This window comes from Mangifera indica, chromosome 3, assembly GCF_011075055.1.
Source record: "Mangifera indica cultivar Alphonso chromosome 3, CATAS_Mindica_2.1, whole genome shotgun sequence".
NCBI classification, from domain to species: Eukaryota; Viridiplantae; Streptophyta; class Magnoliopsida; order Sapindales; family Anacardiaceae; genus Mangifera; species Mangifera indica.
Window position 1 is genome coordinate 12,453,697 of NC_058139.1, and position 70,244 is coordinate 12,523,940.

General features: G+C 31.8%; 5 protein-coding genes across 9 annotated transcripts in view; 1 reads left to right on the top strand and 4 right to left on the bottom strand.

The window, feature by feature from the left end:
* Positions 1–238, top strand: part of LOC123210565 (GATA transcription factor 1-like) — a 1,990-nt gene extending 1,752 nt beyond the window's left edge. The window contains exon 2 of the mRNA XM_044629004.1: positions 1–238. This exon is cut by the window's left edge and continues 698 nt beyond it. The gene's annotated coding sequence lies outside the window, so the exon portion shown is untranslated.
* A 12,895-nt stretch (positions 239–13,133) lies between these two features.
* LOC123211786 lies at positions 13,134–20,725 on the bottom strand. Of its 3 annotated transcripts, none has more exons than XM_044630682.1 (13): positions 20,556–20,725; positions 19,885–20,177; positions 19,675–19,804; positions 19,483–19,585; positions 19,180–19,303; positions 17,194–17,259; positions 16,673–16,711; positions 15,995–16,075; positions 15,818–15,865; positions 14,689–14,739; positions 14,506–14,574; positions 13,805–14,050; positions 13,134–13,590 (listed from the first exon to the last, which is right to left on the bottom strand). In XM_044630682.1, exons 2-13 carry the CDS (start codon positions 20,101–20,103, stop codon positions 13,339–13,341), a joined length of 1,428 nt encoding a protein of 475 aa, XP_044486617.1. In that variant the 5' UTR covers positions 20,104–20,177; positions 20,556–20,725; the 3' UTR covers positions 13,134–13,338. The 3 variants fall into 3 exon arrangements, with proteins under 3 accessions (XP_044486617.1, XP_044486616.1, XP_044486618.1); XM_044630681.1 differs by having other exon boundaries at positions 19,885–20,432; XM_044630683.1 differs by lacking the exon at positions 15,818–15,865 and having other exon boundaries at positions 19,885–20,432.
* Positions 20,726–26,719: 5,994 nt separating this feature from the next.
* On the bottom strand, positions 26,720–27,148 carry LOC123211562 (S-protein homolog 6-like). Its single transcript, XM_044630368.1, has one exon. It carries the CDS (start codon positions 27,146–27,148, stop codon positions 26,720–26,722), a length of 429 nt encoding a protein of 142 aa, XP_044486303.1.
* A 13,267-nt stretch (positions 27,149–40,415) lies between these two features.
* LOC123210558 lies at positions 40,416–47,177 on the bottom strand. Of its 3 annotated transcripts, none has more exons than XM_044628995.1 (7): positions 47,005–47,177; positions 46,835–46,927; positions 46,198–46,332; positions 46,039–46,128; positions 44,922–45,071; positions 42,222–43,819; positions 40,416–41,719 (listed from the first exon to the last, which is right to left on the bottom strand). In XM_044628995.1, exons 1-7 carry the CDS (start codon positions 47,065–47,067, stop codon positions 40,888–40,890), a joined length of 2,961 nt encoding a protein of 986 aa, XP_044484930.1. In that variant the 5' UTR covers positions 47,068–47,177; the 3' UTR covers positions 40,416–40,887. The 3 variants fall into 3 exon arrangements, with proteins under 3 accessions (XP_044484930.1, XP_044484929.1, XP_044484931.1); XM_044628994.1 differs by having other exon boundaries at positions 40,416–41,782; XM_044628996.1 differs by lacking the exons at positions 46,835–46,927; positions 47,005–47,177 and having other exon boundaries at positions 40,416–41,782; positions 46,039–46,123; positions 46,198–46,306.
* An 11,855-nt stretch (positions 47,178–59,032) lies between these two features.
* On the bottom strand, positions 59,033–63,013 carry LOC123210589 (LRR receptor-like serine/threonine-protein kinase RGI1). The gene is made up of 2 exons (XM_044629044.1): positions 59,979–63,013; positions 59,033–59,725 (listed from the first exon to the last, which is right to left on the bottom strand). The coding sequence occupies exons 1-2, from the start codon at positions 62,890–62,892 to the stop codon at positions 59,214–59,216; spliced, it is 3,426 nt and encodes a 1,141-aa protein (XP_044484979.1). The 5' UTR covers positions 62,893–63,013; the 3' UTR covers positions 59,033–59,213.
* Positions 63,014–70,244: the final 7,231 nt, after the last annotated feature.

Here is a 70,244-nt window from a genome sequence, read left to right on the forward strand (position 1 = left end):
GTAGTTCAGCAAAGTTAGTGTCTTAATGAATTAGGGTTATGGTGTAATGGACATTATGTTAGGTGGTATTTTGCTATTTCTTTTGTTTGGAAGAAAATCAATCAAAAGAATTTTGCTTGCAGTGTGGTTTTTTTTTTTTAAATAGAAGGAAGGTAGTGGGTTTTCCATTTAGTCCAATCTGATGTTTTTGGAGGATTGTGGATTCCCTTAATGAATGAATGTGTTTTCAGAAGGCTAACTCATTTGTGTAGGATAGAAGAAGAGCTGCATTTGCTGCAATCCACTAAGCTAGTTTTCATAGTGTCTTAATTTCTCTTGTTTCTTTTTTTTGGGCTTGTAATCATGTGCTGCTGAATATTTACTCATGATCCGACAACTCATTCAGTGGCATATCCCAGAATCCATTATAGCCTCTGGTTGACATTTTCTCTTACAGAGGCAAATAAGTTTCTTAATGATGCATATGTTGATCTTGGGTTTGGGAAAAAAGAAATATTGTTTCTGGGTATTAAAGGAGGATTCTTGTTAAGTGAACTTGTAAGTAATGGAGAAACATTGACTCTGGATAAATTGAAACTCTGGTAAATGATATGTATGAATGATTTAAAATTGGTTTAGTGGGCATTGGCAAAAATTATTGCACATGGCATGTTGCTATCATGCATTATTATTAATGTAGAAGTATCATGCCATATGTTTTCATTACTCTTCAAAAAGTGGCATGACATGAGATTGACTAAACTACTCAACTACCCTTGAAATCCTATGGCGCAACTTGTGGAAGGATGAATTTCCCTTGCCCTAGGTTTCATTTAGTAAATGAAATCAATTTACACCACCAAAAGTAGTAGGTAGTAGGGTTAAAAGGGCATCTTATCTTGTTGAGTTGGCAGTAAATTAGATGTAGAAGAAGAGAATCTTTATAGATGAAACCTTTAATGGGAAAGCAGTGCATTCGTTGGTTAGTTTTGTGAAGTGACTCATTTTCTGTATCTTCCAAGTGGGACAGATGAATAAAGTTTCCATAGCTTTTTAACCTCTCTGCAATGGCAGTTTCTGCATCTGCATCTGCATCTTCCACTTTCTTCCATGCAATTTCCCAACCAACCCCACTTCACTGACCGAATATTTGGATATTATTTGCTTTCTGAATTTAGTTTTTACTTGTAATCAATCTATTTGCTTTCTTTTTACTTTTCCAGTTTTGGCTTTAGTGTTCAGGTCTATGTCTGCAGCTAGGGATTTCCAAACATAGTTACTCAAATTGAAAGAAGTGGACAACGATTACTAGAATTATTACCCTTTCTTTTCTTGGAGATGAAGTTCATATGATTACAATCAACTTATCATTTTCATGCCTATCTTTATCAAACAATGAAACCGTTTTCTGCTTACAGCTTACATGCACTTTCCATTGTTGGATTTATACTCTCTCTAATCTTCTTTCTGGAGAAGAAAATGGATCAATTTTAAGTGATAATGTTACCGTTTTTAGGGTTAAAACTTCTTCGTGATCAAACTAATGAACTTGAAACCCAAGATGGGACTAGTTGTCAATCAACAATGAGTTATTCAATCAATAGATAGGTGCATCACTAGCATAGAGTTAATTTAAGGCATGAATAGGAGACAGCCCCATCTAGAAGTAGTGAAAGAATGGAGTTAGCCACTATCATCATTTTTGTTATTTCCTCAACATTAAATAACAGTTTCTATTATCATAAAACAATTTCTCACGATTTTAGCAACTATAATTGAGTGAGATTGCTCTACTACCATACCGAAAGGACACATACATTTGATGATGATGATGACAACCATCAAAACTCATGATATTGTACTATATATATTCAATTATATATGTAACCATAGTTTTTTTTTTTTTTTTTGTTAAAGTTGGTATTTTAGAGTCAATCTTTTTTTACTGTACCAGTTCATGAATGTCATATCTACAACGCCTCATGACATCTTTATCTATGAGGTTCTGAATAAATAAATAATTTTAAAATAGTAGATATGTGACGAAAGAATTAGTGTATGTTAACTAATCGTGAATGCACTATGATCACATAAAATGACTATTTTAGAACTGTATGAAGTCCTGATATTATCTAAACAAGGGCACAAGTAATATAGTCAAGAGTATTATAGTGTTAAATGACCCACTGAAAGGTAATGACATATCTCACTTGTCAAAACTATTCAGAGATAGTTTGGTGTAATATATGGATACATGTTGTGTAGATATATCCACCAAAATGACCCACCAAAAGGATTCTATATGGATGATTGTTGTAGTGTCTATGAAACATATCCTATTACCAAATGGTAGCACATGTGATCATTTGACTTGAGGTTATCGAACAATTTTGTACAAGGATCGATATAGTTTGATATGAGCTCAATGTAGTCCTTGAAAAAGAATTACCCAAATGATAGTGATTGACTATATTGAGAGATGTATGAAGGCTATGGTGGATCAATAAATGATTTATTACTCTTAAGCACGAGAGCTGATTTCTCTAATAGGTCTTTTGAGAGACATTAACGACTATTTGAATTTGTGGTCACAATATATTTGAGTTGATGCTTGATCAAATACCATTCACGTTATTGATACAAACATTAGTCTATTCATATCAAGGGTCTGCTGAGATAGACACTAAATTTATAATTCAGCCTCAAAGAAATGTCATATGATGAAAAAATTAGATTGTACGATAGCTGTGTTTTTGATAGGTTAATAGACAATTTTTAACACTTCATTAGTTAGGTAGTTATGATATCTTTTTGAAGGCCAATATTGGTTTGTGCATGAATATATGTTGAATTATAGATTCAATATGAATCTATCCATTATCGAATCAATGATGAGCCTATCGGTCATACACAATAAGAGCTTATCAAACTTTAGAGACATTAGATTAGTCAAAATGAATCAAGTTCGATTTTCAGATTGTCAATTGCGAGTCTCGTGAAATGTTAGGACTTAAGATATAAATTATGGTACTTTGAGGACCAAAATAAAATAATTTAGAGGTGAGTAAATGTGAATGATATTGTGTACAGTTGACTTTATCCAAACTGGATAAAGATAAAACTAAATTAGATTTTGCCAGGTCACATGTATAACTGAGCATGGCTTATGCACAGGCGTGTATTACCACGGGTTGATAATTATCCATGAATCTTATTGGATTACCTGTCATCCAAATAATTACAGATTGTATGAGATAAGATAAGGATCAGGTACATAACTATCCATGATGATGCATAATCATGCATCATCCTTATATAAAGAAGTGAAATTTTAGAATTTCACAATCTTTTTACCCATATACACAAAGTCACACCTATCCATACTTACTCACAACCATGAACATAAGTTCTAGCAGACTATATTGTGCACATTTAAGTCTTTTCTGTTCATTCTTCATGTGGATACCTAGACAGCATTCTATTCTTAAATCAGAACCATGAAAAGGTTCACGTTGTCATTAGTTGGATATATTAGGGATGAGCAGGCTTGGGTACCCTATAAAAATTTCAGGAATCGAAATTGATCGGTTCTTAAAATTAGGAACCATAAGTTGAAACTTGTAAGGTTGGTTCTTACCCAGAATCGACTTTACAAGTTTTAGTTAGGTTTTGGTTATTACCTATAGCTTGTTTTTTCAAATTTTTTCATTTTTATGTTAATGTGTAACAATTATTTAAATAGAATTTGTTGAAACTCTATTCAAATATTGAGAGATCTAAAAGGGTGAACTTTAGTTTTAATAAAACTTATAATATAGAAATGAAAGATTGTATAAGATTTAATTTGACTAATACTTTTTTTTCTTTAGTCCCATTCTAATTGTTTACACATAGTTATACAATAGGAAGATTGTATAAAATTTAAAGGCCAAAGGACTATTTCCCACCCAAGGTATGCTGCAATGTCAAGTGTCCCCCCTTTATCTATGATAACACTAAATGCCCACTCATCAATAGTTAAAATTAACGGCAGTAAGGGTAAAATTATCATTTTCTCTATAATATTAAAAATAAACTAAAATATAATCTTTTTTTGCCTCCCTAAACTTTAAAAACTAAAAGTTTCCCCTGGCCTAAGTTTTAAAAAATGACAGTTTCACCTTAGGGTTTCGTTTTGAAATCTCTGGCGACCTCTTCCTCTCGAAGCATCATCTCCTTCTGATGGTATCTTTCCTTCTATTTGGATGCTTGATCGGTGTCGGATGTCTGATCTTCGTCTTCCCAGACGAAAAGTTTCATCGGGGAAGACAAAGCTCTTTGTCTTCCCAGACGAAGACGACAACTTCGTCTTCGTCTAAGAGGACGAAGAACTTGTCTTTTGATGTCGATCATGCGTCCAATAGGAGGAAAGAGACCGTCAGAGGGAGATGATGCTTTGGGAGGGAGAGGTCGCCTACAATGGAGCTACAGATTTCAAAACGAAACCCTAGAGTGAAACTGTCATTTTTTAAAACTTAGGCTGGGAAAAATTTTTAGTTTTTAAGGGGTAAAATGAGATAAAATTTCAAGGGATTAGGGTTCTGTTAATTTTAACTGCTGATAGGTGAGTATTTGGTATTATCATAGATAAAGGGGGGATACTTGACATTGCAGCATACCTTGGGTGGGAAATAGTCCTTTGGCCAAATTTAAATCTGAACAAGAGTGATACTGTATCATAAAGCCACCTGTAATGCTTTTTGAATAGAAGCTACCTGCACTGCTCGTTGAACAAGAGCATCACTGCACCATAGTGGCAACAGATTAGGTTGAAGACAATGAATATGTTTCCTAAATTTACTTGCTAGAATCAATTGCACAAAGGTTCCACAACTATGAAAAGGTCGATAATTGTTTCAGGGATTTTTGAAATAAAATAATTTTTTATTGTCCATATCTTACTGCTTAATATAATGATGAAATAATAAGTCTTGTCAATGCAAGGATGAAATATATATATTGTATTGTGTTGTAGCACATATAAGTAAAACTCAAAGTTTGGTATGTTACTGTAGATGTGAATCCATATGTATTGTGTTGTAGCACATAGAAGAAGATTTAATGTGTTGATTGTGTTTCTACTTGTGATTTTTTTTAGTTAGAAGGAAATTTGAGATTTTATATGTTTATAGATTTTAGTTTCGGTTTCAATTTTTAGGAGGTGGAACTAGAACTAGAATCGACAATTTTTACAAAATTGGAATCAAAATCTACTTGGAGTAGACTAATTCTGAGTAAGAACTAAAATTGAAAGTTGGGTACCCAACGATTTTGATTTCAATTTGGTTTTTTCACTCTCCCTTAAAGTATAAAGCGTATTCTTGATAACTAAGTTAGGATAAACTTAGTCGAAAGGTAAAATAGTAATTATGAAAATATTTAGATTATGTTCTTACTTACAAATTGATTATCATTCAAGTCCTTCTTTTCATTATTTTGCAGGTGATAGGAGAGAATGATGATTGTAGTGTTCGAGGTCAATAAACGTGGGTTTAGAGAAGAGCATTATTTTTATTTGTTGTATTTTCTATGAACCATTTCATTTAGTTGTTTTGTATTTGGGACTTAAATGGTGTTTATTGTTATTTATGACATCATTTGCACTTTTTGTTGACGATTTTTAATAAGGGTACTTTGGTCATTTTCAAGTCATATATATTGAGTGAATGGTTTTACTTAAGTGAATGCATGCTCTCATAGTTAATGAAAGTGATACTTCCTTTTAAAGACAATATTTTTGGAAGGAGGTGTTATAATAAGTCTTTCACCAATGAATCCTTTTTGGCTTTGAGCTATCCAATTTGAGCTTCAAACTGCTCATTATTCTTTAATATTTGTCTCTTCAAAGAAGACTACTTATCTTGAAGCTCTTTTGATTTTTGAAAACATTTACCTTTTCGTTATGCTGTTGGCCATGCTTTATGGAAAAAAAGCAATAGCTTACCAAAGGTTTACTAGTGAAAATAAAACCATATGTGAAAAGAGCTCCATAGAATAAAGGCATAGAAGCATAGAAGTAAGCATTACCCTCATTTCATCCCTTACTGAATGTTGCGGTTTTGTAAAAGTTGTCATGCCATGATATCTTTCTCATTCGTTTTGAGAAATGCATTCTGATATCATCTTTACCATGGGACAAAAGCTACAGCCTATATTTTCTAACATCCTCAAAAACCCAATTGAAAAAAGTTCTAGCTGGAGGAATAGGTATGCTCAAACTATTCATCGATGTAGTTTCCTTATTACTTTTATCAACACAAAAAGTTGTTTCTCCTCTCATAATCTCTTAGAATAGGGTTCCAATAGGTAGCCATATCGCCAACCTCTGGCCTATATTCATGTGTTATAAGCTCATAATTTTTAGCCGACAATTTGGTGTAACACATAGGTGCACACTATAGGTGTGTTCATTAGATTGATCCAATTTGAGGATTTTCATATGAATGGTTGCTCTAGTGTTTATAAAATAAATTCTCTAACTCATGGGTATATTTAATCTTTAGACTTGAGGTCATTAGTTCGTCTTGTAAAGATTGGTATGGTTTGATGTCATCTAATATATTGTCACAATTAGGGTAACCATAAAAGTGGTGATTGGTTATATTGTGATTTATATAGAGGCTATGGTGGATCAATAGAAGATTCATCACTTTCAAACACAAGGAAGTGATATCTTGAATGGGAATACTGAAAGATATTGATGACCATTTGAATTTTTGGCAATAGTGGGATTAAGTCAAACCCTGATCTACATTGTTTGATTATTGATGTATATTAGTTCATATCGAGGAGTCACTGAAATAGACACATATTCATGTTTTAGCATTGAGAGATGTTAGTTGACAAAAGAATCGTATTACACATAACCATGAAGTTGATAATGCTTGAAAGTTTTTCGTTGACATTTTATTGATCAAGTGGCCACGACGCTTTGCTAAAGTCTAATATTGGTCATGTATTTTGATTATCTTATCAAAATTCTTATTCATTTGATTAGCAAAAAATTTAGGATTTCAAAGATTTTGAGAAGATGAAGTAAAAATATGAACGATTGTGCATCCACTAGGAATGGTCGTTCATAGCGTGTCTCTAAATAGAAATATGATTTCATATTTCAAAATCTTTTGTAAAATTACACAAAACAAAAGAGTGATGCCCATCCTTTTTTAACCCTTATGCCTATTCGCACATCCTAGTAGACTATTATGAATATTTTTTGTAACATCTCTCCCCATAAGTATTACCCATCGAAGGAGAAATATTACAAATTGATATCCGGAGCGTCTATTATTATTATTTTATTTTAAAATACTTTAAAATGAACGCATCACTAAAAGTGTTTAGAAATTATTCTAAGAAAACTAAAAATCTAGAAGTAAACAAAAGATGTATATACTCATATAAAACTTGTTTGAAAGCATATGAAAATATGGAGTAATCTTATACAACTATACAATTATCTCAGAAAGGTAAATAGTCAACAAGAACATGCGACTGTATGCATATAATATAAATCAGAGATAACTTGCACCAATTGGATCTATCTTCTCTAACTTGACCCTGCCTTGTAGTTACCTCGATCACTTGTACCTGCAATCATGAAAGAAAAGGAAGTGAGAGATAAGAACACTCAGTAAGGGGAAAGAATTAAGTAAACTATCTCTTTTCCTGTTCTAACTCACTCTTGGAACTCAATCTCACATCATAACCTCCATAAGAAATCGAGGGGATAATCTAATTCATTCTTTACTATTTGGGTCATACTTTGTCCCATCTGATGTCTATTTGATACTTTCTAGAAGCTGACTATAGATATTTGACACTTTTCTAAGCTCGAGCTCTCTTGTTTTCTCTAATTACACCATTTCTGAATCTGAATTGAGCTTTACTACGAGCATACTCTACTGCGAGCGGATGCTACTGGGGGTTTATGTTCTACTACGAACGTGTCCTACTGTGGTCGTGCCTTACTGCGGGCGGTGTAGTGTAAAGTACTCTCTTATAGTTCATAGCATGCATGTGTGCCTTATATCTTACTAATCTTGCTTTCATCTAAATCAATTCATAACTCACCACACTATACTCTTGGGACGACCCCTGAATCTTGAGCCCTAAATTTCTTTTCTTGTTTTTATTTCTTTTCTTCTTCTTTTCTTTTTCTCTCCTTTCTTTCCTTTCCTTTCCTTTCCTTTATTTCTTTCTTTCCAAAAACTGTAAAATATTGTTCATGAAACTGTTCATTTGGTAGGACAACCTTCTTTTATCATACAATTTCATAGTCTAAATAGTTTTTAATTCATACAAGCTATATATCGTTAAAAACATGATTCAAAAAGCTTTCCAACAAGCTATAATAGCACTCATAATTCATTAGATAAGACAGTCAAAACGTGAGATGAAGTTAATGGCAAAAACCTGTATTTCTTGTTTATTTGGGTAAAACAGTCTTTTTGGTTTATACCATATTTAACAGTCCAAACGATCTCTAATTTATACAAGTTATATATCATTGAAAAAAGTTTTCCAACAAACTATAATAGCACTCATGATTTATCAGATAAGATAGCCAAAACGTGGGATGAAATCAGTGGTAAAACTGTAAATATTAACTAATTCTCTGCCATTAACAAAATCACACACATAGATATCCCAAATGCCAAAACAACATTTCTCAACTTCAAAATCATCATTTATAACATAGATCCAAGGAACCAAAAACATAAAACATGAAACATATCAAAGATAATACCCCTTACTTTATTTCAAGCCAATCCTTGCAAGTTGACTTCCTTCTCTTTGTCTTGCTTCCTTTATCACCAAAACCACCTTAAATCAACATAAAAAAACACTAACATATTCATATAACATGCATCCAATATATATATAAACATAGGGAAAGAGAAATGAAGGAGATCTTTTGGTTACTAAGACTTCCAAAGTGCTTCATTTTCTTTTTCTTCCTTATTTATCTTTCAAAACCCTTCCAAATCACCCACTTTTCTTCAAAGACACAGCAAGGAAGGGAAGAAAGCTGCCTTCTTCTGGAAGAGACGGGAGAATGATGGAAAAAGGGTAAAAGTTGCCTTTTTTGACTTCTCTCTGTATATATATATTTACATACTTTAATATATTAATATATATATATATATATCTTTATTTTTTTTCTTTGTAATTGCTTTGTATATAAAACACACACATATATTTCAACATATAAATTTAAAACTAGAAATGTCTCAAAGTAGGACCAAAAGACACAAATGCCCCTGAAACGTGCCTGAGGGTATTACATTTTTCTACCTCTGTCCATCTGTGCTTTGTGTGGATATCGAAATGCCTCCTTATCTTGGACTAGAAAGCCATTTCATTGCCACATAAAGACTAAATGAGCCATTAATGCAACTATTGTGTTCTTTGAACACCCTATGAATGATTAATACCATGTTCATATAAAGTATTTGCCAAAATGTGATCCACATTGACTCAGATTTTGATTATCTTATCAAAATTCTTATCCATTTGTGCAATAGAAAATTCAGAATTTCATAGATTTGGATAATATAAGGTAAAAATATGAACGATCGTGTATTTGCTCGGAATGGTCATTCTTAGTGTGTCTATAGAAAGAAACACGATTGCATATTTCGAAATCTTTTGCAAAATTACACAAAATAGAAGAGTGACGCTCGTCCCCTTTAACACTTATGCCTGTTTGCATGTCTTACTAGACCACAATGAATATTTTTCGACCTTTTTTCATTCGTGCTTTGTGTGGATATCAAAATGTCTCCTTATCTTGGGCTAGAAAGCTATTTCATTGCCACATAAAGACTGAAAGAGCTATCAACGCAGAGTTTTCTTTGGACACCCTATGAATGATTAATGTCACGTTCATGTAAAATATTTACCAAAATATGATCCATGCAAGGGGTATTTTGCATTGTTTGAAAATTTTAAATGTTGCTTTTGCCACCATCACTAGTTTCCGGTTGTCAGAATACTCATACACTTATCTCCCCCATCAATCTCAAGAAGAAATAATCAAAATGATTTGTGAAGCATTTTTATCGACAACAAACATCCATCATGGTTGTTTAAATGAAAATGGAACTTGTGTCATTCACCTCATGATACACATAATGTGCATCCATTCATATTCAATAAGTAATATGAACATATTGATGCACCACTTGAAATATATAGGATTATGATAGCACTAGCTTGCGTTATCTAGAAAGATACAAAGAGATTTCATGTGGAAGCAAAACTCTTGAAATTATAGTAAAACTCCTGTAGCTCTTGAAGTCTTTTATTAACTCCAAGAATAGGAGAGCAAATGTTATATGCTAAAAAATAAGCAATACTAAGTCAACCCTTCAAGTACAAGTGAATGAAGTGGACAATGATTAGCCACTATCTGGTCTCTAACCCAAAACCTTCAAGACGGTGACAAACAACCAACATCCAACTATTAGACAATTTCATATTTATAAGAGAAAAAGATAGAGAAAAAAAAGGAAACAAATAGTGAGAATCCTCACTACTATAACCTTTGTATCCGTTTTGTACTACATTACAACTAGTGATAACATCATGGACATAGACATTTCAATCATCAGGTTGAACAACCAAAAAATCTTGGAATCTTATCTCTTTTCTTACTTTATCTTCATTTATCTCTATACTAATTTCCACACACTTGTAGCAAACTTAGTCAAGCTTTAATTGTTACTACTATAGTTGATCTTACACAACACTCTAAATTGCATTTATCAGTTAATGACAAAAAATTGCATTAGTTTTAAAGGGAAAAGTTTATTGCAAGAAGAGTATATATAGTGGAAGAAATAACATCAAAAGATAACAAATAAAAGACATGCATATATCAAAATAAGAGCAGTTAACCTATAGATAAATTGATTCCCTTTAACCATAAGAAGTGCAAAAAAAGACTTTTATTTTCAATCTATGAAATGGTTTAAAAACTTTGATGATAGAAGTCACATTGGATGAAAAAGACAGATAATTGAACTAGATAAAATATTCTTAATCAGTGTTTAGAAAGAGGTCGTATTATCTTAATATGGACAAATTTTTTTCTTAGTCCCGCTATGAAGTGAATGAAGAGAGATAATAGTTCATTTGGAGGATATATATATATAAGTAATACTTTAGCCTAGTAGAATTATTTAGTACGATTCTTTTCCTGTTTGTAAATAAGACATTTGATTTAGAATAATATTTAATTATCTTGATAATCTATTTTTTATTATTGACATTACCTTGTTTAGTTTGTCAAATAATAAATTATTTTGATAATATTCTATTAACAAGAATGATATGACAAGTACTATGAGGTGTTTAATTTTATTATAAACACCCTCATTATTTATTAAAATAATAAATAACATGAAGAATATTTAAGAAATATATATATTAACAATAAAATAACAATATGAAAAATAATTTAATTAATTTTATAATTTGAAAAAAAAAAAAAAATTCTAATATATTATTAAGATGAAAATTATTTTGAAAAATACACAAAGTAATATTTACATGCAAAGATTTTTCAGAGCACATGAATAAAATAATATATTAGTATTTTATCTTATTATTGCCAATTAAATGTAATAATTATATATATATATATATATATATATATATATATATATAAATAATATTTTATCAAACATACTAATAATTTATTTCCCACTCAAGGTTTGACGTTAAAATACCTTTTTATCCATTAAATGTATAAATCACACTTTTTTACTTAAAATTTAACTCTATTAAAAAAACTAACATTATAAAAGTAAAATAGTATTTTCACTATCCAAAATTTAGAAAAATAAAATAAAGAAAGACTCTTTTATACATCTCATCTTAATGTTTTAATATGATAATTTAGCCCTTTTATAGGTTTGAAAATCTGTAATTCAATTCTTACCATTCAAGTTTGTAAACTCTAGCTACCATAATCATCACCCATCCAAATCTAAATCCACCATAACTGCCACCTACACAAGCTCAAATCCACTAGAATTGCCATCCACCCAAACCAAAGCAACTGAACCACCATCCACCCAAATTAGACCTACTAAAACCACCAAACATGACTGTTTGGTCACTTTACAAGTTTGGAATGACAATTTGGTCATTACATTTCAAGTTTGAAAACCACAAACACTGAAACTACCAACTATCCAAACCCAAGCCCATCGAAAATGTCACTCACCCAAACTCAACCCATCGGACTCTCCACGCAAACAAACTCGCTAAAACCATATATAAGGTAAAACATGATGAAAATGAAAGAGAAAAAAGGGAGTATTGATGAAATAATTGACATGTAATAGACTATATTCAAATTTTGTTAATTTTGGGTGATATGATAATTTTAAAATTTAAAATAATTATGTGTAATTTGGTAATTTAACTTTGTGAAACATCAAGAGCGAAACTGTTATTTTTCCAATAAAGGAGACTCTTATTTTTCTTTCATGGAAGAAGCGCATTAAAGATATAACTATCTTTTATGGTTCTCCCTTAATATGATCAACAATAAATCAATGTGATGGGGGAAAAACAAATAAATTAGAAACCTTTTACGACTCATTATCTTATCAAACGGTACCTTTTTGTTGAATGTTTAGTTTAGGTCATGTTGAATTTGGTGATTCATTTTTCAGGGGAATACCAGGAGACTAATCGATTTAGAAGGTAACCCTGCAAATGCAATTCTCATATTTTAATGGCTGCAATGGAGGAGTTGAACACTTCCAAAATGATTTTGCAAACCTTAAAACGACATCTTGATTTTAAAGCATTATATGCCCCCATTTTTGGAATAATGAAAGCCATTAAGTTTGAATTTCCTTTTTCTCTTTTCCCCCTGCCCTTTCTTTTCTGTGGGATAAGCATCAATGTTATAAGGATAATCAAAAACGAATACTGAATCATAAACTATTTGTTGACTACCTTTATGACCATGTTCCTGGATCCATTCCATAATTTATATAAGTTGTCTTTAAATGTAAAGCATGGAAGTACTCCAGAAACAAACAGGAATTATGCACTCATATACAGAGACATTTAGAGATAGCAGGAGCAAGAAATGACAAATAAGAGCTAATTGAATAACATGATAGATACATAGGGTTAGCTTCCAGGCACGGCCAGAAACACACATTATCAAAACCAGCAATTCATTCATCAACCCTCACCATTTTGCTTGTCCCACTGTATAACAAGAATATCAATCAAACCCATTACAGAGGGATCTTCAGTAATAGCTCGATTTGAGACAACCAAGATTTTGATTTAATTATATGTTGATGAATGAGGTTTTGGTGGAATATAAATAGACGTTTCACAATCAATCGGGGTGTGCATAAGAGGATTCCATCTATCAAACACTATTCGACCCCCTCGGCCAATTCTTCCGTGGAACTTATAAGTTGGTGCTGATGTACCATTCTTGGCTGAAGTATCTGACGGTGGGGCAATGCCTGCAGCAACTAACTTTTCCAGGACCAGAGGTTTTGTGAACAGCAAAACTGGCTCAAGGGGATCCTGCATTAGACCCCACAGAAATAGTATACATTCACTAGGATGAAGTTGACATTTCACAATTCTACAAAGCTCAGGATACTTCCTTTTTTATTTTTTTCCCCAAAAAATATGTATGGTCATTAAGTCAGTGTTTAACCAATATGAGACCGGTTGGGGCCTGAAAGTGTGAGGTGCAAGAAGCAGGATAATCTGAACAGAGGGTAAGATTATGTACCAATTTATGGAACCATCCAAGTGGTGTATGTCGGTGCCTAAACTCTTGCTTAATGTTTGCTGTTGGAACTGTAACCAGGTTGGACTCTGTGTATGGCTGATTCTGAACTGCAGCAGGTCGCATACGTGGGCGTCTACTTGCAAGGTCATCTGAGTCCACAAATTCATCCTCACTTGAAGCAAACTTGCAAGAAACAGGAGGATAACCAGGAAGTGCCAAGCTATCCTCAAGAAGCCCAATTTCATGCTGAAAACACAGAACCCATGCACTAATTGATAACAGACTAAATTGCATTGCCACAAGGTGGCCCACCGAATGGAAAGGAAGTTTGAGATAAAGAGGAAACAAAGAAAAAGGTGGTCTGTCTTCAGATCAAATAGGTTGTCAAAGCAAGTAAATTTAGCAAAGTCTATACACATGTTATGAAGTGGGGAAACATATATTAGCTTTTCTTAGAGTGAATTTCAAGTGCACAGGAAAGTTTCCTTGCATCATATACTGCCCTGCCATTTTCACCATAGAAGAGGTGTTCCACCTTGTACTCCTATTACTATGGTCTTGAAAAAATGTTTCCAATATTCTTTATAATCAGTTCATAGCAGCAGTAATTACATAACTTCAAACCAATACACAAAGCTATTATATAGCATCTTCAGCAACTAAGGAACCAAAAATTTTGCAATGTGACATCAGAAACTTACCTTGCACTTCATTTGCATCCTTTGGAGATTAGCTTCACTCTCCAAGATATCTCTCTTTTTCTCTTCTCTCTACATACATACACATCCAAAGCCAATGAGCACCCCAAGTAGATAAAGAACATAAAAATTTATTATCAGACAATAAGCAAAGATAAATTCTGAAATTTCAACAAGAGAAAACACCTTAATCAAAGCATCAAGTATAGTCTTTGCTTGGTCAAGGTTGCGTCTGACCTGAAAATAGTAGTTCCAAAAGAAAATGTTTTATTTTTTAATGAAAATACAGAAAAATAATACGATGAGACAACTTTCCAAGGTAAATATAGCAAGTTAACATACACAATTAAAAAAATAACCACATGCAATTAAAACCATAAAAAATTATGGCAACAATTCACAAAACAGAAAACAGTAAATGAGAGATGTTGCTGCCATACATGGATGGAGATCCACATGCCTATTGTTTCAGAGACTGTGCTGAGAAAGATAGTGCCTAACAAATAGCTACTTGTGCATCTTTCAAGTTCATCAAAACTTTCCAAGATGATTTCTCTGAGTCAAGGATAACTTTGTAACATCATGTCTTAGTAACCAGGAGGTCAGATGACAGTATAGATGCTTTATCATTCAGCTACACTTAATGCTCTAAAATGTATACACCATATAATACTGACAACTTATACACATTCATCACATCAAACAGACCAGAGTTTCTATTTTTCTTTGATATCTCACAAGATGCTCCTAATGCTAAAATGCATCAGACTGACTTAATGCTTTTTAAACCATTAATGATCCTACACCAGCTAATTTATTTTAATTTTCTATTCCTGCCAGGAATCATAAAACAGTTTATCCAAATATCAAACTATAAAGGCAAGAACAAAGCACATTTTGTGAATCAGAAATGATTTCATTATGTGGTAAAAGACTGCATCATAAGTATACATATAGTTCCAATAATAAAACAGAAAACAGAGTTTAGTCTTACCAAAAGTGGAAGTAAATAACTATATAGATGAAAAATGTGAGGGAAACATCACAGAGCATATGGTATAAATAGTGATACCTATCAGTATGAGAAACAACATACTACAAATAATTCTGTCTCAATTTATTTAAGTGTTTCACAACTATGCAAAATGAAAATCAGCAAGTCACAGAAAAGCTAGATGTAGATTCTTCCAGAAGACACAGAGTACCAAGCTTGTGAAAACAGTTTTCTTCAAAAGGATTTCAGCGTACTTTTGAGTACTAAGTTCATAGTAGAGTCCAGGGCTTGACTATAAAACCAAGATATAGTGGAGCTCACCTGGCGAAGCTTTTCAAATGACTGAACATTATTTTCTCTCCTTTGCATCTACTCAAGAGACACAATAGGATTAGGATAATTATTAATAATGCAGCCTAATTGAAAAGCCAAATAAAAGAGCAAAAAGTTTTCACCTAAGAATATAAAAAACACAAAAGTAACTATGACATCACTTACCCTTCTTGTATGGAGTCTGTGAGCTTTCTCCCTTGGCCTAAAGACATTATATGGGTTGGTATCATTAACTGGCGGAGGAGGCTGCACCAAAAAAAAAAAAAAGTAGCCAACACTAAGGTTGATCCATAGCGTGCAATAAAAAGAGATTATAAGATAGAAAGATTCATGCACACAACACAATGTCATACAGCTGAATATAGCCAAATAAAATTTTCTGAATACAAAATTCACTTATTTTATTTTAACTTTTCTGATAGTTTTCATTCATTACCTCCACATATACAAGTTAACTACAAAGTTCACAGTCAAAAGCATAAGCTTTGTCCTTGGCCCATTCAGAAATAAGATTAATTTCTATAAAAATAACAATAATAGGGCAAGGAAATGTTACCTACAACTAGATATTTTAAGCATTTACCATTAAATGTTAAGTTTGTATAAGCCTAGTGCTATACTTGTTTAGCTAGCAGAATAAAAAGAAATGATACTATATGGTCCCAACTGAGCACACTGGGAGCAGAGTTAATATTTTAACGTAAATGAAAATTACCAATATATATATATATAAAATTTGATAAAACAAGATATTTTAAACTATGATTACAATAATTAAATTGTATTTAATCCAAACATTAGTCCATAAGCACTCTCTATACATAAAAAAGTGACAATATTAACCTGCAAACGTCGCAATATAGGTTTCTGCCATTTTTCTCTCTGCCCAAAAAACAGAAAAAGAGCAAAAATCAAAACATGTACAAGTATTTGTAATACAGTATGAGCAATTTGTTGACTTCAGTGGGATGAATATTCATCAGTTGATCAATCTAAGTCTCATAGTGTAAATTTATGTATGTCATCTCTTACTAGTCAAAGCCTATACAACTAGAAAGGAGAATTAAATGATTTCGTTGTTATTATATGTATTTCTTATTTCTTCTTATGATAAGATCATCTTGGAATTCTTGATGCTCATCACACATGAAAGTATTATACTAGTGCAATTGCATGTACAGTTACTACTATTTTTAGCATATTTTATATATATTAAAATTCAGGCCTCATTAAATTATTTTAATAATACCTCCTCCAAAAAGATGAAACTAACAACAGCATAATGTCAAAATTTTCCATCAGAACTTTGCCATTCCTGAGCTCATGATTGCTAAAGCCTTCTAAGCATGATAATTAAACCATACCTTGTCTTTCCAATAATTATACACAGACTGGATGACTGCATATCTGATGGTCTGAGCTTGTAGTGCCTATCATTGAAAACGGATAAAGAAGTTGAAATTACTAAAAAATATATAGTATCTTCATCAAATGATTCAACAAAGCAGCATACTAATGATAAACATCAAAATGCAGGCACAATTGAGTATTCAAAATGTTGTAAAGGAAAATTGGTATTCTATTGCATCAAAAGTTCAAAATCTGATACATCATAAGTTCAAAACTGATGCACCATAAGTTCAAATAGAGAAGCAATATGCTCAACTCAAAAATTTAAATAACAAAAATAATAAGCAAACACCAAAACTACTAGGCCTACAGTATAACCAATCTTAATCTCTCTTTGAATCTGCTGGTAGTGAAAACGTGATAATATGGCATGCCCAAAAATGTGTAGACAACAGTCAAATATCATGATACTGAATGAGAGACTCACTGATAACACAGTTTACATATGTCCATCTTTTACTATTTCTTTTCTCTTTATTTTTATTTTTTATTTTTTGGTTGAAGAAATTGTCCAGCATAAACACCCATGTATTTTTAAGTTAACCAGCAAATATATCCAGCCATAAGGAAGTTACCAAGTTACCATGTGTGGATATGAGAAGTACATGTACCATGTCTATTTCTGAATGTCAAGAAGTAGAAGCAAGAAATGGAATTCACAATCACTAAAAGTTTATATGCTGTTCCTTAAATCTGTATCCATTACTTCTCAACATTAAGTTATGAAAACATAATCTAATAACCAGTATCAAAATGTCCTGTATGTACTTTAGTTTATGTATTGTAGGCTTCTAAATTAAAATGCAACATGGGACAACCATAGAAAAAGACTTATATAAAAATCAGTTAAAAGAGTGAGACATCCCTCCCCTGAAAAACAAACCTGTAATAAATCAATGACTTTTTACTTTTGTACCTTGGCAGCCACTTTTGGAGTCCCAAACTATCTCAAAAGCAAGAAACAACACTGATTTTAAAAAGCCACAATGCTAAGGGTAAAATTCTAAACGTCACTGTTAAAATTCATAAGGGACCAACAAGTTTTTCATGTTGTGTTGGTTACTAATAGTGGCAGAGATCAAAGAATTCACTGATTTTATGGGGCTGCTCAATAAGCTTCCATTTATTATTTGAGAGGGAGACAAGAAAATGGAAGCTTCACTTGATGTGAAGAAAATCCTCCAGTTGAGTTCAAACGAATGGGAAGGCAAAAATTCTTCCAAGAATTCCAGGGCCTGAACAAACGTTCAAGGAAAATTTAATCCACTAGACACTATTCAATTAAAGTAGCATCAAATATAACAACACTAAAGTTATGTGCAAAATGATTCATAGTCCTCTGACTATTAGTTTCTGCATTGTCCAATGGCTTTTTTCTGACTGGCAAAAATTTGCAGAGAAACCAATCTTCCACATGTTACATCTAGATCTTGCTTGGATTTACTCATAGAGAATTTCTCTTTCTTGGAAAAGGAAATAAGGCCAAGACTCTCAAAGAATGCCTTTCTTTATTCTTGGTGATTTGGGGTTAAAGAAATAAAAGAATTATCGAAGACTCAGGATGAGAAATTAGTGATTCCTAGATAGATTGGTTATTTTTGTTGTAATGGATACCATATCAACTGCTTGCTTTTTGCAAGTGGATACCATATCAAAATATACCTTTATGTTTCCAATAAGAAAAAAAAACATGCATAGAGTTTATTTCCTAGTTTAAATTTAGATATCTTTCAAGGAGCAACAAGAATTTTTGCCTTTTATTAAATGCAGAACTGAGGATGCACTATCACTCAATCTATTCAAGGTTAGCACTGTGACACAAGTAATCAATTCATTTATATATATGAATCAACAATTTCATAAGTAATGCACAAAGTGAGAGTGAGTGACAGCCAGAACTGAAATCGATAAGAATCCGAACAATGCAAACAAAGTTTCACCTCAATAGCAACATTTAACGGTAGAAGTACAGGAATGGGTGAGCCAAGAGTAGGTGTTATAAGTCCAGCTCTTTCACGAGCTTTATGGTCCAACACCTCGAACTTAAAAAGAAGAATCTCAAATCTGCAGTTCATTTATAAAACAAGAAAAGAACATCCTATATAATGGGCCAAATGAAAACAAATAAGCTTTTCAAGATCATTTTTTAACACACTGCATCAGAGTGCATAAATTACAACTACTTTAATATCCCTCATAAAATCATAATAAGAAAAAGATACAAGACAAATATCATGAATTACTTTTCAGGTAAAAGAATTTTTCGGTCTTTATTGAATTCATGGAGCCAATCTTCATCCTCATTGTCTAAGTCATATTCAACAAACTCCCCAATCTCAGCCCGAGCTGCCAATGCCAATAATTGAAACTGAAGAATGTAAGTTATGTTTATCTAAATAATCCTGAAAGATAATTGAAAATCAACATCAACAGACCTCCTCTTGCGCGCAAATATGAATTAGGCTGAGTGAATGTCTGAGAATAGTCTCGCTCATAAGTATCAACTACCACAAACTGAGGCGTGGGTATTTCAGATGCTGTTTTCTTGGCAGTGGCATGATGCACCTGGAAGATATAATAAACCAATAATGAAAACAACAAAACGGCACATTGTTAGGTTCTAGTCCTCGCATGTTAATGAGTACCTCTGGGGTGTCATGCTCTGCCAAAGAAGAGTTGAGGCGGAGAAGGTGAGAATTGCGCGTGGCGGTTGCAGAAGTACTATTGGTATTGCCACTTGTACAGGTACTTGTAGGAGGAGGTGTAGTATCATTGTTGTCGTCTTCAAAATCTTTAAACGATTTGACAACGGGCAGTTTCTTGTGTATGTCTAGAGGCCGTGGCCGAATTGATAGCCTACTCATTCTTAACTTAAATTATTCTGTCTCATTTGATTTTAATTTCATAGACTCAAAGAGTCAAAACAAGCACAATCCTACTACACCATTAAATAGACAACAAGAAGAACAAAATACAAATAAGAGAAAAAATTTGAAATAATACAGTCGAATCCTGTTAACTTATAAAAAATTGGTTTCATTCTACTAATCCACAATTCAACCTAATGCTTACATTACAACTAACCTAAGTCATCTTATCTGAAAATTTGCACTATCCTACAATTGGGTTTTTAAAATTCCAGCATTTGAACCCCAACTCTGCCTTTTAATGAATCACATGTCTTCACAAAAAGCTGCCCCACAAAATTAACCAATAAGGAGATTCAATTTACTATAGTTTTAATGAGCTTTTTCGACATTATAAAATAGTCAAATTTCCATAAATCAGATTCAAAATATAACAGAGAAAGACTTGCCCGGGATTGTGGAATGGCTCGACCCCGACACTGGCACTAACGTTTTGGGTACGGTAAGCTCTTTAATACTGAGAATTTAGAGGAGAATTATGCTGATTGAACGTGTTGGGCTTAGAGTTGGCACCTGCAATGAAAATTAGGGTTTCTGCATTTAAGCTTTAATTTTGTTTTTCTTTAGGTTTTATTGTTTTATTATTTTTTTATTTGTAATTTTTTTAAAAACTATTAAATTATTTACAAAACTCGGAATAAATTATTACCTTATTTTATAAAAATAATATGTACATGTAAGTATTATATTTGATTGAATATAATAAAAACATACTAAAATATTAATTTATTTAATTGAGTATTATTATTGTAAAACATTTTTTATAGTTCTCATTATATTAATTAAAAATTAAAGTATTTTTATTTTAAAAAATTAATAAGTAATGATAAAATTATAAAAAATCAAGATTATCGAAATAATCTTTTGATACTTAAAAATAAGTGATAATTAGATTATTTTTTATATTACTTATTATATTATTATTCATAATAAAATATTATTAGACAAATCAAACAAAATAATATTAGTATTGAACTAAGCGAACTAAGTGGGTATATGGCGTTAACCAACACAATTATACAAATATAGCAAATAAGATGAGATAATATCCTTTATATCTTCATTATAAGTTTATGTAAATCTTAACCTCTTTATCTCATTTCCATCAAGAATTTTAACAAAAATTCACTTGAAAATTTCAAAATTCAGGCAATTTCATTTCAATCCAAGAAAGCTTGCTTTGTTGAATGTGGTTTCTTGTTTTTTTATAACATTATGGCTTAATTTGAGTTACAAATTGTTAAAAATGATAAGAAATTAAGGGTTTGGAGTTGGCTCTTACTATGTGTAAGTTTAATTTTAATATCGTTCTTTTATTAATTTTATTATAATAATTGTGAATTTGAATTAGAAGTATGATACCTAAACTTGTTAATTATGAGTGCCTGTGAATTTGAGTTATAATTTATGCAAAAGGTAAAGAATTCATGGGTAAAGGCAAGGTATAAGTAATTGTGCTTACTATTTATCGACCTCATTTTTTCATCCATTCTTCATTTTTATTGTGAATTTGACTTACAAGTATAATTTTCAACCTTGTTTATTAAGATAGTTGTGAATTTGAGTTAGATTTTTTTTTTTTATACAAAATGTGAAGAAATTGTGACACTAACACTCACAATATGTCTCAAGGATAAAATAGTATTTTTATAGTTACAGTTTTATTATGTATGAAGTGGCATAGGTTAAGGACTTGAACGAAGAGTTTTAATTGAGTTTTTATGCTAATGAATAGTTGTACATAGATGGTGCACATCCGTTTATCTGAATGTCACATCAATAGAATAGATAACGTGCTATGTTAGATATTTTTAAAGGACGTACGACTATGCATACTTAGGATGCATGCCTGTGTAGCCCATTATAGAAAAAGTCTTTATGACAAACATGCTATCGCACAAGAGGTGAATCATATCCAATGTTTTCTAAATAATGTTCTTATCCAAGATTTGATAAAAAGGGAGAAAGAGTCTAAAGAGCTGACATTATATTTTTGCAACAATGTGACAATTTCAACTTTGAGGAAAGGAGTTTTCTCGTGACAAGTGATCTTAGTTTCAATATTGAATGTAACACTCATAGGTACATCTCAAGGGTATAACGATCAATTTGTATGGTTATGATTGATGTATGATTGATTAAATGTGAAATAAAATGTTAAAGTGTGATTTTTAACTAACACATGACCATGCATAAGGAGGCCATGCCCGTGTGCCAATTGCCACATCTACTAGATAAGTTGAGCATCGCATGAGATTTGAATTAAGTAATACACAGTTGAGTGTGGTGAAGCATATGCCCATATATGATGCTACGTGAAAACAATTTATAAAAGTCATGTAACATTGATTTTTGGGCATTTGCCATTCCCAAAATTAGATGCACGAAACCCTAAGAAAAAGATAGTCTAAGAGAGAGATTGACCGTCTTTGTAGTGTTTATTCCAGTGATGCAGTGAGAAGGAAAGTAGGGAGAAGGAGGTTTGCTGCTCAATTTTGGTTTTGCAATCTTGAAGTTGAGGTAAGTAGGAACTCTCTTTCCCTCATTTGAGTTGTTGATAACGTTGGATTGAAAGGTCTCATTTCTGCCAAATTTCATGTTTGTATGATTATAGTGTTGGTAATTAATAAGATAAAGAGTTGTTGTAAATTAGGGATTATCATGTTTTATTGATGAGGTTGATGTATATTTGGCTGAGGATAAACATATGCCTGGGTTTATTAGTTAGAATGAATGCCAACTAATGATAAATAAGGAGATTGGATTGTTTTCTTATGTGTGATCTAGCACTTTGAAGTGTTGATGTTTGTTATTATGTTTAGATGAGATCATACACAGTCACTACATTGATAATTGATTATGTTTGAGAATTGCTTATCATAATGTTTTCGTGTTTGATTTTGCGTTATGTATCAATTAGAAAAGGTTTTGATGAGAACTTATTAGTAGGGAATTCGTGCAGGCCAAATTAGAGTGTGAAATAGGCCGTTAATCCATTTTCTAGATTCAACACACGGTCATGTGGTATGGAACACGCCTATGTGTGCAATACTCAAAATTTAAGTTAAGTTTTTTGGTGATTTGATGACTATTATATGTCATTGACTGTTGAATAGTCAAATAGAGAGCGAAGTTCCCCTGTGTATGTCTTATGTATGACTTTGTGTGGGGTGAAATGACTAAATTATCCTTAAGTAAAGTCGTCGAAGTAAGGTTGAATTAAGAAATATAGTAAGTATAATGAAAGGGCAACACTCGTGTCTAGAGACACACCTTTATGTATGTTTGATTTTATTTACACAAGGAGAGGCCACGAGGAAAAGAGGTCATGCATGATTTATAAAGTTAACACGCCCATGTTCTTGAAAGAACACACCTGTGTGTCTAGTACAATAGAGACACGCCCTTGAGGGGATAACTGTGTCTCATGCACAAGGAAGATACATACCTGTGTATCTTAGATAACACACCTATGCATGAATATGGTGTAATAGGTTGATATATTGGTGGGTTAAACTATGAGATTATTGGGTTTTAGATCTGACTTGTATATGATTATGAATGTCTATACAACAAGAGGTTAGAGTATGCGATGATTTTATAAGGTGAACTTGCAAATCTTTATCCAATCTTGAGTTATTATGTGTGAATTTGTATGATTTGAATATTGCTTTGTTATAATATGATTGAAGACTTATTTTCTGCTTCTAGGGCCTTTGAAATATGATAAAAAGATACAAGAAAACATTAGAAATAGATTGTGTAAGATTTGACAAGAATTAGTAAAAAATAGGGCTGCAAACATGTATGCATGATTGTCCCAAGGATAGACATGAGCATGACATGCCTATAATTTATAAAAATAACGTTATGTATGGTCGTACATGAAATCTGCACACTTGTACACCTATTAGCCTTAAGTTTTTCAATGATTAGTGGATGCTCGTACGGAGGATACACAAGTTCATTCATGCCACGTGGATAAGGATGTAGTGGATGACCATACATAGGAGTTATAAGATTGTTCATAAGACGAAGTTATGAGATTACCCTTAGAAATTAAGCACGACTATGATGATGATAGTCATGTATGGATAACGGGTGTATGCTCGTGCACTTGACCATGCATGCTCATACACCATGTCATACCTAAGGATGTTTATGAAGGGCTAGCCCATGCACAAGGAGATGGATGCATGCCTATGCACTTGAGTCTGCATGCATGTGCAATAGGTCATGACCAAGACTTCTTGTGAAGTTCAAGCCATGCATAGAAGGAAAGGATGCACAACTATGCATGTGATAGTTCATGTCCGTACACTCAACAAAAGGAAGGAAACTTAGTTTAAGCATTGAACATAATTAAGTAATCGTAAGGACATATAGGAGCACTGAAAGCTTCGCTAATTCTTGACAAAATATCATCTAATAGCACTCACTGCAAAAATGAATAAAACCTTTGAATACTTCTATTGATTGTCCTCCAACACTTTTTGTTCAATTTTAAAAAAGTTAGATGTCTCTTCTAGAACTCTAAACCCATTTTTTCACTATATCCCATAAATTATAAGTTTTTAAAAACATTCTCATCTTAGTATATTAATAATTATATTTTTCATTAATGAATATTGACATCAAGACTAGGATAGATAGTGACATATCCATCATAGTGATAAATGTATAAATAGTAGTAATTGTTGGTATAATTAATACACCGGAAAAGTTATTAATAATATTACACGGTTATGAACTAACATATACATATGGATTTATCTACACCATATTGCACTATATATATATATATATGCAATATGGTGTAGATAAATCCATAATGTCTGTAAAGCACCATATTATGTATATATTCTAGTCATGCCACTTAATTCAATGGTCACTATTAAATCATTTGCAAGCGTGCCACTACTCATGTAGGGACTCCCCACTCCACAAAAACTTACATGGGAAAATAATTATTATATTCAACACGAATATATAAATTGTTTTACCCAAAAAAGCATATACATATACATATATTTAGAAAGAAATTATAATAAAGAAAATATAATCTAGTGATGATCTGCTATTCTAGAATAGTGACGAGATAAAAAGGTTGATGAAATGAAAACTACATTTCATATGCAACAACAGAATCATTCTTTTTATTTGGTTATGTTGACTACCACTATAAAGATTGATGTTAATGTTTCATTCAACTTTCATCATTTCATGTTAATATTTTTTTCTTTCTTCATTGATAACAGTACCTACAACCACATTATATTTATTCATCAGCCTTTTTTTTTTTTCTATTTATTGTCATCCTTTAATATTAATCCAAAATGCTCCAACAGAAAATATTTGTGTGTATTTTTTGATTCAACAATAATTTAAGAACAATAAGTTTGGTAGGTGAACAGCCCGTTAGGGATCTTTGTAATCAATTCATTATTTTTCGTTTTACTATATATATCATTTATTGACGTGCAAATATTCAATAACATCTTTATTATATGTTATTAATATAGTAAATAGTAAGAGTGGATACATCAATTGAAATTTTTCTTTGATGCAACTGCATATAAGCAATATAGTAAATTATGTTTTGTATTTAGAAAACCTTTGACATCAATGCATGGTTATTAGTATTTTATAATATGATATGATATGATACACATAAAAACTGATATATATATATTCTAAGATGTATAAAAAATTATTAATACTGTAGATATATCATATGATATGATACATATTACTAATATAAATCGATATATTTTTTTAGATAAATGATGACACGATAAAAATGTTTTTGATAAATTCTAGATAGCATTTTATTATTATTTAGAAAAAAATATATCCCAAAAGATAATATAATTCATGATATATTATACAAAAAATTAAGTTTGGATAAACGGCATAATAAATGATTTGATTATCATACACCAAAGATCTTCCTGTTCGAACATGTCTTAATTAGACACATAAATTAACATAATATTTCAAAACTATACACAAACACACAGATATTACTCATCACAAACAGACAAATAAAAGAAACCAAGAGGAGAGCCTTTAGCACTGTTGTTAAAGGTGATGGAGCTGAAAACAGTCCGATGGTCCTTAAAAAATGCCACTGTTTTTCTACCGACAAAAAAGCAATGGCAAAATTGAACTCAACGAGAAAACTAAAACTTTGCTGGGTTCTGCAATCTCCCACATTATGGGATTTGTCCTGCAGTTAAAAATCACTGATTTTGGTGAAATTCAAAGATTAAAAACAATAATTTCTCAGAGCCGTCCATCTGTTTCTGGCCAATGACTACAGTGACAAAATAAAATATTTTCAGAGAATTTTTTCAGGAGCTCAACAGCATCAAAATATATTGTGGCCATTATGAAACCGGATAAGATGTGATGCAACTGGCAAACTTTTACTTGGATTTTACTTATTGGTTGCTGTGACTATCAACTTCAGTACACACAAAATAATGCAAACATACGCCTCACTATTTTAAAATCGCACTGCACTGCACTGCACTGTAGTGATTTTATGCATTCAGTACCATGGAAAGTCTTTCTTCCAGTTGACCTCATCGTTGCTGAAGTAAAATCCGTCTTCTTTCACCAGCCAAGAGCACTTTCTAAAAGGGTTACACCGACGGCAATCCCTTCGAACTTTAAAAGCGTCGAAACGTTTTCTTTTTTCTTCCCACTTCATGGTGCACAAGAAATTTGTAGTGCCCCAGAAGTTGGTTTTGAGTCTCCAGCTGAAATCATCACCTTCTTGGAGCGCACGTCCGCCAAGATCACTGTCCTCGGAGGAGCACCAAATGACCAGAGGCAATGAGGAGTTGTTGGAGAAGCCATTGATGACACGAACCTCGTATTCTATACCGAAGATGTATTGGTCCGGTTGGATAAAAGAGATGATAATTATGCCTAAAGCAACGAGAAGTATAAGCAAAATGCTATTGTGAATCTTCATGCTGTGATTTTGTGGGAAAATGATAGTGTTGTTGATGAGATGTTCATGATTTATAATGCAAAATAAGTTTTTTTTTTATTATTATTATTTTTTGGTATGGTTTATTAGGGACCAAATATTGTTAATAGACTTTATATTTGTATATCCCACGTTTGAAAGATACATTTTCAATTATTAACTCAACCCACTATAAACGTTTAACTATTTATAGCGTCTCACATTGGATGGGAAAATACTGACAAATAAATAAAAATGGTCTGGCATTATTGGCTCAAGCAAATTTACCACTTCAATTTTAGCGGCTAGCTTTTTAAACAGATTAAGTTAGTTCCTGCAAAGTCCAACTTAACTTTAGTGGAAAACATGCAAAAGAGTTCTAATATATGTTAAGGAAACACTTCATATGGGTATATTCTTTCAACTAAGTTCAATATTTTTAGCTATATTGTTATGTTGATGTTGATTGCGCGAGTTGCTTACAAGACAGGAGATCCACTACCAGTTATTGCTTATTTCTTAGATCAAACTTAACTTAGTGGTGTTCTAGGAAACAAAAGGTAATGGTATGTCCTTTACAAAGGTAGAGTATCAAGCCTTGACAAAACAACTAAAATTGCTTGGCTTAAAAGCCTATTTTCTAAACTTGACCTATGATTCTCTTTTTGCCCTATTGTTTAGTGTGCTAATCAAAAAGATGATTCTTTAGCTTCCAATCTTGTTTTCCATGCAAGGACCAAACTTTTAGGTATTGAAGTTATTGGCTTAATGGTCTTGAAGGTCCAACCCACATTATTATATAATAATTTAAAATAAAGAGGATGTACAGAAAATTTTACATTGATATTTTTATTATAAAAAGATATAAATATATTTCTTTTGGGCTTTTAAGTGGGACATAGAGTCGAACCAAGGATTACATATAAGAGAATTTGTTTTTCTTTCTTACACAAATCAAATAAGGAAAATGTTATATTTTTTTTTATCATTGATTCATTACTAGGTATTATCAAAATTATCAAGGTTTATTTGAGGAAGTATTTAAAAGGTTATTTCTTTTGTATTGATCTATAATCATAGAGTATCGTAGGGTTTCGATTAGGAAAATAATTTAGATATTTCTCAATTGTTGATTTCAAGTTTTTAATTTTCTTGAAAGTGATTGTACCTAGTTTTTCTTAATAATGGTTTTAATTCAGAATTAGACCAGTGATTGTTTTTCCTCTACATTGAACGACTTTTCATGTAAATTATGTGTTTCTGTCTATGGTTGATTTACTTCATTTTTTGTACTTAATTGATGTTTCCTATGATACTGACTTAATTAATTTATACAATTAGATTTAGTGTTTGTGGCCCCAATAGATGCTTATTATATTACAGATCAACTTTCCAAAAAACAGTTTGTTGGCCGTTCAATACGTTCCCTCAAAGTTTCAAAAGGTTGATCTCTTTACAAAACCTTTAGCCATTGCAAGATTTTAATCGTTGAGAGAAGAGTTGTGGGTTCATCTCTTTAAGAAATATTTGGAGCAAACACAACAATGCAACTTGTCAAGATAAGACCACAAATAGGCATGATTGCACAAGTCTTTCCTAGCTACTTAATTTAAAGGAGGATGTTGAAATGAAACATAGATCTCCTCTCAGAAGCCTTTCTTCGAAACTTAGTTTGAAGGAGTATGTTGACATGAAAGTCTCTCCTCAAGGCTTGGTTTAAGGGTAAAGATGAGCTAAAATAAATAACTCCTCCTATATTAGTTATTAATGGAAAATGTTAGGCCTCTCTTTCACTAATATATGGAGAGACTAACATAACAATGATTATAACTTCTGAAATACTAAAAATACATAAACTAATTTTTTTGTGATTTTATCTCTATTCTCTCTCTATTCTTTGCCGTTTAAAAAAACAACTAATCTTAATTTATTAGTTATAAAAGGCCAAATAACTCATTGCCACCAAGGTTTAGTTCATTTTCAAAGTCTCATTTATAAAGTTTCAAAAACATAAATATCTACTAATCATCTAGTTTTAGTTAAAATTTTCAATTAGTTATAAAGGTAAAACCGTTAATTTATCTTTAATATTAAAATAAATAAAATTATAATTTATTTTACCCTATTGATTTAAAAATCTAATAATTTTATCTTACTTAAAAGTTTGAAAGGTTGTATTTTTTTATTTTTCTGAATCTAATAACCACTCTTGAAAGGTTATGACCAGTCTTCCCACTACCTCTCTTCCCAATAGTTCTCAGAGTTAAACCATTGAAAATCCGGATAAAATAGTCAGATCACACAGATCCATGGAACATGCATAGATCCTGGTTATAATATGTGATAACTATGATCATGGTTATGATGAGAACCATCCTAATAATTCCCAACCCATCTCTCTCTGAAATTCAAAGAAAAGAAAGATTTAAAAAATTGGTAAACGTCAAATCTACAATTCAGAACTGATCTTGAATGTGATCGTAAGTAAAATATAATGAGCTATGGGGTAGAAGCAATCAACAAAATAATTAAATTAAAGAAGTGACACGAAATCTAAAGATTACTTTATGATGGTATCAATTCAACATGATACTCTGTGAGAGACTAAGATGGGAAAGACACAAATAATGATGATGACCTCTTACAATTCCAACTAAGCTGAAGTAGCTTCAGAAATGGGATGGTGCTGTTGCCATATCCCTAAATCCACCACTTTCACAACTTGCCATTGGCACAGGGATTCATGCGTTGTTCCTTTGTTTTTATTGTATTTTTTAAATTATGATCAATACTTTATTGAGATAGCACCACCTTTATGGTGGATAGTATTAACTAATTAGTTTATGTTCTAAACTTTCTTACCAACATAGTATTACCTGAAGATTATTTCCAGGGACGCTTGTGGTGGCATAATTTGAATTTTTTTAAGAGCTATTTAGCCATTGCAATAAAATGATCATAACTTAAGTAATTCTTGGGCCACTCTTGTCGCAGAAATTGAAGTTAATATTGAGACAGGGTTTGGTTAAAGGGATGTAAAAATTATTTTAATAACCTATCATTCATTATTTATATTATATTATTTGATTGTTAAGTAATAACAATTTTAGTAATCTTCTAATATAAAAAATAATTTGATTATTACATTTATCTTACCTATTAAAATTTTCAAGATAATTTTGATTTTATCATATTTTGATTTTTGTTTATTAATTTTTAGGGTAAAAATATTTTCATTTTCAATTAATATTAGAAGTAACATAAAGAATATTATTTTAACTTATCGAAAGAAAACATAAAATTATTTTAAAAATAATTATACCATAAGATAATTAAGTAAAATAACATCTGGGTATTCTTTTGTAATATCTAACTAAATATAATAATTATTTATAGCTACTCATTTTTATTAAATATAGTATTAGTTTATATTTTTTAATTTTTTAAGTAATCTATTTTTGTGATTACCATTTATTTTTTATAATAAAATATTACCTAACTAAATGCACAATTATTTGGCATCCTTGGAAAAAGTTTTTGGAAATTGAGTATTTTTGTTTAAAATATATAAGATTAAGAGGGGTATGATTTAAAATTAATTTTAAAAAAAAAAGAAAAGAACTCTTCCACTTGTTGCTTTCTACATCCGATCATGGGAATCGATTAGTAATGTTGGAGAGACTTTAATCTTGATAGATGTTATCTTATCCAAGCAAGTGTATATATAAATATATGGGCATGCCATGTAAATCATATCTGACAGCGACGAGCAGAGTCGTGACCTGTCCGTGGTTTCCAAAATGGAAACACCACCTTTGTTTGTAGCTTACAATCGGATACCCATTCTCCCACAACAACCATTTCAAAACAATAATTATTCTTATTATGCCAAAAGACTTGTTCCCACCCAAGGTTTAGTGTACCTTCAACCCTCACCTATTAATTTTTAAAAATCCAAATATCCTTTCGTCAGTTATTAAAGTTATCATAATAAATTAATTACAAGAACAAAATCATTATTTAATTAATAATATTAAAAATATATAAGTTTATGTCATTTTCTCTTTAGTTTGAAAATCTAACAAAATTTCTTCTATAATTAAGTTTTAAAAAGTTACATTTCCCCTATAAGATTTGCATTTTTTTCCTGCATCTTCGACAACCAAACTCTGATCACAAATCGATGATGCACAAAGACAACGATGGGACGGGAGACAAAGATTTGATGATGGAAAAAGCCAATAGAATAAAAAAGTCGATAGAAGACAAAGCTTCTATTCATCAAATCGAAGCTATCGTCAAATCGACTCTAGAGAAGACAAGTCACACGATCAACTCCTCGATTGATTCCTTATTTTCTATCGAATCAGCTCGATGGAAAATGAATAGCGTGAATTGACTAGGTTTTTGTCGCTCGAACTTTTTTATTTTTTGCTTGTAATGCAGGTCTCTTCGTCAGTCATCTGAGTTTGCAAGATTGAGTCGCTCTTCCTTGGTTTCCTTTATCAGTAGAATGTGAAGGGAGATAGAGGTGCAACTGTGATGTTCCTACACTTTGAGGGACAATTGAAATGAAAATTTTGAAAAATGATGAAACCTTAAGACAGGGGCAAAAATGTTATTTTTTAAAATAATATACTCTTTCATAAATTTTTATTTTCTATGGGTATGTATACAAAAATATTAAAAAAAAATAGCAATTTAATATGAAGTTAACTTATTATATTTATTTTAACAACTGATTGATACGTATATGAGCTTTTTAAAATTAATAGGATAAGAGTTTGGGATTGCACTAAACCTTAGGTGGGAGTAACTCTTTTGGCCTTCTTATTATGATAATCATCAAGTTGTTGATGTTAATGACTTAGATTTTGTTATTATTTAGCCCCAAATTATATAAATTATAAAAAGTTGTCAGCTTTTTCTAAAGGGTAAGTAAGATGTCCCGTTCGTGACTTTCAAGAGATCAAATTGGAATTTCACGGGTCAAATGGAGTCAACAAATAAATGCTAGTTTATGGTTTTTTTTGTTGCAAGTAACAGTCTTTAGCCTTAAGGATAGAGACGGTAATTCGACTCGTAAAATAGGACATTCGACCCATCCCTCTCTATTTAGGGAGAGAGTTCTTTGATAAAAATAAAAATAAAGACATAGATGGGGATGACTACAAACCCTATAATCAAGGATATAGATAAATATATTATCAATCCGTTCTCTCCCTAGTTACTCTCATCCCTTGTATATTTATTAAACTTTTTATATATTAAATTTTCTTTAAAAGTTTTAAATTATTGCAAAGGTATCATAAAACCTTATAATATTTTATTATCTTTTTTGAGGGGATCAGAAAGAAAAAGTGTGAAAAAATTTTCTCATATAGATGGAAAAGAGAAAGAGAGAGAAATTTTTAAATATGTGTACATACTTTTGGTATATAAATATATACACATATAGATATATTATCATATAATTAAATGATTTTGAATTAATGATAAAATATCAGTCAATCACATAATGATACATTTATATATATACACATTTTTGTACCAAAAATATATACGATTAACAATTATCTTTAGAAAATTCCTTTTTGAAGAATGAGTCATTGATTGAAAAAAATTACATAATTATTAAAAGATTAACGATTTGTGGGAGGGAAATTAATTAAATTGCCCAAATTTAGGGGTGCAAAATGTAATTGCCTAGCTTTTTGAAGTTTAAACTAAAATGCCCTATTTCATTGTAAAGACTAAAATGCCCTTCAAGCCAAAACTAAAGAAAATGACAAGTCGTCATCCCTAGGCACACAAAACACAACTACCCAACCACACGATTCGTGTACTCTGTCTGATCGATTTTCACAGCTTTTTCGACAATGAAAATGGATAAAAAGGTTAATAAAACAATCTTTGTCATATCTTTATATATTTCTATTCAAGATTTAGTCGATTCGATATAAAATTTGGGTGTGTAGACTTAGGGTTTTGATTTGAAAGATTTGATGAAATTAGTTGATTTGTTGGCAATTTTGATGAATTTTCTTAGGGCTTTTGTGTTAGATTAATTTTATATTGATTATTGTTGAAATAATGTTTGAAAAACGAAGTTTGGGAGGTGAAATCTCACCACACAAAATCGGCAATGACGACGTGAATGTTGCGTTGACCACACGAATTCATGTGGTGAGATTTCTTGGAGACGAAAAGATTTTGTGCATTTTTCAAACTTTCTAGACCACACAAATTAGTGTGGTTGGAGGCTAAAATGTGAGTTTTTAAATAGTAAATCAAGTGGTGGGATAGAATTACAAATTTGAAATTTTGGTTGACACATGAATTCCTAAGTCAACCGTACGAATGCGTCTAGTTGACACATAAATTCATGTAGTGTGGGGCAAAATGTGCTTTTCCAAAGTTATCTGCCACGTAAATTCCCGTGGTCAATTTTAGTGGGTCAGAATGTATTTTCTATAAAATTATGGGTTTTTTGATATTTTTCATATAAGGGAATAAATTGAAATTTTTGCATTTGAAAGTTTTTTGACGTGTAAAATTTGAATTTGAGGTATGTTTTTCTGAATAATGCATCTATATTCAGAATTAAATCATTTATAATATAAAATTAATATAATTGTAATTTAATTTTGTTACAGGAAGCTCAACACAAGAGAAAAAGGGAAAATCAGATTCCTCATAGAGAAACACTTTAAGGCTTAAGTTACTACACGTGGATAAAGAGATATGAGAGTCATGATTAAGAAAATATTAATAGAGTGACAGTTGCAAATGTTTCGACATACTTGTTTTGGACACTTCTTGGACGAGAAGGCTAACCGATTCAGTGGAATGTTAATACACTCCATCTTAAGAGTGGTAAATGAGACGAACTTGAGAGAGAAGTTATGGTTTCAAGTTAATAAGGTTGACATGCAATTCATCCTGTACAAGTTTGCCATTATGACAGGTCTTCGATTCAATTATATGTTAGATATTGATATATATATATTCTATTGAAGGCTACAGATCGGATCCACTAGACATATTTTCATGGGTGTAAGTCAGTTACATATGTTGATCTGAGTTGTGTTTTCCAACAGAGGCTATGGGGGAAGAACAACACTAACGCAGTAAAGTTGGTGTTGTTGTTTTATTTTCACATAAGGTTATTAGTGAGTGATTTGAGACAAACAATCCCCCAAAAGATATTACAATTGGTTGATCATCTTGATAAGTTCAATGCATGAGTACAAGTGTGGCAGATGACATATCGCTCAATTTGTGATAATATCTCCTAAAATTTCTATGGATTCTAGCCCAGTAAAGAAGAAGGAAAACTAGCTAAAACAATATGGAATCATGAGATTTTCACTAGCGTTCCAGCTAACTGTGACATTTATTAAATTATTATTAAAATAAAATTAATTTAATACGATTGTAAATTTATAGAGTAACCGATTTAAGTTGAAATTGTAGTTTTGGATATACGAAACACTGAACATACTACATTGATGGTTAAATATCTCATTAGTTTTAGGATCTGTTTGGATATTTAGGTGGCACATGAAAGATATCTTGGGATGAGATTTTATCTCAACTATCTTCACCGGAGATATAGTAAGTAATAATTTATAATTGATTAACATATATATAAGGTATAATAACAAAATTTACTTAAATAAAAATTTGTAAGATGATGTTAATTTTCAGCTAATTTTATCTCTGGTGGAAAAAACCATAGACTAGTTTAACGACATCATTCGATACACAGGGATGTTGGATAGCCAATCTTCTTCATCCACATCACTTTTATCTTGTCAAGACATGCATCATCGGGTCCTCCTAACGTTACTTCTCCGATTGTTGTTTTGTCTCATATCTAGGCCCATATCCAGCCTCCTATCATTGAACCCTCTCTCATCGATGCCCTTGTTACAACCCTTATCGGTGAGCACATATCATCGAAGCCCTCTATTCTGTGCCTTACCATCAAACGCATGTCAGACGATTCTCTCATCAGTGGACAAGATTTCTCCATTCATTACTTCGATGTTGCATTGGCTTGATGGAGAAATCTTATCTTAGATAAGATGAGTCGTATGAAGGATAGGATGAGTCATATAAAGGACATAATGATTCGTATGGAAGAGATACAATCTTATCACTATATAGATACTGTTGAACAGGTAAAAAAATTAATAATAAACTAGATATTCCAATTATTTAAATATACAAACATGTGAACTTGCCAAAATAATTATATCCATTGTTACAGTCTCTTCGTGATGATGATGACGGATTATCAAGATAGGGTCCGACATTTTCATTTCACCTACTGTCGAGGTAAATGCTAAACTTTGTAAGTATATTAGAAATGATATTTCATAAATACTTATAGTCTTCTGTTAACTCGCGATTGTTGATATTATGACAATGTTAGTTTCTTGATGAGGGACCATCCAAAGAGGATCTTATATTGACTTTTGATGTAGGCAATGATGGATCACCCCATGAGGTTTCTTTATTGAGACCTTCTGTAATGATTCAGGTTAGTATAATGTTATTTGTTAATATTATATCTTAATTACACATTCGATTATTGATTCCTTGTTAACTAATTACTGTCGATATTGTGATGGTGTCTCGATGTTGATGAGGCCACATCGAGAGGGGATCCCATATTAACGCCTATTTCGATAGTACAAATATGTATATTATCAATTGTATGCTTTGTGATTTTTGTTAAACACTTTGATTAACTAATATAAAATATGTTAATATTGTTACAAGATGTCAGCGATGATAGATCATCTCATTAGAATTCCCTATTATTGCCTTTTTTTATGATTGAGGTAAACTATTAAATTAACTGATAAAACGTGTTACTATTGTTAATATAAATTATCATTTACCTTTTATTTGTTGTTATAATAGGATATCCGATTGGTCTATCTCAACACACCAAGTAAGGAGAAAAAAGTGATTGATGTTTCTTTTCAGGATAATAAGTCGATTGACGATGTGATCTAGCTCCCGACACAGGGGGAGATAGTTCAGGTACGCAAATTTTATAAATGTTTATATTATATCTTGTACGTATGATTCAAAAGTATATTATTTATTTACTGATTTTATGTATTTAACTTCACCCAGTCCATAAATTAGCTATAGTCGACCTGACCTCACTTACGAATTCCTTACCCATGACTCTTACCTTACAGAAGGTATTGAAATAAATCTGAAAATCTCATGAGTTAATATAATTCTAAATGACATTTTATTTGTTTTGGTATAGTATTTTTGCTCACTTCATTGTCGACTTGTCAAGAAGGGACCATTCATTTATAGCCCATACACAAATCCATTGAAATCATAAATTTAGCAGACAAGGTCGGTTGTGCCATTATCGAGTATTGAGGGTGAGAAATTTTTCAAGAATTGGTATGCAGAACCAGATTTTCTCAAGAAACAAGAGGTGTATGACATAGGGATAAAGACCAAAATTACTTTCTCGGGTACAGTCATAGACACATCAAGATGGTTATCCGACGAAGTGAGTTTACTTGGTCAATTAACTTTGTTTTTTAATATAGAATATTGTTCAGATGCGTGATAATGTTATATTATCTATTTTTTTGACACATGGATTCATTTTTAGGATTATTACGTCGACAACAACATGACATTATTATAGAGGTCTGTCAAAACTTGACGATAGTTCTGACTTGTTTTGTTGCACACATCTCTCATGAGTATGCTGCGTGGATGAAAGATCAGTGTAACTACTAGTTTCCTCTTGTCTTCACATAACTAGTGGATGCGGATTATCCCTCTAACTTACATTTGCAACCCTGGGGTATGGTGAATGAGGTCAGTATTCGATTCTCAATTACTTTACAAGGATTACTAAATTAAAGTTTAATATATGTATTTTGTCAATTTTATCCCGATAAGCTTCGATAATGCATATTGGATAATATATATGCTGGATTTAAAGTAATTAAGTATAAGTATACATAAACACATTTATAACATGTTATAAATATTGAATATGTATTTATTTGCACGATTTCTCCTTTCATAAAACCATTTTTGTAATGTAACTTTGATGAACTCGATAAACATAGTAATGGGTAAATCTCGAATATGTTTGACAAATATATTAAACGATTCAACAATATTGGTAATCATTATATTGTGCCTATACCCTAGGAAATATGCCCTTGCCTACCGATCGAAACCCACCTCACATAGATATGCTATTACATCAGGGTGCATACAAGATAACAACTTCATTCTCTCTCAAAATTCATACTCTGTGTATGTCTTAACTGCTTTGCATGTTACGACAGTAGCCATGATGCACACTTGGGAATATTTCAACCATTATAAAGAATATATTAACATGTCGATCTGAAATCATTGCTAAATGAAGTTTCTTACCCAAACAATCCTTTAATTTTGTTAAAAACCAATACCATGTGTCATGATCTTCCTTAGGACCGATGCTAAAAGCCAATGGGTATATCTGATTATTATCATCAAATGCAATAACGATAAATAACTAACTTAGATATCTACCCTTTAAGAAAGGCAGCGTTAATACAAATAACTGGTAGAATTTTTTGTTGGATTACATAGATACTACAACCTAATGCGATGTAAAAATATTTAAATCGATTATGCTCATCCGTTAATGTATGTGTCATAGTTTCCGGATTACAACACACTAAATTGTAATATAATTTGGCAATAACATAAACAACTTTTCTGGTGTGCCCTTCAATGATTGAAGTACCCAATTTCTTACCCGTCATCCTTGTGCATATGATATATCAATTTTATATCGATCGGTGATATCTGTAATAATCTCTTTTGGTTGATAAACCTGACACCCAATATAAATCTCGTTCTCAAAATTTGCCCTAAAGCTCGAGCCCCCGCTTGCCTATAATGAGATAATATTTGATCTTTAAAACATGTGTGCTGGGTATCCATATGACTTAGTTCAAATCTGTCACTTTCTTTTACCCTCATTGCTCGTGCATGCCACTTATAATGTTCATTATGACATTTGACCTCCTTTGTGTTTGATTTGTACACTCTAAAATGATATCCTTTCTCAAGAGCATCTCAAATTATTACATCAATGACATATTTTTTACTTGAAAATAATGTACTAATTTTTAGAGAATCATTATGTCTTTGCATTCCTGGGTTTTGGATGTAGATGGTTGGTTAGGAAAAGATGGTAACCAACGAAATGCATCAATACAAATATTTCCACCATCAGGATTTGTTTGTAGGAAATTACTTGTACCTCCAATATCTTCATTAACGTGTGTCTTCTCTTCGAACTTTGGTTCCTCGATGAGAATATCATGCATAATCTTCCCTTCAAATTCACTCTATTTTGGAAAATTTTTTTTGTTGCCACGAACAAATTCTTCTGCACTATACAATACATCAATATCAACTTTATTTAAGTATGCAAAGTCTTCCTCAGAAAATTATTGTTTCTGATTGATCCCAATATTTTGAATTTCTCTTAAACCAATCTCTTGATCTTTTAGATAACTACTCGACTTACCACCTTGTAAACCCTCATTTGCTTGTTTAACTTCATAACTATCATCATTAACTGTAGTTGTTACAAAAACTAAAACACATTGTTTAAAGAGGTTAGACAAACCATTAAGAACCTCAACATCTCTATCATTCGAAATTTCAATAAGGATGTTGTCATTAAGATGTTTTGGTTTCACGCTCATCTGAATGTTAAATATCTTTTGATCTATGTGTCACTTTTTGCTCACCATTTGGATTAATCTCTCGAATGTCGTGTATTCTAGAATTTTAATCAATTTCTTGTTAACTCTAACATATTTTATTATGTGATCACCTCTTTATATCCATTCTTTCAAATCTAATTGAAGCATATCCAATTATTTAGATTAAACCTATAATAAAAATATATAATCAACATAAATAACATGATCGAAAATACTATTTACAGATTTATGTTACATTATTTTATTATTAAATTTGAATTTCGTGATTCTATTTCTATTGCACAATTACACCAATTCTATAATTTGATTACATATTATAACTATTAATATACTTTGATTAATGTGATACTAATTTGTGAAAATATTTCTTTACCTCTATATTGTTAATTATCATTTTATCCTCAAATATTATCTAATATATTTTCAATACTCTTCATTATAAAATATCATTTTACCCTTAAATATTATTCAATCTAATCCTCTAACACCCTTTATTATAAAATATCATTTCACCTCATACTACTATAATAGTTACAAAATATCCCTTATAATTTTTATCAATTTCTTTTTACACAACTATAATTTATTATATATATAACACCACATATAATTGTATTATCAATAAAATAATAACGACCAAAGTTATAACACGTATAAATATTTCAATATCACGAATTTTTTTCTTTTTATTTGAAATCTCGATCGCGAACTTTTTTCTCTCTCTAAAAATCCCTCTTAGATAATGAGTAAAATTATATATGATAAAGATAGAGAAAGAGATATGGTTTATGTAAAAATAAAGAAAAGGTAGTTTTAATAATTTTTTGAGATATTTAGTATATTTTCATTTGAACCCTAAAATTAGAGATAAATTTTTTCTTATCCTTAAAAAAAAATAATTTAATTAATTTCGCTTTTTGGGATATGTTCGGAAGAGTGATTGATTAAAAATAACGTATGCCATAAACTATGACAAATTTGTCAGTTGATAAATCGCCTAATTTAATTATTGGCCACCTGCCCACCCCTCACGTCTCAGCAGAATTATCTTCTCCGAAAACTTAAAACCCTAATTAAGACTATTTTCAAAACTAAATTCAGTTTAAAGAGATTTTATATACTCATACATACATACAAATATATATATATATATATAACAAGTGTATTTGAGGAGGGCTAAAAAAAGCTTTCCATAAAAACATACTTATGATATAGAGCCATCACTCTACTAAACATATCAAGAAATAAATGGAAAAATTCCACTTTCACTGTTATTGATCAAGGCATACATGCAATGAATCCACCCCACCCCATGTTTCCAAAATTAACAAAATTATATATATATATTTTTAAATATATAGATAATATGTTATTATATAATTAAATAATTTTAAATTAAAACTAAAATAATACTTAATTATATGATGATATATCATTCATATATATAATTATACATTAAAAAATATATACACATAATATTACTCTTTTATACATTACTCATACTTGGATTTCCTATCTTTGCAATATACACGTTAAATGACTATGCACATGCGCAGACATCTTCCCCAATGTAGACATGTTAGGTGTGACACAGGACGATTCGTCAGACCATTTACATAACATTCAAAGTCAGACTCACTTAACTATTTTTTCATGCAAATGCAAATGCAACCACTTTTTCACTGGAACACTCATTTTTATCTCATTAGTAATGGATTCAATGTGACTGTGACCAGATTTTTAGACATTTTATATTAGATTCCCTTCTAACATTTAACAAATTGTTATGTTCCCACTGAAACGTCAAATGCGGCTTCCTGAAGTCACCAACACTTGATCCCACTGAAACGACATATCCATCTTGCTCAGAATTAGGTTTGCTGGTGCTCCTCAGAGTCTGCCTCTGACAAATTTAGAACCCGATTACAAGCAGAGAGCTGAGACCACAGCTTAGCTACTGTCAGTTAAGCCTACTAAGTGAGAAATAGCATCTTCAAGACGAGAAAGGGAAGCCAAAAACTTCTGAAGTTCAGTGGAGTCAAACTGGCTTTGCTGCCAATTGGAAATGCCATCACCGATAACTTTTAAACCATTCTGCAGTAATTCCATTCCTTTGCTTACTTCACCAGGAAGTTTTCTTCTCTTATTAGATAAGTTTTCACCAGCAATTTCCATTCTTTCACATGCCATTGGTTCTAATTCAATATTTGAAATATTTCGGACTATTTCTCTAAGCAGTAAACCTTCCTTCACTAACAGCCTGGGCTGCTCAGAGCTACATGTAACAGTAAGAAGAGTCAGTTCCTTCTCAAGAAATGCCTTGAACTCAGACATAAATCTCTCTTCATTTGGCTCATTTCCAGACTCTAAATCATATGAAAGAGCTGCATCCTCGGGCACAAATCTCCACAGCTGATTGCAAGTGGTACGCTCAGAAAAATATCCAAATGCTGCAAGTGCCTGGTGAACAAGTGCCCAGTGCCGCTCTCTGAGCAGCATGTGGTACAACTTCCACACAGCACAGCTCTTAGCACAATCATCGCTTTCTGAAATCTCCACCTGACCAAATCCTGCCATAAAAAGAGCCAATTCTGCTTTGCATTGATAAAACTGAATATCTGAGTCTGTTGATCCTGAGATAAACAGGTCCTGAAGCTCCAAGATGACTTCCTCCATCTCATCAACTGAATATAGATGCTTCATATTCGAAATAATCCTGAGTGTTTCACTCAAAAGCTTACAATATTGATTCTTCATCACCTTGTCAGCAGCATTTCTATAGCTTCGAATAGTAGAAACTAAAAATTTCAGGGTCTTTATTTCAATATCAGATATACTGACCTGGCTATAGGACATAATAACATCATTTAATATTGTTACCAACAAAACATTGAGGTAAATGAGATATTATCAGCATTAGGTCTAATTTTATACCTAGAGATGAATTAAAAAAAATTAAGCTCAAAACCTTGAGGTAAAACTTAAAACAATATAAAATTCAGGTAATGAAAAATAGAAGTTTCACAAAATAAACTAAAGTCAAGAAGAAATGTCAGCCATAGGATGAGTGGAGTAGAGATTTTTTATCTATTAAGTATATAAATAATTTGAAATTTTAGTAAAAGGTCGATGAAAATGCTTAAAAAACTTGCCTAGTATTTAATATGAGGAATGAAAATATAGGACTTTTACAAATTCTATCATATTGTAATAATTGTGAGATGCAACTGGAGACCTGATTTTCTCTTTGAAAGAATTAAAGGAAAAGAACTAAGTATACTTACGCTAACTGCAAGGAAGCAGATAGAGCAAAAACTGGCACTCCCAACACACCAGAACTGGAAGCACTGAATGATTTGTCAGCAAATCTCTCAATGAAGCTAAAATGATCAGTGATGATTTTTTGCTTGGCGAAACTTCTAATATTATCTGACAGAGAATTTATTGGAAAACCTTCTAAAAGTAGAGCAAGATACATAATTGATGATGATTGAGATCTGTCATCACTGGCAACATAATTGTAAACCTTGTCAACCAAAGATTGTCTACTATAAGTAAGAAGTATGCAAATTGAATGTGCCATTTTTCTTAGGGTAGAGCCAGGTAAAAAAACAGATTCTGAAGATACCAAAGACTTCATCAATGTGCAAAGTTTATCGATAATACCATTCACCAAGTCCACCTCAGCATGACGCACCAAAAAGCACCAAAGTTCCATCACAATCTCCCTGCAAAGGACGTGAGGATGGAAGAAATTTTCAAGCAGGAAAGCCATAAAATCCTCCCAAGCATGACAAGAAGAAACTGCAATCATGAAGGTTTTTAAAGCATGCAACAAAGCTGAAAACAAAGTCTGCCAGACTAGTTCAACAGTTTTTCCAGAACTGTATAATACTGGAATTTGGGAGACAAGAATGGAAGAATACACCTCCTCATCTGTTAACACATCTAAAAGCCAACCGACCTTTCTGATCATGATGAGCTTCATGTCTTCTCCAAGATCAGGAGAATACATCAGAAAACTAAGAAACAATCCAACTCGACCAGGCAATAACATTCTTGCCCCAGACATTGCTTCGCAACTGAGAGAAAAGATTTCATCAGTTGAAGCTGCCCTATAGTTACTTATTGGCTCTCCACGGATAGGGTTCAAATTACATTCCTCAGTGAATAAACAGTCAAGAATTTCAAGCTTCTCCAGTCTGTCAAGAGGTGAATTCAGTAAAGAATTAAGTAAATCCAAAGATGATCTCTCAAGAAGTTCTGTCAATACTTCACTGGCAATTTTCAAACCTTTATCATGACTTAGCGAAATTCTTAAACTTGAGATCATCAGTACACAAAGTGTTATCTCTTTATACACTATATATGCTTGTCTAGGAAAGAGGGAAGCTATCTTTACGGCATTGATCAGGTAAAATTTCACTGGAATAAATGTTCTTCTGGCTTCACTTACAGAAATGGCTTCCTTAAGTTTAGAAGACCAAGCCTCAGTTGTGCATCTGAGAGATTCATTGATCAGTGAAATCAAAGTCACTATAATATCTGCTACATTCATCTTTACTGCTAATGCTCCCTTGCCAAGCTGAAGCAAGGTCACCACACCTTTCCATGACGCATTTAGTATTGTTACCAGACTGCCACCACCACTTGCAGCCAGGATGCCCAATTCAGACAATCTTTCAATTGCACATTTTGTTATGTTGGCAACATGATTCACAACAATAGGCTCTTTGCACAGCCTGCCGAATTGATTTTTTTCAGATCTTGCATTAGAGGACTCCACATTTACAGCTTGAGAATATTCTTTGCAAAGCCTTATCACAGCATCAATAATTGCCTGAGCAACTTTGAAGATATCCAAGCCAACTGAATTGATAATCTGGTTGAAATTAATAAGAGTGCTGTCAGCAATAGGAACCAAGTTTGTCTATCAATTAGTGTACAACGTAGCTTATTTTAGTGTACAGTGTAGTAGCCTCTCAATGGATGTGATTAATAGCTTTCTTGAAGAAAACTTTTCATACGAAGTAAAACAGTATGGACATAGCAAATAGATTGTAAGAGTCAAGCCACATTGTTTAACCATGGCTTGTAAATCTGTTCAGCAATAATTTATTCTAGAGTCAAGCTCAAGTTTGATTGTCCAATTGAGTGTTAAAGAAATCCATGATTATGAACAAAGCATAGTACAAAACCCATGGTGCGCCTCAAGCTTGAGATTAAGTTTGCAAAATGTGCATCTATATGTTAAGATGAAGTCACAGAATTAACTCGTCTTTTAAAGATCAATAAAAAAATGATTAAAAAAAATTTATAAGAAAAAATGTGAAAGTTACACCATGACCAAAATCTGAATAAATTAGGTAAGAAATGATTAAATGTCTCAATTTTAATTTTAGTTACCTCCTCATTTTTACAAGCCTAATTCAAACTAAACTTAGGCATGTATTCATCCTTGGGTTTTCTGAATATAATCATTAGTCAAGGCCAAACTCGAGTCACCTAATAATTAGATGAAATCATCATTTAGTCATGGTTGAAGCTTGTAGACCCTGAATTTAGACCATTGATTGTTATTTTCTTTCTTAGAATTGAAATTGAAGGCTGCAATAAAAAAGTGTCATCTGAGCAGAAAAAATTATGAATTTCATCAAAATGATGTGAGTTATTACAATATGAAAAAGATAAGTAAAAGAATAGTAGCAAAAACCATGAAACCTTCCTTACTAGCAATATATATATTTTTTTGTAAGTAATTTTTTCAGGATTTCACAAGCGTGACAAAGTTTGGAACCCAACTTTTCTACTTGAAAATTCTAATACTCCACCAGTTTTGTTACACCTAATTCTCCTTACTAGAGATATTGCTAACATGAAATATTTAGATTTTAGCATATCAATCATGTACGAAGCTAATATCTAACTCTCTTACATAAAATTTCCAACATTAGGATTAATAACCAGAAAAGAAAATTAGTTACCTTGCTCTCTGATATTGCATCTTTTGTTAAATTAAATTGTTCCATAATGAACTTCTCAATGATAATCATCGATGTCTCACAGTTTGAAATAGGATATCTCACAAGAGCCAAAAAACTATCAGCAGAAAAATTCATAAAATCTGAAAGCAGCTGCAAAAGATAAATGTAATGTCAAGGAAAATTCTACACATACAAGCTATTTGGTACATTGTTCGCAGAAAGATAATGCTGCCCAAGAAAGGTGTTGCCAAAATTTCAGATAAAATGCAAACGTGCATGTTCTGTGGAAGCACTAGGTCCATTCTTCACAAAACATTATTACCAAGAAAGGTGGCAAAATTTCTCATTGAAAACAATAGAAATTGAGCATAGAACATTCTGCAAACTGGAAAATGGTAAAAAAATCAAGCATATAGGAATACATGCGCTTGATGCAAAGGAATAATAGGAAAGCCTTTAAATATGAACTTTCAATTGACATATAGATACTATCATGCCTCCTAGATGACGATGCATGCTTTTGAGATATCCTACTTTAGATTATCAGGAGACCACTGACATCACTCTTCTACAGAAAACCAGTAACAGCAATTTGCAGAATTTTTTCAGGTTCTTACCCCCAAAAAAAAAAAAAAATTCAGGTTGGATAGAAATATGGTCTCATCTATGTTAATGCTGTTGCATACTCACATTACAAGGAAATAGACAGGAGTAAACATCCAATATGGAAAAAAATTTTCAAACCTCAGATATTGAACCAAATTCCAATTATTGGTACTATTAATTCACTTAACAATTTTAATATAATAGCAATATGGTTAAACAGGAAGAAATTCCATGATTTTTTTATGGGACATAACCATATTTAACATTGCAGTATGCCCTTATGTACAACAATTCATATATACAGATCACCATTAATGTATGAAAAACAGAACATTAATTAACATCCAGATATAAGATTAGAGACTAGTTGCAGCTCAAACCAAATGATATATCACGATATCTGATCCCTCAGAAATATTATTAACTAATATAACAAAACATAAACATTCATTTAAACATCAAAGTCAGATGTCTTGAAGAAACGACCAGACAAAATGTCAAATTTATCTACCTGGTAAAAGAAGCTGCAATGCTCTTCCTCTTGAGACTCCTCCTTTGACATACAGGTCATCTTCAAATGCTTCCTGCACCACATGCTTCCCTAACATATGCGCAGATTAAGAAGCTATACTACAATTGTGAAGTTACTACAGTAAAGAGACAAGCATACCTTCATCCCCAGACTTAGAAATTGCACTAAACAACCAGATAGGTCTGAATTTACATATTTTGCAGCCACAGACAAAATACTCTTGTTTAACATACACTGCGACACATCCAAACAAGTGAAGTCTTCCCAAAATGTCTAACACCTCGTTAAGGTCAAGTAAGTGCATTTGGGAGCGCCTTCATAGAAAGCACTTGTACAAAAGCAACTGAAAGCATATTTGGATAAATTACGTATCAAGCATTTCTCCTAATAGCAACCACATTTTGTAATACTTATAGATAAAGCACTTTTAAGAACCTTCCACTAAAAAATTTCTTGCAGTAGCAGTTTAAAGCGGTTCCTATAATAGTATATACAGTTACACTTTTGAATAAAACATGCATCAAGCAATTTAGTGTTTTTTTTCTAATAAAAAAAGCAATTCGTCAAAACTAGAAACCAACGCAAAACTGTAACAAGATTTTGAACTCCCATTTCATGGAGTCAAAATCACTCCTAATCACAATAGCGATACTTTCTATCAAATTAACCACCTGAAAAACAAATATGAATAGCCACCAATTTCGAGTAATTCAGAAGCTTTAAAACACAAATGAATAATACAAAATTAAAACAAACTGTGACAAGCGAAGGATACAGTTAGGCATTCTACAAGCAAAGCTACATCAGAATTCTCCGATAAATCTAAATCCGTCACTTCGTTGAGCAGTTTAACGCGGCTCTCAACAACCTGTGATTTTAAGGAACTTCAAAATCGATTGAACAAATTGGAGGATAATTCAGAAGTTAGGGGCTAGAGAAGCTTACGTCTGAAGCTTTGATGGCCTCTATTAGCCTCTGCAACTGGTTGTTTAAGCACTTTCCTTCCATTGGTGGTCTCTTTGTTTCTGATTTTTTTCTCTCCTCTTTACAAATGAGGCGCTTATTTAGAGTTCTAAAATATTTTGCCTTGCTTTCCCGCCTTGGATTTCTCTGATTTTCCTATTCTCACATTGCCCTCCCAAGGATTGGCGTAATTATATTTATAATCCATATAACTTCAAATTTTGGTTAACGTGACGAATCATTTTTATTAAATTTAAAAATAAAAAATCCTCTCAATATATTCAGCTTTTTATTTTAGGAAAATTTTGAAAAAATATTCATACACGATGGGAGTTTTAGGAATAAAAAAAAGTTAGATTAATTAACCAAATTATGAGTTTATCTGATTTTATATAACACTCAAATATATATATATATATATATATAAAACCCCTTGTCCTAAAATTTTAATTTTTGGATCCATTACTGCAAAAAATTGTATAAATATAATTAGGGGTGTTCAAAACCCTTTTTTAAACCAAGTCAAATTTTTGGTTTCATCAAAGTTTCGAATCAAAATCGAACCAATTTATAATTTAACCGAATTTTTGGTTTTATCAAAGTTTCAAATTAAAACCAAATCGATTTATAATCAAACTAAAATTATTATATAATCGGACCCCTAGTTTTTTAACCCAATTTTAACATGAATATTTCAAATTTTCAATTAAATTTTTAATATCCAATAACTTTAATGAATTGTACTTTTTTGTAATTGAATCGGTTTTAAGAGTACTTTATTTTTTGGTTCAAATACCAATTCAAATACTAGTTTGGTTCGGTTTTCAAAAAATTTTGAACACCTCTAAATATAGCCCAAAAAACTTGAAATAAGACTCATTATACCCTCATCTAACACTATGTAAACCCTAGCCCCTTCATCCATTTTCAACAAGATTTTTAGTAAAAATTCACTTAAAAATCACAAAATTTGCTTACAATTAAAGTGATTTTTTTTTCGTGGTTTCTTTTCTTTTTTTATTCAACATTCCCATTGAATTTGAAATGTTAAGAATTCATGGGGTAAACATTTTTGCTCCTCGTATGAATAAGTTTGATTTTAATCTTGTTATTTCATCAGTTATCCATAGTTATTGAGAATTCAAGTTAGAAGTATGATATCTAAACTTGTTTATTAAGAGTAGTTATTAATTTGAGTTAGAATTTATGCAAATTGTGAGTAAATGCAAGGTAGGAGTAATTGTGCCTATTATTTATCATCTTTCTTTTGGTCAATTCTCCATTTTTATTGTGAATTTGATTTTGAATTATGACTCTCAACTTTATTTAGTAAGGGTCGTTGTGAATTTTAGTTAAAAATAATGAAAAATGTGAAGTAATTGTAAGTAGGTGCAAAGTAAAATAATTGTGTCTATTGTTTATAACTCCAACTTTGATGGAATTATTCGAAGGTACAAGGCTAGACTTATAGTAAAGGGATTCCAACAAACTTCGTAGGTGGATTATTTTGACTCTGTTAGCCTTGTAGTAAAAGCAACCACAATAAGAGTAATCTGCTGCTTTGATGTGCAATTTAAATGGGATATCAATCATATTGGCATCAACAATACATTCCTAAATGGGTATTTGAATGAACAAGTTTTCATGTCACAACTTGAGGGTTCTTATGTTGCATAACCTAATACAAACTACAAATTGGTGTATAAATTGAATAAGGCTCTCTGTGATCTCAAAGAAGCCCTTAAGTAAGGTTTGACAAGTTAAAATCAGTTCTACTAAAATGGAATTTCTTCAGTTTCAAAAATTATAACACTCTCTTTATTTACGAGTTTGCACAACAAGTATTGTATAAATTAATTACTGTATGTTGATGATATTTTGCTAATTGGCAATGCCCCTGATATGATTGAAAAACTGTTCAATCACCTCAAACCCTTGACTCTGGCAAGATTTGAGATTCTTAGGCAACAACTTTGTCAACTATCACATGATAACTATGGAAAATTGTTGATTTCAGAATCTGGTTCTATGTTTCCTGATCTTGCAGGAGTGGCAAATACAACAACTCGGGTTGGCTCTACCTGTGAATTTAAATCTTGAATCTATTTTGCACTAGTCAAGTTGTAATTTTTCTAATTTAGACTGCTGGGTGGTGATCCTTTTCTTTTAGTATTATTAAATAAATGCACAGAATTTGTTCTTGTTTCTCCTTGGTTGAAAAGTTCTCTGGTAAAAGCTAAATTCTGGTCTCTGATGAAATTAATTTCTTTCTGGCTATGGTGATATCAATTTTGAATTTTGTAGTGGTATTTTCTGGTGGATATACTCTCCAGTGGCTTTGTTATTACTACAGGAGGTGCTATGAGTGCATCCTTTTTTTTTTTTAACCCAATTTATTGATGATCTCTATTTTTTTTATTACTATGAGATATTATTTTATTTTTAATTTAAAATCCTCCAATCATATAATGATACACATAAAATATATATTTATTTTATATATAAAATAGGTATACATAATTTTTTGATATATAAAAAATTAAACATGCCGATATCTTTTCAGTAAATGAATACAATCGTTAAAAAATATAAAATATTAGTATAATATATAATATCAATTGAAGAGATCATCATTTAAATATTAATACAAAGGACAAGTCAAATTTGAAATTAAGTGATTTTGTAGGTTGTCTGCTAAGAAACCCCATTAATAAGGAAAGTGAAAGTTTCAGTACTCTTCTCTCCGGATAAACATTAATATGAGCGAGTAGCTTGCAGCAATGAAAGCATTAAAAGTGAAGGAGAAATAAACCGTGGCATGCTACACAGCCCAAGCCGGTGGGTGGACATGAAAAATGGTGGTTTTCATTATTAGCATCTCCTAGCTTGCAGCAGTATTGTAACAAGTCTATGTCCATGCAGGCCTCTGCTTGCACTGCAATTCTTGTTTCTCATCATCATACTTCATAAAGAGGGCTGCTGATTATCTAATGCATGAGCATGAATATCATTACTTCATGCACAATGACTGGTCATATGTTGTGAGCAGACGTTTTATTAATTGTAGAGAGATGAAATTATTTCAGATAGGGGAATTTTTGTGTTGTCGTGATAATATCACGTGAAGGAGAAAGTCTAGGATACAATGAGATATTACTGATGTAATAGACAATAAATAAAAGGCCAAAAGACTTATTCCGAACCAAGCTTTACTCAATTTTCAAACTCTCACTTATTAAATTTTAAAAATTTAAATATTCACTCATTAATAATTAAAATTAACAAAATTTATTAATTTTAAGGATATGATTATTGTTTAACTTATAATATTAAAAAAATAATATTTTATTTTATTTTCTTACCTTAGTTTTAAAAAATTAACAGTTTTCTTTTACCTTAAGTTTTGAAAAGTTATATTTTCTCTCTTAGGGTTTTATCTATTTTTCCTAGCTTTTTTGGCCAACTTCTTCATTGTCGACCACTTCTTCAACCCACCCATCTTCTTCTCTGATGCTCTCCATGAAGAATGGCGGTCGAAGCCTAGTCTGATGCGAACGTGTTTTTGTTTCTCATACTTCGTCGTGTTGATTCATCTTCTGTCACAATTGTCTATGTTCACTTCAACTAATTATTTATGGTTTAATCTTTGTTCAGTTTCGTTTGAAATCGACCTGTCATGAAAGGGAGGGAGACAAGATGCACTGGTTTTATTCGGTTAAGTCTTCGCTTAGTTTGACAAAATCAGCAATGAGATGCATTCAAGGAGAGCGTTGAAGAAGAAGATGGGTGGGTTGAAGAAGCAGCCAGCGACGAAGAAGCTGGTCAGAAATATTGGGCAAAAAATCAAGTCTAGCAAAAGCCATTCTGCTTCTGCGACAGAAGCAACGACTTTTGTCTTGTGGCAGAAGCCGTTGCTTAATCTTTTTAAAAAAAAATTAATTTATTTATTTTTTCTCTATAAAAACCTATTCAATTTTCCATTTCCACTTTCATTTACAACTATAAATCTCTCAATCTCAATTATTTCATTATATTTTCAATCTAATTTTCTTTCATTAATTCTCTTTCGAAAAATATCTGAATTCACAAATAATAATACTTTGTGTTTATAATTTCATTTTTATTTTAATTTTATCATTACAAAATATTATAAATAGATCCAATGTCAAATGAATTAAATCCATTTGAATATTATCATGCTAATGCGGATGATATTATTGATGATGCACAAGGTGGAATAGGTAGAGCACCAACGGATGAAAGTGGTACAGGTACAGGTTCATATTATTCGACAAAGAGAAAAAAAAAACAAACGTCAATGGTATGTGAGTACTTCAATAGAATAGAGGAAATAATAGAGAAAAATTAATTTATCGAGTTGTATGTAAACATTGTGGTTCTTGTTTAACGTGTGCAAGTACAAGTGGAACAGGACATCTTCGCCGACATGTTACTGATTACTGTAAAAAAATTTCACGTGAGCTCAAAGGACAACAACAAATTGCATTTACCAGATCACGCTCCGTTGGTCCAGGTGCCACTTCAGCAGAAGGTCCAAGCGGTTCCAAACATGTAGGAGAAATGTCAACTTTTACATACGATCAAATGAAGATGCGAGATTATATGGTCAGGTACGTAGTTGCTTTTAATCAACCTTTTAGTTATGCAGAAGATAAAATTTTAGAATGGATGATGCAAAATAGTATTCAACCAACATTTAGAAGAATTTCTAAGTCAACTCTCAGGTCAGATATATTGAGAAATTATGAATTAATGAAAATAAAAATTATTGGAGAATTAAATAATTTTAATGGTGTTATTTCAATAACTTCTGTTTTATGGATTACTATAAATCAACATATAAGGTATTTTTGTGCAATTGCCCATTATATTAATTTTAATTGACAATTATGTAAAAAAATTATTGCATTTATAAATTTAGAATATCTGCATGATAGTCATACAATTTATCATGCATTAGCAAATATTTTTGAGGAATATAAAATTAATAATTCTATTTTTTCAATTACTTTTGATAATGCTAAAAAAATGATAAAGTTATTGAATATATGTATAATCATTTATCTCTTCCATTTAATGGAAAATTATTTCATGTTAGGTGTGCATCTGATATTATTAATTTAATTGCTCAAGAAGGCTTTAGCTTGACTAAAAAACATTTAGAAGTAATTAGATATGTCATTGCATACATTTCATTATTCTCATCACGGGTACAAGCATATCATCAATTATGTAAATCAATAGGGTTGAGAAGAAAAAATTAAAAATAGATATTAAAACTAGGTGGAATTCAACATATCTCATGTTGAAAGCTCGCGAAGGGTCTGAAGTTCTTATAATACGATACTTCAATACCCAACCAAAAGATTCGACGGATCCTATTTTTTTGACAGATCAAGATTGGGAAATAGTTATGGTTTTAATGAACTTGTTAGAGTCATTGAAGACAGCCGCAGATCATTATTCGGGTGTGTATTATACAACAATTTGTTATATAATATATAGTATGATAGAAATAAGTAATATTTTTAAAGAACATAGGTATCATTACTCTCATTATACTTTTCAAAATATATGTATGCAAAAAGAACAAAAATTTTAAAAATACTGAAGTGAAATTCCTTTACTTTATTCTGCAGCTACTGTTTTAGATTTTAAGGCAAAAACTAATGGATTACAAAATTTATTTGATGTTATTAATGAAATTTTGTCAATTAATAGCAATGTTAATTCTGTTGAATATGTTCAAGATTTTTTACTTGATATGTATAGTATTTATGAACAAAAATATGGAAAAATTGGAAAAAGTTCTACACCAGAGGTAAGTTATGGTAGTTCAGGTAAAAAAAAAGTCATGCATATAGTCTTTGTTGCACAAAGGTAAACAAACTGCTAGTTAAAATACAAATTATAGTTAATTTTATAATTATATCAATATTGACTATTATCCAGAAATTGTTCAAAGATATAATGCTGAAAAACTAAATGTTTTGACATGGTGGAAAGACAAAGCAGAAACTTTTCCTGTGCTTACAGCCATGACCCGAAATTTACTAACACCTCTGATGTCAACTGTAGCATCAGAAGCCGCTTTTAGTGCAGGTGAATGTGTGCTGGATGATAGACGATCCAATTTACATCCAAATATGGGTGAAACGATAATGTAAATGAAAGATTGGGTAAAAACTGATTTCAAATTGTAGAATCGTGTGACAGAAGATGTCTTTGAAGAATTCAAAGATTTGGATGTAGAAGATGAGTAGATAAATGTTATATAGTAGATATATTTTATTTATGTTTTGTAATTTATACAATATGTAAATTAATTTATTTATATCATGTTATCAATTTATAATATTTTTCATCATGTAACTACGGTATTCATCTATTACAAGTGAGAGATTATAAATAAAATATTCGGGATACTGTCCTCAATTTTGATAATTAAAAAATAATTTGTGTTTAAAAATTTTAATTAAATTTTTTTTTTGAAAATATCGATTAAATAGGCCGACCCATTATTATATGGGTCAGACCTTTATATATCAATAGGTCGGCCCAGACCGAAGACCCGTTACTGTTTAGGTATCAAACCCGACCCAACGCATTAACCCGATGGGCCCAGCCCGGCCCGGCCCATTGACACCTCCGGTCCATGTGAAGATCATCATAAAAAGGTTAACAAGGACAATTACTTTCTTTCAGCTTTGAGTTGTATATTAATATTCATCCACACAAAACTTGAGATTTTTCAGGCGTTCGGTTGATTGCACTAAACTGAAACACCAGACACAGTTATTGTGTTGTGTCTGTTTAATTTTTTTACGGACAATATTTTCCAAATGGCCGGAGTTTTAAAGCACTTTGTTTTTTTTAATTTTTAAGTTTGCCCAGTAGATCATATGCATCACTAATTAAAATTAAAATTAATAAATATTTGGTTTAATCCATTCTATAATTACTTATTCCAAAACCCAATTATGTACCTTTTGACAAAAAAACAAAATTCCTTACAATGTGATTCATAGAACTAGTGAAAGCATAAAACCTTCTTTTCAAATATTGAATAACAAAATAGTTTCTTTACACCTTTTAATAGTTTCTTGTTATTCTGTCATTTGAAACAATTTAGAGAAAAATCTTTTACAAATTGACAAAAAACTCTTTAGAGGGATGAGATTCAAAATATAATCCCAATAAGTCATTCCCTTGATTTGAATCTTTCAACCCTTCATTTATATTGATGTACTTCCATTTTCAATATTCTCAAAAACTGCTTCTCCTCAGATCAAACTTACCTCTTCCTTGGTCATTGACCTGACTCTTATACCACCCAAAGTGCTTTGCTCTAAAGCTTAGTCTAATAATCAATTAATCATCATAACTTTGAAAGAGAAAAACCACAAAACTATGCAATTTTTAGAGAGGAAAAAAGTACAAAAATTCATTTCAACTATTGAATCCCAAAAAAACACCTCATTACACATTTCAATAACCCATTGTTATTTCATTAGTGTCTCTCACCTAGAGGTGTCGATGGGTCGGGCCGGATTGGCTCAGGCTTGACCCATCAGGCTAATGGGTCGGACCTGAAGCACAAACAGTAATGGGCTTTTGGGCCAGACTGACCAATTAATATATAAAGGCCCAAGGCATGGTTCATATAAAAATGGGTCAGGCTAGGCTTTAAATGGGTTAATATTTAAAAAAAAATTATTTAAAATTTTTAAACACAAATTATTTTTCAATTATTAAAACTTAGGGCAACACTCAGAATATTTTATTTATAATCTCTCACTTATGACGGAGGAATATCGTAGTTACATAATGAAAAATATTATAAATTGTAACATAGTAGGCCAAATTACTATTTCCCACCCAAGGTATGCTGCAATCTCAAGTTTCCACCCTTTAACTATGGAAATACCAAACACCTACCCATGAGCAGTTAAAATTAACGGTGGTAAGAGTAAAATTGTCATTTTCTCTAAAATATTAAAAAATAAACTAAAATATAATGTATTTTTGCCCCCCTAAACTTTTAAAACTAAAATTTTCCCCAGCCTAAGTTTTAAAAAATGGCAGTTTCACCCTAAGGTTTCGTTTTGAAATCTCTGACGACATCTCCGGCTCCATTGCCGATGTCCTCTCCCTCCCGAAGCATCCTTTCCTTTCGACGATCTCTTTCCTCTCATTTGGACGCTCAATTGGCATTAGAGAAGCCTTGAGAGATGAAGAACTTCGTCGGGGAAGACGAAGACGACAGGTTCATCTTCGTATGGGAAGACAAAAAACTTCATCTTCTCTTCGTCTCCCAAGGCTTCTCTAACGTCGATCAGACGTCCAAATGGGAGGAAAGAGATCGTTGGAAGGAGAGGATGCTTCGGGAGGGAGAGGTCGTCTGCAATGGAGCCGGAGATGTCGTCGAAGATTTCAAAACGAAACCCTAGGATGAAACTACCATTTTTTAAAACTTAGGCTAGGGGACAATTTTAGTTTTTAAAGTTTAGGGGGGCAAAAAGAGATAAAATTTTCAGGCGTTAGGGTTCTATTAAATTTAACCGGTCATGGGTGGGTAAATGGTATTTCCATAGTTAAAGGGTGGAAACTTGAGATTGCAACATACCTTAGGTGGGAAATAGTCGTTTGGCCAACATAGTATAAATAAATTAATTTACATACTGTATAAATTATAAAACATAAATAAATATATACTATGATAATATTTAAATGGATTAAATTTATTTGATACTTGATCCATTTGTAATATTTTGTAATGATAAAATTAAATAAAAATAAAATTATAAGCATAAAGAATTATTATTTGTAAATTCAGATATTCTCTGAAAAAGAATTGATGAGATTGAAAATATAATGAAATAATTGAGATGGAGAGATTTGTAAATAAAAGTGAAAATGAAAAAAAATTAAATGGGTTTATATAAAAAAAAATTAATTAATTAAAAAATTTTTTAAAAAATGAAGGTCAAGGCTTCTGTCGCAAGGCAGAAGCCTTGCTTCTGCCAGCAAAAATAAGAAAAAAAATTATTTTTAAACAGTATCGGACTGGACCGAGCCAACCCATGGGCTTAATATTAAAGCCCGAGGTTTGACCCAATAGGCCCATGGGTCGAGTTTTCTCGTACTGTACTTTTTTTTCGTGCTTCGTTTATGTTCCATTTGATCCGGCCCAATTGACGTGTCTACTCTCACCATTTGTGATTGCAAACAAAAGGTACTTTACAACTTTCTTTAATGAGGCAATTTAGGACTAGAGCAAAGGCACCTTCCATATGGATACAATTTCAAGCTGTTTATTATGAATTTATTGTTCCTCCTACTTAGGCAAACTACTTAAATTTTGGGGAAAATTTAGCTATATAATTAGTTACTGATTCTCAAATTTAGAGTTGATGGGTCCATTTGCTTGATGGCGAAATGTATACCTAAAACCAAAATCAATTTCTTGTTGCATGAATTGTCTGTTTATTACTAGAAAGAAGCTGAACGAAATGAGCTTGGTTTCGGTTTGGTCCAACCTGAAAGCAATACTGTGTTTACAAATTTGTAAATTGAAGTGACATCTGCATATGCTGTGTTGTCTCAATCTTCTTTACTTCCCTCGCGCAGATGACCGCAGTAATGTTTTACTCCATTACCAGAAACCATTCATTTTACCAGTTTCATAAATGAAGTATTTGTTTGTGTATGGTTCAACCAAATCTCCAAAAATGAAATTTGCCCATTTGCCAGTATATGGTTTTGGAACGAAATTGTGTAAGAAAAATGCTTAAAGGTACTTAAAATGGGTGTCTCCGAAGTCAGTGCCAAAAGGAATCCTTAAAGATACTGCCTAATTTACTTATTTTGGGTACCTATCACTAAAATCTAATAACTGATACATTCTTTACATAGTAAGAGATTTATCTTATCAATCTCAAATCCTTACCCTTGGCCTCTTAATTTACTGCCTAACCTTTTATATTCGTGTAATGATGATAAGAGAAAAAAAAAGGTCTACCCTAAAAGGGTGCATAGCTGTCTAGAAGTCTGAAAAGGTAACGTAAATGAATGCAAAATTGCAGATGATGATCAATTGTTTGACACTCATAAGGGCTTTTACTTACAGGGAACGACAAAAAGTGATAAAAGCCAAAGGCCAAAAGACTTAGTCCCACCCAAGGTATAGTAAACTCCCAAATTCTGACCGATCAACTTTAAAAAGCAAAGACACTCACCTATGGTTTAGAAAACTAATACTTATTATCTAAAATTAAGAGCAAAATCATCATTTAATAATAATATTTAATATTTATATCATTTTATCCTCTTTATTTGAAAAACTAATAATTTTACCTAAAATTAAGTTTTGAAAAGTAACATTTTACCCCCACCTAGGGTTTCCAATTTTGTCGGTGAATTTTCGACTAATGATGGCCGATCTCTCTCTCTCCCGATGTCGTCTCTCCCTCCGGTGTTTAATATTGGACCGACAATGTCTGAATTTGATGGAATACAGATGAAATCCAAACGAAGAGTTGAAACTCTTCTTTTGGATCTTCGTCATCCAAACGAAGTCTGCTTCATCTAGACAACGACAACGATCTAGAAGAGACTGATCTCCTCATCTGGACCGTCGTCATCTTCTAGACGAAGGCGAATTCGTTTAGACAACAAAGATCCAAACAAAAAGTTTTGACTCTTTGTCTGGATTTTATCGAATTTAGATGTCGTCGGTCCAATATTGAACACTAGAGGGAGTGACGACACCGGGAGGGAGAGAGATTGGCCATCGTTGGCCGAAAATTCGCCAGTGAAATTGGAAACCCTAGATAGGGGGGAAATGTCACTTTTCAAAACTTAATTTTGGGCAAAATTGTTAGTTTTTCAAATTAACTCCGGTGTTTAATATTGGACCGACAATGTCTGAATTAGATGAAATGTAGATGAAATCCAGATGAAGAGTTGAAACTCTTCATTTGGATTTTCGTCGTCTAGATGAAGTCTGCTTCGTCTGAGCAATGACGACGGTCCAGAAGAGACTGATCTCCTCATCTGGATCATTGTCTTCGTTCAGACGAAGTCGACTTCGTTTAGACGACAAAGATCCAGACGAAGAGTTTCGACTCTTTGTCTGGATTTCATCGAATCTAGATGACGTCAGTCCAATATTGAAAACTAGAGGAAGTGACGACACCAGAAGGGAGAGAGATTGGCCATCGTTGGCCGGAAATTCACCGATGAAATTGGAAACCCTAGGTAGGGGGAAAAATTTCACTTTTTAAAATTTAATTTTAGGCAAAATTATTAGTTTTTCAAATTATAGGGGTAAAATGATATAAATATTAAATATTATTATTAAATGATGATTTTATCCTTAATTTTATCTTAATTTTAGAGGATATGAGTTAATTTTTCAAACCATGAGTGAGTGTTTAGGTTTTTAAAAATTGATGGGTGAGAATTGGATATTCACTATACCTTGGGGGAGAAAAAGACTTTTGGCCAAAGCCAAACTTAATAATGCAGGCACATTTGAAAGGCATCAGGGACCCAATTGTCACTTCACATTATTAAAATCTATGTGTCAAATCAATCACTTGTGATCTGTCACTCTGAATCATCTTGTCATAAAACTTTTTGCCAGGTTCTTTCTATCCTTCCTAAAAATGCTTTCATTTTAAAGATACCCCCTCAGGTTATCACAAACATTTAACACTCTTCCCAAGTTTTTTTTCTGCCAATAACCCAACACCAATTCCATTCTTAACAGATCAAATTGCTTAATTCACAGGGTATATTTCTACTATATACATGATATGCTGTATTCCAAGAAGTATATAAAGACATAAGATGCTAAAAGCCATCAGGGAATCAAGAATTTTAGTTGATATAATTACTTTGTTTTGGTTGTTGTCTATTGTTTATTATTATTTGTTGTTAGGTTATGCCTGCAAATTCTGAACTCAAACTTGGAAATTTTAGTTGGTACTCCAAAAGCCAAGCCTGTAAGTAGTGGCTCTATTGTTGTTCTGCATTAAGTTGAACTAAATAACACCCTTTTTTTCTTCTTTACATAAAAAAAGAAAAATGACAGAGATTTGTAAATGAAGAAGCTGGTCATGAAACAAACTTCTCCTCTACTTAGGTGTTAACAATAATTTAGATTATCACTTGAAACTCATTTTGGTACTAGAAGAAGATGAGTACAGTAGTGAGGAGGCTGAGAAGCTTGTGTTAATGTTTTTCAAATGCAAGCTTTGTTGTTTCGATGAAGATGGTGCTGGAATTCCGCTCGAGATCTTCTTTTCTTGAAAATCAGTTGCTGGTGATCCCTTGACGAGGACATCGACTTTGGCATACTCCTCTCTTTCATGTTTTATCTCTTTAAGCATTGCAGCTACATCTTTCATAGTTGGTCTCTGATCAGGAGATGAATTTACACATAATAAGGCAATGCCTAATGCTTGCATCATTTCATCAATTTCTGACTCCGGACGAGATAGTAGGCTAGGATCGAGTACTTCTATCCCTCCTCTCTTCTGTCTCACCCAATCCACCACATGCGAACCATCCGGTATTGTTGGATCGATCGGTTGCTTCCCTGTCAAGACTTCAAGTACCACAACACCATAGCTATAAACATCACTCTTCTCTGTGATCTTCATCATGTAACCATATTCTGAACAGAACAAAAAATGTTAATTCAAGATTGTTAAAATAACTTAAATAAGTTATCTGAGACTTAAAGAGATCGAAAAAGGCAGCATATTGAATAGTTTGCACATTCATATTCAATTGGGACATACTAATTTCAACTAAAATCAAGTTGACCATAGGACTCAATTAAGCAACACGATAGCAATTAGAATAAGCAAACGCCAGTAAAATGTAATGAGTGAATATTGAAGAATTCTTAAATCAAACATGCTTACCGGGAGCTATATATCCATAAGAGCCAGCTAATGTGTTGGATGACCGAGCAAAATCACCATCATCAACAAGTTTGGCGAGGCCAAAATCAGCAATATATGGCTCAAATTCGAGGCCGATAAGAATATTGTTGGCTTTGATGTCCCTATGAACAATAGGAGGAGCACAATCATGGTGTAAGTACGCAAGGCCTTGAGCTGCCCCAAGCAAAATTTGATACCTAAGTTCCCATTCCAGAGAGTTTCCACTCCTTTCATGGAGGAGACTGCCCAAGCTCCCATTAGGCATATAGTCATACATGAGCAATCTAGTGTTTCGATTCCAACAACAACCCAAGAACCTAACAATATTCTTATGGCGAATTGAGCCCAGTGTTTTTATCTCCGCTGAGAAGGAGTCCCGAACTCCACACTTTTCATCATTACATCCATTAGTTGCAGCCATTGTTGTTGGCCAGAGTTTCTTCACTGCAATGACCTCACCATTCTCCATTTCAGCGCGATATACAACCCCAGAACATCCTTTTCCTATAACATTGGCATCTGTTAGGCATCCCAAAACTTGCTCTACTGAGAAATTCAGCTTCTGGAATGGAGTGAATTGCCATGGCCAGGAGTCACCCAACTCAGAATCATCATCATCTCTAATAGTCCTATGTGCTCGAATCAATGCAGTTGTCCATGTAATTGCCATTACCATTGTCAGTGTAATGAGCAATGCAATTGCTACTTTAAGTTTCTGTGAGCGCCTCACATCATTTTCATTTCTTGCTAGTCCTGCCCTGCCTACATCACTCAAGAAACAAGAATTCTGGCTTGAAGAACAAAGGCCTTCATTTCCTGCTAGGTCTGTTGGTGATAACTGTCTAAAGAGCTTGTTGTCAGGGAGATAACCTGTGAAGTTATTGTAAGAGAAGTTCAGAGATACGAGATTATCTAGCTCTGCAAGTGGAACCAAATTCCCCTCAAGCTTGTTGTGTGAAAGGTCTAAGATGGAAAGCTTAGTTAGAGCAGATATCTGAGCTGGGATTGGCCCCGTGAGTTCATTGCAGCTGAGGTTGAGAGCTATTTCAAGGGCTTCCAATTGACCAAGCTCCATTGGGATGCTACCAGTTAGTCCATTGGCACTAAGATCAAGCAATTGAAGACTTGAACAGAGACCAAGAGACGTAGGTATCACTCCAGAGAAGGAGTTCTTGGACAGGATTAACTTATTCAATGACACAAGACGCCCCAAGCTTGCTGGTATCTGCCCCCCAAATCGATTAACTGAAACATCAAGGACTTGTAGCCCAGACAGTGATGACAATGAGTTAGGCAGAGGACCCTGTAAAGTGTTGTTGCTGAGGTCTATCATTTGCAATTCTGTGCAATCACCAATCTCATCCGGGACTGACCCAGACAGATGGTTACTTGATAGGTCAAGAAAATTTAAGCTCTTGAGACCCCCAATTTCTTGAGGAATCCCACCAGCAATGCGATTATTCCCAAGTCTCAACCGCAAAAGAGAGATGCAATTGCCAATTTCTGTAGGAATAGAACCAGAAATGTCATTTGCAATCAAGAGAAGTTTTGTGAGGTTTTGAAGCTGAAACAAACCAGCGGGAATGCTTCCAGTAAGCGAATTGTGAGACAAGTCTAGAGCTTGGAGATTGGTACAACCAGACAAACTGGAAGGAATACTTCCTTCAAGCTGGTTCTGCCAAGCGAAAAACACAGTAAGCTTTGACAGCATCCCAAGCTCTGGTGGGATCAAGCCTGAAATCTGATTTGTATCCAGTTGCAACTGTGAGAGATTTGTAGCATTGGAAATATTAGAAGGTATTGAACCAGACACATTGTTATCACTAATCATAAACTCTTCAAGCTTCAGAAGGCCTCCTAAACTCAATGGTATAGTCCCAGATAGGAAATTTAAAGAAATATCAATCATTTTTAAGCTACTACAATTGCCTAGCTCTTCTGGGATAAACCCGGCAAGATTATTTTTCCACAGAAGCAACTGGTCAAGCTTCTGAAGTTTGCCTAGCTCTGGAGGAATTGATCCAGAGAGACTGTTTTCATACAGAAACAAATTTACAAGCTCAGAACAGTTACCTATAGAGGGAGGAATCTCACCAGAGATCATTGAAGTATATATGGACAATGTTTGAAGCTTGCTTAGCTTACCCAATGAAGCCGGCAAAGAGCCTGAAACTCTTGTGTCAGCTAACCCCAAAACAGTCAAATTGCGGCAATCTCCAAGCTCACCTGGAATCTTTCCCACAAAGTCTTTGTTCCCTCCAGCTCTTAGCACTTCAAGATTTGATAATTTTCCTAACTCAGGTGGTATATTCCCGCCTAGGAGATTGTCAAAAAGCAGTAGATTCTTCAGGCTTCTGCAGTCACATAACTCAACAGGGATTTTCCCAGTAAGCTGATTGGAATTCAAAGTCAAGTCCTCAAGGTCCTGTAGCTTGCCAAGACTTGAAGGGATGGAGCCAACAAGACTGTTTGAGCTAAAGTCAAGAACTTTAAGCCCAACACAATCACCAATGTCAACTGGGATAGTTCCAGTGAGATTTGCATCGGAAATGACTAGTTTACTTAGAGAACGAAAGGAAGAAAGATTGGTTGGTATTGGCAACTGAAGAGGAACAGACTGTATTGAAATTTCTGTAACAAGACCTTGTGGCGAACACGTTATGGAGGTCCAGTTGCATGGATTAGCATCAAGAATGTTCCAGTTAGAGAAAGAAGATAAAGGTAGTGAAGGAGAAGAATGCAGCCATGAAAAGAGAATTGAGACTTCATGGTTTTGAGATGCACCAGTGAAGGTGGTGAAAAGAGTAGAGAGAATAAGAGTGAAGAAGAAAAACAGAGGAAAAGAGGAAAGATTGTAAAAGAAGAAGGAATGCCTCGAGCTGGGCATCGACATTTGCCTCAATTTCCAAACTTTCCTTCTCGGTTTTGCATCATTGAGGTTTATTGCTGTTTTTCTCTCTTTCTCCGAGCAGCGGAATATATATTATTTCTTGCTTGTTTTGAACTCAAAACGCAGACAACCAGCAACTCACAAAACATAAAACACACACTTAACAAAACAAAGCAAAGCATTAAACAAAAGTAAAACAACGTCTTGAGATCAACAAAAAACTCATCTCCACCACCACACCATTCCTTGGATGCCTCTCTGTTAATTTATCTATATATATAAAAAAATTTCTGCACATTAATATTTTTTTAATGCAGAGATATTGGTCCATCGATTCACGCGCAGGGATTAAGAGACACAGCCTCCTCTGCCTTCATTTACAAGTAATTTAATTAAAGAAAAAAGTGTTTGATTATTTCACTATAAAACCATTTTTTAATTGCATACATAAACACACTGAGCTTCAGTCTTTTTCCCCATTTTGGAAGCTTATATTATATATGGAAGTTTAGTATAGTGAAGTGTTATTTTGTTACTTATTGTGGGAAACCACAGCTTTCACATATGAAAAAATATGGATGATTGGAGAGGAATAAATGTTATTTATCAGTAGTAGAATTTTGCAGTAAAGTTTCAACAACCATTATTAATGGTATCATTTCTCACTATTTTTAGACAACAACCCAATAATGAAACTATAGTTTAAAATTATATAACTAGGTTATGGTATGGAACACATAATTATGAATGAAATAGAAATTTAATGTTGTAAAGTTTTGCAAAGTGGGCGATAGTTCCATCTTGTCTTGTTAAATTTGTACACTTTTTGACTTACTTTTGCTGAGGCAGTATTCAGTTTATACATACCATTTTGTTGCAAAAGTTTGTGCAAGCTACCCCCTTCCACTTCCACTTCCACTACCCATCTAAATAATTTAATTTCCATGTATTTACTATTTCCCTAATAATAACTGGGGCCAAGTCAAATTATCTATGCCCAGTTAATAAATAAATATGTAGACCATTTCTCAGTGACTGCAACACAAAACTTTAATTAATGTGTTGTCTTACCTTGCCCATAAGTGGATACGAACCGACTTAAAATATCTGCATCTTTTAATTTTGAATTTAATTTAAATAAAAAATAATTTGATTTAAATATATTAAGTTAAAATTAAGAATGATTCAAGTTTAATTTAAATAAAAATAGTTTAACTTAAATTTGATTTAAATTTAGTTTGATTTTATGATTCGAATCTATGATTTAGATTTATAATTCAAATTCCTGCCCTAATCCTGCCATGCTTTCTTACTAATTTAAGTTAATAAAATTTATAATTCAAATGTGAAAGCGTAAATACACGCGCTGGTATAGAGGGTATGGGTAGCATGTGATTATAAAAGCATCCTTCGAAAGAAGAGAATTATGTGATCCAATGGAATTTTATTTTATTTTATTTTAATACATGTATATATATATATATATATATATATATATATATATATATATATATAAAAAAATATGTTGCAAAGCAGAGTCCAAAGGTCACATAACTTGCTCAAAATTTATTAATTCCTGCTGCTCGCTATAAGAATAACCAGGATATTTAGGTTTAGCCTTTAGACATGGCCCAGTTTGTTGGCTGAAACCTTTCTTTATTTGCATCGTAGGGATGTTATTTGATTTTTTTTTTTTTCAAAATTACGAATAAATTAACTCAAACTAATATTAAACAAAAATTAAAACTACCATTTTAAATATCTAATTATATAACAAGATTTTATATCTCCATATAACCTTAAACTTTATACTATAAACCATGAATTATAACTATAAATCATAAATCGTAAGCCCTAAACCTAAGATTATGAGTCATAAATCGGAAACCATTAATCTTAAACCATAAATTAAAAATTGTTAACCATAAACCATAAACTCAGACTCTAAACCCCTTAATAGTAAACCCTAAACTATAAATTCCAAACCTTTGCACCATAAATTGTAAACTTTAAACTTGAAACCAAAAACTGTAAACCCTAAACTGTTAACACTAAACCTCAAATCATAAACTATAAATCTTAAACCATAAACTTTAAATTGATAGTCGTAAACCATAAATACAAACCCTAAACCCCAAACTATGAATTATAAACAGTAAAACATATACTCTAAATTATAAACTCTAAACTGTCATATCTTAAGTCATAAACTCTAAATTCTAAACCCTAAACTCACAACTATGAATCATGTCATAAACCATAAAAGCTAAACTCTAAATAATGAACCATAAATCATAAATCAATTTATTCAAATTGATGTACCCATGAACGAAGAGACATTACCAATCAAATCACACACATTGATTTAGAATCTTCCTTCAAAATTTATTCAAATTTACATTGTAATTCGATTTGGTTTCCCATTGTTGGAAACATCAGAGAGAGCAATTATAATTGGTGTGTTATCAAAGTTTATTCAATGCAACACTATTGGTCAAATCGCAAGGCTAATTTAGAATCTTGCTTCAAAGTTTATTCAAATTTACATTGCAAGTTTGTAACTAGATTTGGTTTACTCTTGTTAGAAACATTAGTGATTAATCATACTTAGTGTGTTTCAGAGCAACATTGTATTTAATATGGATTTTCGTAAGTATAATGTATTATAACTAATCTTTATTTGTTTTTTATTCCACTGATTTGTAATTTAATAGCTTAATATAATATGTTATGTTTAGTGTCATTGATGTGTTCATATGTTGGTTAGTAGCAAGATTATGAATAGTAATGTTGTACATCTAATGTAATATAAACAAACAATGATGTATACAACATATGTATAATATATGCAAAGAATCAATCATATAAATGAATGCAATGTACAAACGTGTGTATAGAACATAAAATATGTATAAGCTATAAGTATACAAAACTAGTGTATAATCTATACAGGAACATAGAACAAATAGATGGTCGGTGTAGACCTCATGCTCTTCGACTTGTCCAATTTAAAAAGGCTTCTTAAGTAGCCTACGACTAATAATGACTTTAACTTGCCCAATCATTTAGGCTATGGAGTGTTTCATATATCGAAACCTATACTACTAATGTTTGTTGTTGAACTTAATCAAAATGTACTCTTATAAACATGCAAACAATGTCATGTAACTTTATTCATTATAGTTTTCAGTAAATGAGTATATAATCATATAAGAAATGCGCAATAGACATTTTTGTTGAAATGTGAACTCTAATTATACCTAGAGAATATCTTCAAAAGGTTAATTGAGATTCATTGTGAAGGGCCAGATAGATTCTATTGCCTAGTCAACATTAATGATAACGTAAATTTATTTTTCGGCGTAAATAAATTTATTTTCAAATTAAAAATTCTTTTTATCTATTTAAACTAACAATAAAATTATGTACATTTATAATAAATATTAAATTAAATATCTATTATTATGTGTTATTATATGATTAAATAATTTTAAATTAACTATAAAATAATAATAATAAATTATATAATAAAATATTTTTATTAAAACCTAAATTAACTCGTAAAATTAGTGTAAATGCCATTGTTCATTAATTAATATTAGAAGACTTTTGAAGTTGACTAGCAAGAGGCAACAACACATCCCCGATTTTCAGGCCACAACACGAGACTTTCAGAATCCAATTTATTCTAATCACTAACTTCCCTTTCACCAAACACAAACAATCCCTCTTTTGTAATTATTTATATGTTTTTGTCAATGGAAATTATTTAATGGTTTATCAAAGTACAACTTTAAGACCATAAAGGGAAATTAAAAAAAAAAAAAAAAAAAAGGTAAACGGCGCAATTGGCCACAGAGCCCCCTGCTTTAAGGGACGTGGCCTTGGGAGTTTCCCCAACCGGGAATCTACGCACGTTTTGTTTCTGCCACAGCCCAAACCAGAACTAATTTCCCCCTCTTATCTTTTTTATTTATTTATTATTATTATTTAAATATATTTATTATCATATAATTAAATATTATTTTATTTTTAATTAAAATTATTAATTTATATATATATATATAATAATTTATTATCTAAATATTTAAATTATATTATATATATATAAATGTATAGTTATTTTTATTATTTTTTTCTAAGGGAAGTTTCTAATTGCTAGGAGGGCAACCTCGTTCTTAGCTCTGAGTTACAGCCCTTGGATTGGCTACTAATTATCATGAAACCCATATCAATTATTTTCATTGAAATTTTATGATTATTCATTTACCTTATAACCTAAATTGTCCAGTGTTTCATGTACCACAAACCATGATTCGATTTCTCTTTTTGTATAAGAATAACCTAAACACTCCTACAAATTTGGTAGTTTATCATTTTCAATGAAAACGAATGTATTTTGTATAATAAGGATGACTTTGACAGGTTTTACCTGAACAAAATGTTTTAATGAGAGTTAAAAGAGGAAGAGTTAGGGTTGAATTTAAGCTTAAGTTCAAGTTTGGTCTAAACAAACTTAAAACAAATTTGATTTTAAGTTTTAATGATGTTTGACTCGTTGAGTTTGTGAACTTAAAAATTTTTGATACAAACTGATTAAATTCTAATGCAATATTATTTTTTATGTGTTTTTACAATACTAATCCAAATTTAAAACTTGATTTAAACTCGAATTCAAATTTAACTTTCTTTAAATGAATCGAACTCAAATAATTATTAGACAAACTTAATGATCTTGAATTTAGTTTTATTCAAATCAAATCAAACTTAAATTAAAAACAAACTTAGTTTAATTCTGCACAAATCCAATCCCAAAGAGCTCATGGGACTTCCTAGGAGTGGAAGCTATTCTTAAATTATTAAAAAAAAAAAATTGTTAGAATGAAATTTGAATATGTCACATCTTAAATTTTATAAAGAGAGTTTCGTAGCATAAAATTTGTCACATCTTGGAGTTGTTTTGTTTTAGGCAAAAGTCCGTGTGTTGTTAGGGTATAGGCATGTTAAGTGATTATCATGATGTGACAATTTTTGTCTTTGTCCCATTTTTGCAAGTAATAATTCCCGGAAAGAACAATGCTGCCTGGATTGTTTTAATGGCCGAAAGACTTGTTCTCGCCCAAGGTGCACTGAAAACCCCAATTCTTTACCTCCTTTTTTTTTTTTAAATCTAAATACTTATTTAAGATTTTTTCTTTTTCTCTTACGTTGATTTGTCATTTCCGATCATCAACTGTCCTCCCTCTCGTCTTATCTCTCTCTTCTTTTTTCAATTGTTTTCATCTCAATTAAAGATAGTCTAAAAGGAAAGAGAGAGAGAGATAAGACAAGAGAGAGGACGATTAACGGTCGAAGGTGGCCAATCTTTGTTGGATAGAAGAAAAACAAACCCTAGAGGAGTATTTATCACTTTTTAAACTTTGGGTCAGAAAAAAAATTATGAGATTTTTAAACTTGAGGAGAAAAATATGATAAAACTTTAATTTTTTTAGAATTTTTAGTAAATGATAATTTTATCCGTAACTTTAACTGAAATTTTTCATAGAAATTTATTTAAAAATAAGTGTTTTAATTTTTGAAAGTTGAAAGATAGGAGCTTGGGTTTTCACTATACTTTTGGTGGGAACAAGTCTTTTGGCCTTGTTTTAATATTTCCTTTACTTCTGTTTTACCATCTTTGTTACAACCCATGACACTTACATATTTCAAGGCAACATAAAGTTTATACCCTAGTTGTGATAGATATCATTTTGAATAGGTCAAAAGACTTCTTTCCACCAAAAGTATAGGAAAATCTCAAAATCCTATACTTTAACTTTCAAAAATTTAAATATATACTTATAAGTCAATTTTTGTTAAAATTTTTAGTTAAGATTAAGGGTTAAATTGTCACTTAATAATAATATTTAAAAAATAAAATTTCTATCATTTTACCCCTTTAATTTGAAAAACTAATAATTCCCTCCTAAATTAAGTTTTAAAAAATGATATTTTTCCCCTACTAAAAGTTTCAAATTTCACCGATGATTTTTCGATGAATGACGACAGATCTCTTTCTCTCTCTCTCAGCAATGTCTCTTCTTTGATTGATGATGTCTAGATTCGATGGAATCTAAATAAAATCTAGATAAAGAGTCGAAATTCTTCATTTAGACCTTTGTCGTCCAAATGAATTGACTTTATCTAGACAATGATGATGCATCTAGAAGAGAAGTCGTCATCCAAACGAGGATGACTCCTTGTTTGGACATGTCATTGTTGTCCAGAAAGAGTCAATTCGTCTAAACAATAAAGATCCAAATGAAGAGTTTCAACTCTCATCTGGATTTCATCAAATCCAAATGTCATCAATCGGAGGAAAAACATTAAAGAGAGAGACATTACTGGAGGGAAAAAGATCAACCATTGTTCATCGCAAAATCACCTGCGAAATTTGAAACCCTCGGTAGGGGAAAAATGTCACTTTTTAAAACTTAATTTTAATAAAAAATTGTTAGTTTTCTAAACCAAGAGACTAAAATGATATAAACTTTTATTTTTTTAAGTATTATTATTAAATGATACTTTTATCCTTAATCCTAATTAAAAAATTTAATAAGAATTGATTTATGGGTGGGTGTTTGGGTTTTTAAAAGCTAGAAGATGAGACTTTGAAGTTTCACTATATCTTGAGTGGAAATAAGTCTTTTGGCCTTTTGAATAATAAAATCTAAATCATCAACATCCTACCGAAGATTGAATAAGAGTGTTATTGTGTAGATTTGCACTAATAAGAAGTATAATGAATCAATGAGATGTGACTACAAAAATATTAAAAAACATAATATATATAAAAAAAAAGAGAAACGATTTTTACATGATTCACCCAACGAGTTTTAACGCTTATGTCTATGATATTGCTATTAAGTTGACCAAAGTGTTTTACAAGATGATTTGCTAATAGAATAACAGTAGTTGACTTGTCTCTGTTTTTTCCAATATGAGCTCTTCATCTTATTCATTATTCATCATATTTATAGTAGGAGGATTATATTTGAGTAAATATGGTAATTATGAATAATAATGTAATTGTGATTTTGAAATAGTAGGTAGAGTTATTATGTTCTATCGATTTTTGATGATTTTTATAGAGTTAATTTGTTAATAATAGGAAATATCACATTAATAATTTGTTCTTTGTAAATACGATCCCAATATCTTGCAATAAGACTTTTAGAAGATAATCGATCATTCTTGAGCCTTGGCTATTAAAGTGTTTGCTTAGTCATTTCATGTTAGTTGCTACCGTTGTTGTTTGTCAATAATCACTATGTGTAATCATCTTCGAAAGTTGAATATGAGCGAGGTTGTTTACC

Bases quoted from the DNA above. Each gene is read 5' to 3' on its own strand.
- LOC123211786 (XM_044630682.1), bottom strand. From the start codon at position 20,103: ATGAGTAGGCTATCAATTCGGCCACGGCCTCTAGACATACACAAGAAA. The intron at 19,805-19,884 runs GTACTCATTAAC...TATATCTTCCAG, and splicing joins CAGAGCATGACACCCCAGAG to GTGCATCATGCCACTGCCAA. The intron at 19,304-19,482 runs GTAATTCATGAT...AATGAACTGCAG, and splicing joins AAAATTCTTTTACCTGAAAA to ATTTGAGATTCTTCTTTTTA.
- LOC123211562 (XM_044630368.1), bottom strand. From the start codon at position 27,148: ATGAAGATTCACAATAGCATTTTGCTTATACTTCTCGTTGCTTTAGGC.
- LOC123210558 (XM_044628994.1), bottom strand. From the start codon at position 47,067: ATGGAAGGAAAGTGCTTAAACAACCAGTTGCAGAGGCTAATAGAGGCC. The intron at 46,928-47,004 runs GTAAGCTTCTCT...TTAAAATCACAG, and splicing joins AGGCCATCAAAGCTTCAGAC to GTTGTTGAGAGCCGCGTTAA. The intron at 41,783-42,221 runs GTAAGTATACTT...TATGTCCTATAG, and splicing joins TCTGCTTCCTTGCAGTTAGC to CCAGGTCAGTATATCTGATA.
- LOC123210589 (XM_044629044.1), bottom strand. From the start codon at position 62,892: ATGTCGATGCCCAGCTCGAGGCATTCCTTCTTCTTTTACAATCTTTCC. The intron at 59,726-59,978 runs GTAAGCATGTTT...TGTTCTGTTCAG, and splicing joins TTATGGATATATAGCTCCCG to AATATGGTTACATGATGAAG.